Genomic DNA, 71,192 nt, shown 5'->3' on the forward strand with positions numbered 1-71,192 from the left:
TTGTATATGGATTAGATGTGAATAAAGGGGGAAGGGAGTGTATGGCGATTTGTTCCATAACACAGGCTTGCTCATTCTTCTTGTCTATGCTTGTAACAGTTGCTCCAGGATGGATGCCAGACTCAGGGCCTAATCCTATCCAACTTTCCAGTGCCGATGCAGCTGCTATGCAGTCCCCAGGTAAGGGAACAAATATTCCCTTATCTTGAGGAGGCCTCAGTGACTACCCCTCTACCACAGGATGCAGTGTAAGCCCCCCTTGGCATGGCTGCATCGATGCTGGAAAGTTGGATAGGATTGGGCCCTCGGGCCTCTGCAAAGAGGGGACAAAAAAAATCACTGTGATTTCTGTTTCAGCTTTGAATGGAATCTGCCATCTTGTAAAAATCACAGGCACTGTTGAGTTCCTTTCATCAGGGCATGTCCAAGAAGTCCCACAGGAGAGAAGAATGATTACCCTTTTTTAATTTGACTAAGGCCCAAATCCTAACCAACTTTCCAGCACTGGCATAGCAGTCCTAATGGGATGTGTGCTGCATCCTGCAGTTGGGTGGCACAGATGCCTCCTCCAAATAAGGAAATGTTTGTTCCCTTACTTCGGAGCTGCGTTGTGATGGAGAGAGCTAAAGGGGTTAAATTCTCTTCTCTAATTTGAGAAAAAATAAAATCTTTCCAACAAAATAAGGGCCCTGGGGATAGTGGAGAGTATTCCTGTTTAAAGACTGGAAAAAAAGATAGTCCCCAGAGCTGTTGGTTGTCAAGTTTCTGGGAGGGTTACAAGTTTCTGGGTTGCTTTCCAAGTTTCTGAGTTGTTTACAGGTTGAATATTCTATTGTCTGGAAAACCTAAACCCTTTGTTCCTTGTGCAGACAAGAATATTAACCTGTAGGGAGTATTAGAGAAGAGAATTTAACCCTTTTAGATCTCTCCATCAGTTGCGCTTTTGTCGGTGCTGGAAAGTGAGTTAGGATTGCGCCCTAAGAGTGCAATCCTATCTGTTCTCCCCCTGCAGATGCAGCAGAGCCCCAGTGCACTTGCTGGGGGGGGGGATAGTCTCATTTCAGTAAAGGAACATTCCGGCTATATCACTATCATTCACTGGCTATATCATTAGCTAATTCTTTCCACATTGCAACTTCACCATACTCAAATCTCTTTCCCTGAACCTCATCAGAATCACTGAGGGAGCTCTCCTACGATAGCTAAACAAAACCAAAACATTCCCAATTCCAAAAAACAGATTAAGGGTTTTACACGTTACAGGTGCTTCTTTTAAAATTGATTGCTTATTATGTACTTTGCCAGACCATCTCCAATCCTTTAAAGGTCCCTCAACAATTTGGCCTGTTAGAAACTGGTGCAGGCAAACCAGCAGTGACATTAAAAATAACATCCAGTGGGAACAGGACAAATCCTGCTTTCCTTATTTGCTGCCTTGGCACATGTGAACTACATTCAATCAGGGCTGCTGAGAGCAGGCATTGGAACTGGGGCAAGATGCATGATGGGGGGGGCCCTTCCTAACTTTATTCTACAAACTAGATTTTACTACTTTTTTAAAGCACATTTTTAATTGAGAGTTTTGACTTAGCATGAGCAAGATTGAAACTAAATGAAAACATTTATCAGAATGGGTACTGTGTTTCTTTTCTTCTACCTCAGCAAAGTCCTCGTGATCCTTGGCAGTTCTACTCAGAAGTAGTCTGACTACAGCCAGTCATTCAATGAGGCTCCCTCCTCCCAAGTAACAACAGAGCTTAAAAAGCCATGCCATGTGGTTGGCAAATGTGATTGCCACAGACTGCTTCTCTCCCCTTCCATGGGCTTCTCCAGCCAATTGTAAGGCAAGAACTCCCTTGGGCTACTCCTCCTGCCCTCTCTCAGCCAAAGAAAATATCAGAATGCTCATCTTTCATCCAATGATCATTGGTTCCGTTCTTCTTGTCAGAGCCCACTCCTGCCTCCCCTCCCCGCTCAATGCAAAAGCAAAACATTAACCCTTCCCTGCCTACTGACTGGAACTTCCCTGCTGCTTGCCCAGTCTGAATGATGGCCTACGAGGTTTTTCATGCCACAACAACAGTAAGCAAGCACAGCCAGACACAGACAGACTCAAGTCTGCACATGTGGGGATGAGTGCCAAGTCAGAGGGTCCCTGACTTGAGTGTTTTTCTGAGTTTTCCACACATGCGACTCACAAGTCCACGAATCAGCAAAAAACGCTCATTTTCATGACTCTGAGTCACCTAACTCGAGTTCCTGTCCCTGGTACATGAGGTGGTATCTGGTGGTACTCACAGGACCCTTGGACACCTACCTCCTGGCAGCTAGACCAGGAACATGGCGCAACGAACAGCAGTAAGTGTCTTCGCTCAGTGGGCTGAGATCTGAACCATGTTTTTCCGGGCTTGAAAAAGCCCTCCTGTCTACCCTAAGCCTCTTACTGGTGTTTGTTGTGTTGCATCTGGCCTCCCAACTCAGAAGTAACTGGCAATGATGTCATCACCAGTTACTTCCGGTGGTACTTTGAATAGGTGAACCATGTGAAATTGTACGGTGAACAAACCTTGAGGAACACTGCTCTAGGGACAGCATCTGGTTAAACGTGTTAGCTATAAGTAAAGACAAGCAAGTTAACAGTTCCCTGTGTGCCTCACCTGCTTAGTTGTACTGGGCTCTGGAGACCAAGTCTCCAGGAACACCAGACTTGATGACATCGTTGCCTGCCATTGTAGACAGAACATTGCAGGGTTGCAACATCGAAAGAATAGCTGGACTTCTCATTCAATCTTCATCAGTGGTTGGATACAGACCCAGATGTATGAACTGGTTGGAGAAGAATATGTGTATCAAAATTCACATATCCTTGAAGAAAAATAGTAAGTACTTTGTACATATTTAACTGTAGTGGTACCTGAACAGTTTTCCTAATAGTTATGTACCTACATAACTATATTTATTTATTATATTATTTGTATGTAAGTGACACTGTCACTTCAGGAGAAAATCCTTGATATAGATGCTGTATTATATTGGCTGGAAGCTGTTTCTGCTGCAATCTAACATACAAAAATCCTTTTTACTTACGTTCTCTTAGGCAGCTCAGCCAATGGGCTTCTTCGGACCTATGCCAACGATTTACCTGTTAATCTGGCATGTCCAAGGAGATTCAGGGCACAATTAGGGTCAGGGGAAGGGAGATAGAATCCCAGCAAGCATGACTGCCATATAGATCCTTCCACTCCGGCCCCTGAATTACCCCCTGCCCAGCTCACTCTCTGCTGTGATCTACCCACAGCCCTCCACCAATCTGCCCCTGCTGCCAAACAACCTGCTCAAGCAGGACATCTGTGAGCCTCTGTTGTGCATGCGCTTGGGGCCTCTGGACATTTGTGCTGGGAGCTCCTGTGTGTACAATAGCAGTGTGGCTTTTGTGTCATCAGATTATGGTGGTGACTGGTGAAAGAAGTAGGGTTATTCTTTTTTTTCTGCAAACATTTGAAACTGGGGTATGGGTGACATCAAGTTGAGCAGTGGCTGAAAGTCTTCTTCTCCAGGCTGATCTGTGGGCTAGTCACCATCAGAGAGCAAGAAGTGCTGTAGTAAGCATTCCAGATCAGGGTTTTGCCTTGAACTCTGAGGCACTGCGGCACCAACACTGATCTGGAACATTCAGATAATCTAGAAAATAAGTGAACAGAGGAGAGATAATCACTTGAATCATCATCACCATCATAATCATCAATGTGTTACTAAATCGGGATGTCGTTGTTGAAGGTTTCCATCTGTTTCCTTTTCCAGAGCATAGCACACCGAATGCAAAATGTCCAACAAGACTTCAATATCTGGGTTCCTGCTCTTGCAATTCTCAGACCTTCGGGAATTTCAGATCCTGCATTTTGTGGCATTCCTGCTGTTGTACTTGGGGATTGTCTCAGGGAACCTTCTCATCATCGCTGCAGTAGTTTTTGATCGACACCTACACAGACCCATGTACTTCTTTTTAATGAACTTGGCCATACAAGATGTTGGGTTTGTGTCAGTCTTTATCCCCAAATCCATGGCCAATTCCCTCATGAACACCAGGCACATCTCTTATTCTGGATGTGTTACTCAAGTCCTCCTGTTTGTATTCTTTTTATCATCTGATTTCTTCCTCCTCACTGTCATGGCGTATGACCGGTATGTTGCCATTTGCAGACCATTACAATATGAAATGATCATGAACAGGGATGCTTGTCTGCAAATAATTGCTATTGTATGGACTACTGGTTTTCTCTATTCAGTGCTGCACACCACTGGCACTTTTGCAAGCCCTTTCTGCTCCAACATCGTCAATCAGTTCTTCTGTGAAATCCCAGAGTTACTTAAGCTCACCTGTTCTGACTTATACTTAGTGGAAATGGTTGTTGTTGTGTTAAGTATTTTCGCTGGTTTTGGCTGCTTTATTTTCATTGTCATAACTTATGTGCACATCTTCAGTGCAGTGCGAAGAATCCATTCTGTGCAAGGCAGGAAAAAAGCCTTCTCAACTTGCCTTCCCCACCTCACTGTTGTCTCCACGTTTGTGTCTACAGTATGTTTTGCCTACCTGAGACCCTCCCCTGACCATCCATCACATCTGGATATAGCAATAACTATTATGTACTGTGTTTTTCCACCCCTGCTGAACCCCATGATCTACAGCATGAGAAACAAGGAGATCAAAAATGCTATGCAAAAACTAGCGGGTTTCTGAACATCTAGAAATGGAATCACTGATATTTCTGGTGATGGTGTGAATTATGAATATTTATAATTATTGTCAGAGTGGGGTAGCTTGCGGCTCCTTATCAGTTGGAATCCCGAAGTAGGTCAAAATCACTATCTGCAGCATTTCTGAGGTGTGGGGACGCCTGAAGGAGGGTCTGCAGGTTCACCCACCGGAGGAGCCACCTCCATTAAGTGCAATAAGATCCTTTTCCTCCCTGTGCCAGTGCAATGACAGCAATGTTGGCACCACCTCCCTCTCCTGCAAACACCAAATTCTCCCAGAGAACCTCTCTGGGAACCTCTGGCTTAGACACTGTCTTCCAGTGCAGAGCCTCTGTCCTTGGCATTCTGCTTTGGGAGGCATTGCAAGCAGATATGGGCAGGAGGTCTGGTCTAGAGGGTTGAGCCTCCATTTGCCTGAAGATAACATCTGAAGGTTGCCAGTTCGAGGCCACCGGCACCGTGCGACCTTGAAGCAGCTGACAAGCTGAGCCGAGCTATTCCATCTGCTCTGAGCGTGGGAGGATGGAGGCCAGAATGTGCGACCAGACCAAGAAAGAAACATCTGAATGTTGTGTTTTCTTGAAAGATAGAAACCTTCTTTCAAAATTGTAAAAATCCCTACAGGGATTTAAATTTGCCTGCCTATGTAAACCGCCTTGAATAAAGTCTGAGGAGAAATCTGAGGACCAAGAAAAGCGGTATAGAAATACCTGTATTATTATTTTTTTATTATTATATGTATTCAGCACTCTTGTTTATGGTGCTTCACCCGATTCATCATTGGAGTACTTTCCTTGTTTGCAAGTAATGAGGACTCAGTCACAGTTTCATCATAGACCCTATAGCAGTGGTGGCTAACCTATGGCACGCGTGCCAGACAGGGCACGCAGAGCCCTTGCTGTGGGCGCGCGCGCCATCGCCCCAGTTGCCAGGTGTGAGCCTCTAGGCTTGCAGCCCCAGGGAGTCACCAGCAGCTGCGTGTCTGTGCTGGAAGACTGAGGAGCCCACGCGCAGCCACAAAGCCAGCCTCCTCCTGCTTCAGCCAGGGCAAAGGAGGGAGGGGCGAGGCCAAGGGGGGAAAGGAACGGACAGCGGGGGAAGAGGGACATCAGGCGGGGGGGGGCTGATGCCAAAGACTCAGGCGTGCTCCCAAGGTGCCCCAGGCCACCCAGGGAGGAGGAAGGCTTTGTGAGGGGACTTTCTCACATCACCCGCCCCTCTGCCCAGCAGCCCAATGGGAGCGCTTCCTCCCTTCCTTGTATGGGGTAAGGCAGGCAGCACACAGGAAGCTGCTGCTGCAGGCTTTGGGGCACCAGCCCTGCACGTGGTGCTGGTCCTGAAGTAAGTCTCATTAAAGTCATTGAGGTTTGCTCCCAGGGGCTTACTCCCAGGAAAGTGAGGGTAGGATTGCAGCCCTAGTCAAAAGGGGGGTTTGCTCCTAGTTTAAGAGCCCAATCCTATGCATGTCTACTCATGAGTCAGTTCCATTATAGTCAATGGGGCTTGCTCCCAGGAAAGCGTGGCTAGGATTGCAGCCTGAGAGCCCACTCCTATGCATGTCTACTCAGAAGTAAGTCCATTGTAGTCAGTGGGGCTTACTCCCAGGAAAGTGAGGGTAGGATTGCAGCCCTAGTCAAAAGGGGGGGGGGGTTGCTCCTAGTTTAAGAGCCCAATCCTATGCATGTCTACTCATGAGTCAGTTCCATTATAGTCAATGGGGCTTGCTCCCAGGAGAGCGTGGCTAGGATTGCAGCCTGAGAGCCCACTCCTATGCATGTCTACTCAGAAGTAAGTCCATTGTAGTCAGTGGGGCTTACTCCCAGGAAAGTGAGGGTAGGATTGCAGCCTGAGGGCACGGCGCAGACATTCCTGTGGCAGGGTTGGAGAGGAGCTAGGTTGGAGGGGAGCATAGCTCACAGCGTGGCATAGCTGGAGGGGAGTGGAGCTGGAGGGGAGCAGAGCCACAGCATGGGCTTTGCGGCGCCAGCCTTGCACATGCTGCAGGACCTGCCTTGTTGCCCATTAGAGGCTTATCTGTAAGAACCTCACACAAAACTAATTTTTATATGATCTGAAAGGTAAACCACAGAATTGCTTCTCCAATCCTATTGGAAAAGAAGTGCATGCAGAATTTCACATAGCTGTGAGTGTTCATGAAATACAGCATGATGCAGCCATCCAACTAGGATACTGCTGGCTTAATTAAAAAATAAATGCAATCTTGCACAGTATTACTATTACTGACAGCATTTATATGCTCCCTGTCCCTAAGGGGCTCACAATGTAAAAAGAAACAAAAGAACACCAGCAGACAGCTACCAGAAAAGACACTGCTGGGGTGCGGAGGACCAGTTACTCTCCCCCTGATCAATAAAAGAGGAACACCCACTTACTCAGCATGTAATTGCCCAGCGTGTACACAGTGAGCACAATTGCCCAGCATGTAATTAACCTTTGGAACTCCTTGCCACAGGATGTGGTGATGACATCTAGCCTAGACGCCTTTAAGAGAGGATTGGACAAATTTTGTGGAGGAAAAGTCCATCATGGGTTACTAGCCCTGATGGGTATATGCTACCTCCTTATTATAGATGTGGGCCACTGTGAGATATAGGAGCTGGACTAGATGATCCAGTGGGCTCTTCTTATGTTCTTATGTTCATATGTTCCAGTCGCTCATACAGCCAACCAGCCACCCAGCTGGTTACCATTACTCTACACTGCACAGGACAGGCTGAGAGAAGCAGCACAAAGATGTTAATGACATCCCCAGTGACATCCCCCGGGGAGGGGGGCTTTCCAACCTGTCCTCCCTGCTCTACCATAATAAGGAGGGTCATGCCTGAATGTTGGTGTTAGTGAGGAACTTTCCCTCTCCCCCAATCATGGATCCTACTGGTCTGCCACTAGTGTGACTGGTGCACTACTGGACACAGTGACCGGCAGGCCAGGCCACACTTCAAACTCTAGTTACAGTCCCAGAAGGGGTAAATGGGATGGGGAACATGTGTGACTATGGGGGTGTCCTGTCCCATCATAACCCCTGGGGGCTGGGGGATAAGAATAGGCCCTCCGTTTGGCTGTACTTGTCGTAAGAGGCGACTAAACAGCCACCGGGTAGATGGGACTCGTCAGCCTGGGAAGGCAGCTCATCTGAGAGAAGGAAAACTCTGATCCCAAACCTCCACTGCCTTATGGCTACATCCAGTTATGGAAAAGGCTTCAGGAGTCAACCTCGAGGCAAAATCCGGAGCCGGAGTCCCTGAGGCAGTTCATGGCTGAACACAGTCATGTTCTGGCAACTCCTGCGACGCTGCTGGAACCAACCGTATTGGCTTCTGCCTTTCCATTGGACCATTTCAGCGACATGGAGAGGGGGGATTTGCTGCATGGGAAACAATCTATCCTCCATAACTACTCTACCCAGGCTTTGCGCACTGGAGAAGACACTCTGTTCCAGAACCACCATTCAGAGCGCAATACCATAGTCTTCCAAGACTGAAGGATGCCAACATAATGTCCCATCATGCCCAAAGTCAACCAGGACAACATAGCTTCATGTAAATAGGGGTAAATTTAAAATTTAGGTGTATGAAACACAGGGATCACATTGAGTGTTGGCAGGGGGGCTCCAGTATCAGACAGGGGCCATGAGGTTGGGGGAAGGGGATGTGGTATATGTCAGGGCTCTATGGGGGCATTTCTCAGCACAATCATGAGGGCCTGGAGGCCAACCTAGGCCACTATGATATGCTCCACAGTTGCCCCAGCAGGGCTGGGATGGTGTGAAGTGTGACTCAGTCAATGTGACTTATTGCTGTAGGGCCTGTATGGCTGCATGTTGGGCCTGGAAAATCTAGTTGGTGGTCCAGGTTTGCCCCTATAGGAAAATGAGGTGAACTGGTGTACCTTGGCAAAGACCCAGAGTCATTTGGACCACTCTACAGAGATCTCAGAAGCTAGTCATCACATGTGGGGGGGGGGGGGGGAGGTTGGTGCAGCACTTGCAAAAGGGGGTAGGGATTTAAAGCATAGTCCCCATCCCCACTATTCTGGTGTCCTACCATGACTGTGGATCTTGTTCATGGGTTACATGTGGACTGGCACTGAGATCCCAGGAAATTTCTGGCTCCCCTTCTTTAGCTCCCAGGCCCCCTTTTAACCCTGGAATGGGCATAATTTACCCCTTGTACCCCCTCTCATGGGCACTTCCTGACCCCCATTGAATGCATTTACACAATACAGAAGAAACAGTACGAATGCTCCTTTTATTTTCATATTCTCTTAGGAACGTTCAGTCTCTGTTGGTTAAATTATTATATGTGCAAGTCAGGAAATTAATTTTCTGCTGAGTTTTGTGGGTTTGTGTTCCTTCAAACACAATCTCCTCCCCAAGAGGACTTTGCAGGGTGGAGACTCCCTGTAGCAAGTAAACTGAAGACTAGAACAGAGAGAGAGAGAGAGAGAGAGAGAGAATAAAATACCGTCTAGTCTGGACACATTCAGAATGATCATCTGAGTCGTCTGCCTGGGTACTGGGAGGATGAATTTAGTAAACAATATGGAATTCAGTCAACCAACCATGAGGGGTCAACTCTTAGCCATATTAATTCCAACGCTCAGTCAGGTAAATGTTATGTTACCTTGAAACATTAATGGGTCAGGGTGTATGTCATGCTCAGTAGTGACAGACTGGCATGAACTAATTGGGCTCAGAAAGTTTAAGGGTACTATACTGCTTTCTCAGTCCAGCCATTTTCAACCTCTGTGCCACAGTACATTGGTGTGCCGCAGGTGGTCCACAGGTGTGCTGCAGGATTTTGGGAGATGGTCATTTATTAGTAGGGCCAATGGGGGATGTGAGCCCCTCACCAGCAGTGTAGTGTGCCTTGTCAACTGTCAAAAAACTGATGGTGTACCTTGACAATTTTAGTGCCTTGTCAGTGTGCCATGAAATGAAAAAGGTGGAACACTGCTGCCTTAACCCTCCTTATATCAATAATTTATTTTTAACAACAATAAGACTAAGGAGTTTATTGTGGACTATCGGAAAAGAAAATCTGACATTTGGCCCTTGTGTATTGAGGGCATTTGTGTTGATAAGGTGGACGAGGGTCAGTTTCTGGGGATCATCATGAAGAAGGATTTGACATGGAGTGCAAACACTGTGGCTCTGGTCAAGAAGACCCAACAACGATTGTACTTTTTGAGACTCCTCAGCAGACAAAAACTGTCTGAGAGATTGCTGGTAATTTTTTATCGCAGCTACACAGAGAGCATTTTATCTTACTGTCTCTGTGTTTGGTTTGCGAGTTGTGCAGTGGTGGAGAGAAAAGCACTCCAGAGGGTTATCAACGCTGCTCAGAGGATTATTGGCTGTTCTCTCCCTTCTTCTTTACAGTACAAGGTGTATATCGAAAACCTTAAAAATTCTGAGAGATCCCTCGCATCCTGGTTACCAGTTTTTTGAACTATTGCCATCAGGAAGAAGATATAGGGCGATAAGAACAAGAACGAGTAGATTAAAGAACAGTTTTTATCCCAGTGCAGTGTCTAGACTAAATGCAGGGGTACAGTGATATGTTGAACAGAGGTTTAGCAATGTGGTGATTGTATATGTAGTCTGCCTGACTTTGTTGTATTGTTGTTTTGTGTTGGTCTTGTCTTGTTTTACCTTGCGAAAGCACCTAATTTTGTTGTACTTGTGTATACGGGTACAATGACAAATAAATTTTCTACTCTAGTCTATTCTTAAAATTCACGATCCCGGAAGTTTCAATATTTTCAAGTTTCAATGTTTTAAATATTTTCAAAGTTTCAAGTTAAATTCAAGTTCCCAGAAGTGGGTCTCAGTCACCTTATTTTCATTATTTTGAGGTGCAGAGAGCCCTGCAAAGGGCTCCGCGGGGCACCCCACACCTGCCTGGAGGCCAGCATGGAAGGGATAAATTTTTTTTTAAAGCCACTTTGTCCCTGGCAGTCACGCAATCCTGGAGATCACATAGCTGCCTTCCCCCTTCCCTGCCCCTTAAAGGGCCATGGACGGTGCTTCTCAGGCTGGCAACCCACCAGTTTGAGAACCACTGCTATAGATATTCATTGTTTTAAACTTGTTAAGAGAAACTGATTATTTCATGCAACAGACATGTGTCCCAATTAAGCAGTATATTTTTTTCCCCTTTCTAATTGTTATTCTGCTTATTTTTGTTGGATAAGTGTGTGAGGATGTAATTGGGCAAATAATAGCATGGTATATGATTGCAAACAATAATGTGTGAGCTAGATACAGCGGTGAATATTGGTTATTTCCTTCTATGGGAAATAACCTAAAATGAGAAGTGGACAGGATGAAAATATCTGCAATTTAAAAAATGGTTTTGTACACCCCTGTTTACATCCATTCCATGGTGTAGTTAAGTGCAATACAAGAGTCTGTCTGCCTTTTATTCCAGTGGTATAGCTAACTTCTGGAGACTTAAGAGAATATATGGAATTTGTTCTTGGATAGCCTTCTTTAATGTGCAGCTGAAATTATATTAACAAGAGCTGTGACCCTTGATTGAGGGATGCCTTAAAAACTATCACGTACAAATCAGGAACAAATTGAGTGAATTGTTCTAAAATTAGGGTATAAGACTTACTAGACACAAATGTAAGGCCAAGCGAACAGAAGGTACACTGGACTATTGTACAGCAGAGTTTCTCAAGGTTTGTCCTCCACTGTGCACATCAACCACCTATTCAAATACCACTAGAAGTAACTGGCAATGACATAATCACCAGTTACTTCTGGGCTGGAAGGCCTGATGCAATGCAACCATCACCAGTAAGAAGCTCAGGGTTGACAAGAGGGCTTTTTCAAGCAGGCTTTGGAGCCTCCTACCGCTGAATATTGTGTCGCATTCCTGGTCTTGCTGCCGGGTGGCAGGTGTCAAGAGGTTCCAGGAGTACCCCCAGACAACACTTCAAGTACCACTGGTGGTATCTGTAGCACTGGTTGAGAAACACTGTTGTATAGCAATTTACCCACAGGATACTTTTCTTTCCAACCGACTCTCCACTAAATTTGACGTGGGGCTGGGAAAGAGTTCATGGGGAGAGGAAGACTGATGCCATGTCTGTTTTAAAAATCTATCTATCTATCTATCTATCTATCTATCTATCTATCTATCTATCTATCTATCTATCTATCTATCTATCTATCTATCTATTTTATTCTGGTAATTGCAAGTTCACATTATTATGTCGTAATTTCTGGTCTCAACCAGGTTGTAACCTTAATTATCAAGACCCATTGCTCATTACATTGATCATTACATACAATTATTCCTGAAGGATTACTCCTGAGGTAGTTGATAGGCAGTTAGGTTTCTGTCTGGGGAATACAAAAAAGTAAGTTCTATCTCAACCTGCTCTGTTTGTTACTTGCTCAATACAACTCTCCAGAATGAAGTGAATAGGTTATTCTGTCTCTGTGTTTCATCCCAGTGATGTCCTGCTACTTATCCATGAGAAAAAATGGACAATCAAACGTCAGTGGCTGAGTTTGTGCTCCTGGAATTCTCCAAGATCCGGGAACTGCAGATTCTTCACTTCTACATATTCCTGGTGTTGTACCTGGCAGCCATCACAGGGAATCTTCTTGTCATCTCTGCCATAGCTTTTGATCACCGTCTGCACGTTCCAATGTATTTCTTTCTGATGAACTTGGCTCTACAGGATCTTGGCCAACTTTCTGTCATTATGCCAAAATCCATGCTCAATTCTCTCACAAACACAAGACGCATCTCTTATGCTGGATGCGTTGCTCAGGTCTTCTTGTTCCTCTTCTTTGCAGGATCTGATTTCTCCCTCCTCACTGTGATGGCCTATGATCGGTATATTGCCATTTGCAAACCACTGCAATATGAAGTCATAATGAACAGGAGAACCTGCATGCAAATGATTGGAACTGTGTGGATTAGTGGTCTTCTCTATGGAATCTTGCATGCCAGTTCCACCTTTGCCACCTCTTTCTGCTCCAATACTGTCAATCAGTTCTTCTGTGAGATCCCACAGATGCTTAAGCTCTACTGCTCTAAAGAATATCAAACTGAAATGGTGGTTGTTCCAATAAGTGCCCTCATTGTATTTGGCTGCTTTGTCTTTGTCATCATAACTTATATTCAGATCTCTGTGGAAGTGCTGAGAATCCCATCAGTGCAAGCAAGGAAAAAAGCCTTCTCCACCTGCCTTCCACACCTCATTGTCTTTTCTACATTTGTATTTACAGTTATCACTGCTCACCTTAGGCCATCTTCTAATACCTCTTCATACATGGATTTGGTATTGACAATCATGTATTCCACACTTCCTCCCATGCTAAATCCATTGATCTACAGCATGAGAAACAAGGAGATTAAGGTGGCCCTCTCCAGACTATTCCTTCTCAATTAGCCACGTAAAAATGCTTTCTATACTTTTATTATTTATTTTTCATATTTTTATACTATCCTTCCTCTGAGGAGCTCCAGATGATGTACATGGTTCCTTCTCACCTTCTATCTCTCCACACAACAACCCTGTGAGGTAGGTGAGGCCAGGGTGACTAGATAACATGGAGGACACAGTGCCTATACCTTTAAACGTTATAAAGAAGAGGTAAAATTGGTAGGTGCAGCTTTTTAAACCTTTCCATGTTGTACCTGCTAAAATGCTCTCTTCTATACAATATTTAAAGGTATAAGCACTCTGTCCTCCATTGTATCTGGTCACCCTGGGTGAGGCTAAGAGATAGTGACTGGCCCAAGGTCACCCATGAAACTTTGTGGTCAAGTGGGGATTTGAACCTGGATCTTCCAGGTCTAAGTCCAACACACAAATCAACACCATCGTGGCCCATATGCAGGCTTGGATAATGGTGAAAAGAGTTTAACCCTTTTCCCTCACATCTTCCCAATGAAAATTGAGTATGCATGAAAATTGAGTAGGAGTCAGCTGGCAAGAAATGAGTAACATCTTGAGAACCAGCTTGAGACATGATTTGCAGCTGCCTATGGAATCTTGGAAAGCACAAGAGCTGAGAAGGCAGGATGATGATCACACTATGAAGGGAACCATCTGGAGAAATGGTGGGTTCCTTGAGTTTGTGTTTTAGAAGATCACTTGTAAAAACCCTATTTGAAAAAACGGGGTGGAAGCTTAAGGTCAGCCTGTAAATGCCTTGAATCTATGAGAAATATATAAATATTGTAATAACTAAATAAAATAAATATATGTCCTATCCCTAAGTAGTTATTTACCCTTTACTATACCATACTAGTACTTTGCCACAGATGGCACCTTTTGACCAAATAACCATTAGGCATGGGGTGTGATTTTGGGTGAAAAGTGATGACAAAATGTTGAAAGCACTTCCACCCATGCCTAGGTTCTTATTGAGCTCACACACACACACACACACACACACACACACACACACACACACACTCCAGCTACTAATTTTTTTATACAGCTTCCATAACAACAAAAATTAGACCATGATGTGCTTAAATAGCACATCTTATTTGGTTCTTGGATTACTTACCGGTGTTACCTCCATCTTTTGCTAGTTACGGGGCAAAAGCACTGCAAGGATACACGATCTTGAACTTACCCCATGTTTTGGAAAGCATTTGTTCTGCTCTCAGCAGAAATGCTAAGAGGAACATTTCTAAACGTTCGTTTATGGGCAGCCCAGTTCTAACTTGTGCTGGAACGGCCAGGTCAAGTGGCTTGCACCATATCCAGTTTAACGTAGGTGCCAGTTGGAGGGCAACTTGGGGTAAGGGGATATTTTTCCCCTTACCTGAGTATTGTCCTAGCCAGCCCCATTTGGCTACTTGGATTGGAGTCCCACTCCCCTCCCGGACCTGGTCTGCCACTCGGACCAGCCTCCCCCACCCCAAAACATTGCCTCCATTCTTCTCTCCTACCACCCTCTGTGGCCCCTGTCTAGGCCAGCACAAACATACCCCTCAGAGATTGGATGTGACCTCTGAGAGCTGGCACACATCCTTGCTCTGGACCAGCCTGCTCTAGAGTAGGTGCAAACATGTTTTTTGTCACATTCGTGATACTCCTAGGCTGGAGTATGAGGACTGCATTGGCACAAGTAGTGTGGATTGTGTTACTAATCAACTGTCTGTTTGCAAGAAGAAATATCAACACTCGTAGAATTGATTGCCCAGTCATGTCGGATGTCTATGACCTGGAGCAGGGTTTCTCAAACTTTAAGGCAGCGTTACTCCCTCAGTAAGTTCTTGCAGGGGAGGGGCTAGGACATCATGCCACTAGGACCCTGCAAAATGGAAGTGCTTTGCACCCGCTTCTATTGAAGCTTCCAAGCCTCAGGGAGCACTGCACAGGGCTCCCCGCACCTCCTGCAGCCTGATGAAGCCCTACATCATTCTAAGTCAGTCACAAGCACCACCCCTCACCCTTCTTAGCGACGCGAACCTGGGGACGTGCACCCTCCCTCCCCTTCCCCCACCCCTTAAAGGGACGGGTGAAGCGTTACATGAACTGGTGGCTTGCAACCCACCAGTTTCAGAACCACTGGTCTGGAGGAGAGCTAATCCCCTATCTTGGATGGCTTTCCAAGTCACAAAGATTTTGGGCACCACCAAGCTCCAAATACGACTAGAGTCATTTTGAGGCCCGTGGAGTTTGCACGTGGCCTCCTTGGGCCTCAGAAAAGCCCCAGAAAGCATTGGAAGGCCACTTCCAGTTTTCGGCAAGGGTGGGAATGGGCAGGTCGGGCCTGGGGAATTGGATTGGTGCACCAGCACCACATATCTCTGATGCAGGTCTGAGTTGATACATTGCAGCTGCCGGGGCTTACCCCAGGTCAAGGGGGCATATGTCCCCTTACTCCAGGAAAACCTCCAGCAGCCCAAATTACCCTGTGTGATGCAGTGTAGCTCACACCGACACTGCTATGTTGCTGCACAGGGATTGAGGTAAAATTGGGCTGTGTGTTGCTGTGTTACGTGAAAATCCCCTTTTTTCTTCTTCCTTTTGTAATTTTTATATCTGGTTATGTATTTTGGACTAAAATATTATGTAGGCAAGACCTCAACATACAGGCCACAGCCAAGTCAAGTCACAAGCACATGGCTACAGATCACCTAGTTCTATAGGGACAAGCAAATGTCTCCTATTCTCCTAAATGTCCCCTAAAAATGTGTATTGTTTTAACCTAATCACTGTGCCTCCTGATCCAACCACTGCATATGCAAACACTTTACCTAGCCTCCACCTAAATCCTTGTTTAAATATCTCCTATTGTTAACTAAATCACAGCCATTAAGCTAAATCCAGACTCCAAAGTCCAGTGGCAACAGGAAGCAAGCTACGGCCCCTCCCCCAGGGTCAGCCTTGGCTGATAAGCTGACTTCCTGTTCATCATGTCTTTCTTGCATGCTCTACATGTTCCAGTGTGTGTAATGAGCATGCGCATCTAGGACAGCTCTAGGTCACATCCGGGTCATTCACATTCAGCTTCCAGGTCAGCAAAGCCCCTTTTAAGATAGAGGCTCTGAGCACATGCTCTCTCTCTCTCTCTGGCTGCCCTCCAAAGGCACAGATCCTCCATAGGACTCTTCCCCCCTCCCCCCCAACTGCTTCCCAGGACAGGTAACTATATCTTGCGTCTGGAATCTTTTCCCTTCTATCCTACCTATTTCTCCCATTCTCCCCTATCTTAGTTAGCAACTGGGTTATGCAGACCAGGGACCCCTAAAATCCTTCCCTACAGCCTATCCTTTCTGATTCCTTCTCGGATGCACCAAATACACGGCACATGTAACCGCCATAAAGCTAGGTACACTAGACACAAGTACTAGAAACCTATACTTATCAATTCTTCATGTGCATTATGTTTGCCTATGTGTTTTTGTAATAAAAATATAATCATTGATTGAAAGTTATCTTTCTCCCAGTCTCCTCTTTAAGCTACAAGGGATTATCTCTGCATTATGCTGTTTTGTTATCCAGCCTACGATCCTGAGGTTTCCAAAAAGGGTAATATACTAATTCCCCTTAAAACATAACAGCCCTTTTTGGTAACAGCTGGAGCATTAAAGCTTACACAAAAGCTGACCAATAGAGAGCCTGACAGAAGTGCCTATAATTTTATTTGCAATTGTGTCTTAGAACTTAGCTTACTTAGTGGTTCTTTCATACATTTACCCAGGGACAGTATCTTGCTAATTGCCTTAGCAGAAATATAGACCAGAAAGTTCACAATTCTCTGTGGGCCCCTCTGGCTTAGTTGTGTTAGCCTTCTGAGACCAATTCTCCAGGAACACCAAATACACAACTTCTGACTTCCACTAAAACCAACATCTCTCAAATTTGAAAATGAACAAGATAGGTGGATAAACCTATCGATAAACCTCTCGATGAACCTTCGTGAATGGTTTGATACAGACTCACTGCTTTAATATTGTTGGAAAAGCAAGCATTTCTGGAAATTTAGGTATCCCTGAAGAAAAATAGTAAGTAATTTGTTCATGTTTAATTTTAGTGATTCTTGAGTAGATTTCCAATGAATGGATAAATGCTTACATAACTATATCACTGATATCTAACTATCCACTGTCAGCTGACAGATTTTGCATGGTAATGTCTGGAACCAATTAAGGGCCGAATCCTATGCCAAATGGTGCAAAAATGGCTACTGCTACATGCAACGGGGCTGGGAAGCAGCGTGCAGTCCACCTGGGGTAGACCCTGGGCATGGGTGGGGAAGGGCAGAGAGAGCTTGAATAGGGCTGGGAGAGGGCAGAACAGGGAGGATTGGAGGCGAGGTAGGCAGATGGGGCCTGGGAGGGAGTACAGTTGGCGGCACCAGGTCTGAGTTGGTACATTGCAGCTGCTAGGGCTTACGCCAGGGCAAGGGGACAAACGTCCTCTTAAACCAAGGAGACCTCCTGGAGACAAAATTCTCTTGCTGGATACAGTGTAGGTGTATTGGAATTGCAGAAGATCTGGCGAGGAGGTAGATGTGGTGTCAGCAGTGGCCCCTTTAAGGGTAAGGACTGGGCATCCAGCAGAGTGTGCTGCACAGCTGCAGCCACTTGAAGGCAATAGGGCCTTCAGGGATATAAGGAGCACCTGAGGCAGGAAGGGTTTGTGGGTTGTAGAAGGAGTGCAGCTTGGAGGTAGGAGAGGAGACTGACTAATGGACTACTTGAACAGGCTGTGGAGAGCTGAGGTGTGCTGCTATACTGGGAAGGACTGCTGCCTTAGGAACTGGGTCCCTGCAGTTTAAACAGGCAAGCTACCCTGGTGGTGGAGTCTAGCAGTGCTGCTGTAGAGAACTGGGGTCATTGTTGGGGAGCTAATTAGCTTAGAGTGGGCATAAATTCCCTAAGTGAGGCTTGGAGTGGGAATGTGGCAGAACAGTAGGCCAGCACTGCTGTGTTGCCACATGGGGATTTAGGTAGGATTGGGCTGTGTGATGCCAAAGACATAAATCTTACACAGAAGCTGACCGGTAGGGAACCTGAGGGAAGTACCTGTAATTTTATTTGCAATTGTATTAGCTCTCATGATTGTTCTTTCATATAATTACCCAAGGACAGAACCTGGCTAATGATGTTAGCAGAAATATAGACCAGAAAGCTAACAATTCCCTCTGTACCTCTACTGCTTAGCTGTGCTGGGCTCCTGAAACTGTCTCCAGGAGCACCAAATATTAATGTATATCTACCTCTTGATGACAACTTCTGACTACCATTGTAGATAAAGCTTTTTCGAGTTGCAACATGAAAAGAATCAGTAGGCTTCTCAATCAATCTTCTTTGTTGGTTGCAGATGGACCCACAACTTTATATTGGTTAGAAAATAATGTGCATCAGAATTTTCAGATAGCAGCAAAAATAAAAAATAGTAAGTAATTTGTACATGCTTATTTTTAGTGATTCTTGAGTAGTTTTCAATAAAAAAAACTTCTATATAACAGTATCATTAATATCTACTGTCAGTAGACAGCTATTACATTATGTTTTTGAAGCTTATTCTTTGACAGGCATGCACAACTTCTAAGCTGCTGTGCACAATGCTGCCCCCCCCTATGTACTATGTAAGCTCTGGACAATAAGCTGTCCTTGTAGTTCCAACTGGTCAGTACTAGGACTCAGATTTGCTGGATCGAGTCACTTTTCTCTACATTGAGATCTACCCTTGTTGAGCTTTTCTTAGATCAATACAGATAAGTCCTTTTATAGAATCCAATAAAATATGGAGGTACAAACTATTGGGAATTATTTGCATGAGCTGTTTTGCATGAGCTTTTTGCAACTACTCAGAAATCTCCCATTTCACATCCAGACTCCTGCTTTATAAAGTCTTAGGGAAAATGTGGGATAAGACTTCTTATGTCCCTCTGAAACACTGCCCCCGAATCAGACCATCCCTCTTGCTGCAATGTTGAAGAAACCTCTCTGCTCCAACTGCCAAAAAAAAAAAAAAAGTAAGAAATTTGAATGTGAACATTGTGACTTAGAAGAGATCCTTGATTTTTGATACAGGGTGTTTGCAAGGAAGTGCTGTGTGTGCAATGATGGGGGAAAGGTGGAAACTGTAGGAATTGGATAGTCCAGTGATGGTATGTAAACTGCAATGTAGACTGTAATGCTTGTGGGGCAATGTTGAGGACTATGTGTCATTGCAGAAAAATGGAATGTAATGATTGATAGTTGTTTTGCCAAATCCCAAGCCACTGGGCCTTGTAAACCAGTCCAATCAATCAGAGTTGCCAATAAGCCAAGTTACTATCCAAAGTCAGGTTCCAGGTAGGTCAGTCCAATCCCTCAGGGTAGCCAAATCCAAATCAAAGTCCAAAGCCAAAGTCCAATCACAACCCAGTCTGATTCCCAATTCCATAAACCAAGTCAGTCAGTCTCCTCTCCTACCTCCAACCTGCACTCCTATCACCCACCAAAACCTTTCTGCCTCAGGTGATCCCTATATACCTGAGGGATCTCCTTATGCTCTAGTGGCTGCAGCTGTGCAGCACACCTCCAGCTACCACCTGGGTTTTAATCCTGCATTTACTCAGAGCAAGGGGCACTGTGGACACCACACCCTATCTCCTTGGTAATATCTTCTGCAATTCCAATATAATAGTGGGATGGATCCCCCCTAACAGCTGGGCAAATCAAATGCTCATAAGTAAGACACCCTAGCAATTCTGTCATTCATACTTGCTTCCCACCCCCCACCCCTATATTTGAAGACTCAGAGAACAGAGGAGAGATCTTCACTTTTTCTGCAATTACTTGAAACTGTAGTAGGGATAACATCAAGCTGGGTAGTTGCTGAGGGCTGATACACCTATCAGAGGACCCACCTGGTCAAGCTGCTCCTGGAAATGGCCAGGCATAGGAATCCCATGGGGATCCATTGCAGGGTTTTGCCTTCAGGTCCCTATCCTGCACCAACAGTGAGCATGACATTTCAGGTCATTTTGGGACTAAGTGAACAGATTCGAAATCATCAACATCATTGTTGTAAATTTGGTCCTGAATCAAAATTCCCAGTCCTCCCACAACTTGTACAGGATCGCCTTTGCCCCCAAACTCCATCTCATGACAGCCAGGTAGCCCCTCACCTGGATAGTAAGGATTGCCTCAAATGCTTCCTGGCTTGGGGCAGTCCTGTGAAGTCTGGCTGCCTTCTGATAGCAGTGGTTCCCAAGCTGTGAGCAGTGGCTTCCTGGCAAGCTGCTGAAACCAGCCAGGGGAGCCATGGAATCCTCTCGAAAAAACTGTATAGGATTGTAGCCCTAATGGGGAACCATGGCCCATGGCCCAGTGCATCAATAGAGCTGTGAGTTGAAAATGTTTGGGAACCACTGCCTTATGGGATTAACTATGATAGACTCACTCAACCCTGGCATGAGGGCAAAGCAAGGAATCAGGGTGGGAATGCCCGCCATGAGGTCAGGTAATCAGCTCTTGCCCTTTCATCGATTCAGCCTCCACACTGTGGACTATCTTTCTTCTATGACTGCAGTCTCATGTTTCTCTCTCTGTGACTAACCTTAACAAAAGTGGCCCATTTACCCACAACTTTGTCTCATGTGTTTATTGGGGAGTGCACAGGAAAATCATTTCTGACCACTTTTATCTGTTTCCTTCTACAGAACGTGTCACACTTAATGTAAAATGTCCAACAAGACTTCAATATCTGGTTTCCTGCTCCTGCAGTGTGCAGACCTTCGGGAATTCCAGATTCTACATTTTGTGGCGTTCCTGCTGTTGTACTTGGGGATTGTCTCAGGGAACCTTCTCGTCATCTCTGCAATAGTTCTTGACCATCATTTGCACAGTCCCATGTACTTCTTTTTAATGAACCTGGCCATACAAGATGTTGGAAATGTTACAGTCTTTATCCCGAAATCCATGGCCAATTCCCTCATGAGTACCAGGCACATCTCTTATTCTGGATGTGTGGCACAAGTCCTTTTGTTTCTTTTCTTTGTAGCGAGTAATTTTGCCCTTCTCACAGCCATGGCTTATGACAGGTATGTTGCCATTTGCAATCCATTACAATATGAAATGATCATGAACAGAGGAACCTGTATTCAAATCATTGCTATGGTATGGTTTACTGGCTTTTTGTATTCAGTGTTGCACACCACAGGCACATTTGCAAGCCCTTTCTGTTCCAACATAGTCAACCAGTTCTTCTGTGAAGTTCCGCAATTACTTAAAGCTTCCTGTTCTGACTTATACCTAATTGAAATGGGAGTTATTGTGTTCAGTATCTTCATTGGTATTGGCTGCTTTACCTTCATTGTTGTAACTTACATGCACATCTTCAATGCAGTGCGAAAAATCCGTTCTGTGCAAGCCAGGAACAAAGCCCTCTCGACCTGCCTTCCCCACCTCATTGTTTTCTCCACAGTGTCATTGACAGCATGTTTTGCTTACCTGAGACCCTCCCCTGACAACCCATCAAATCTGGATATAGCAATAACTATTATGTATTCTGTGGCTCCACCCATGCTGAATCCAGTGATCTACAGCATGAGAAACAAGGAGATGAAAAATGCTATGCGAAGACTGTTGGGTGTCTGAACATCTAAAAACATAGCCTCTGATGTTGAGCATGTGCTTCATTATGATTGTTGTCAGGAGAGGTGTATCCTAGGGCATCCCTGTGGTTCCTTGGTGTGATCGAGATCCTGGGAGGAAACACTGCAGTTCTGAAAGAGCCTCAATGCCACAGTTCTTATGTGCATGGCTCTAAAGGAACAGGAGCCATGCAGGGAACAATGACAGCCACTCTTTATAACCTTCATAGATCTCACAAAGGCTTTCGACCTGGTCAGCAGAGACGGCCTCTTCAAGATTCTCCCCAAGATTGGATGTCCACCCAGGCTCCTCAGCATCATCAGATCTTTCCACAAGGACATGAAGGGCACTGTTGTCTTCGATGGCTCCACATCAGACTCCTTTGACATCCAAAGCAGAGTGAAGCAGGGCTGTGTTCTTGTACCAACCTTGTTTGGGATTTTCTTCACTGTCCTGCTGAAGCAGGTCTTTGGAACTGCAACAGAAGGCATCTATCTCCAGTCCAGATGAGACGGAAAGCTCTTCAACCTCTCCAGACTGAGAGCAAAGTCCAAAGTCCAACTGAAATGTCTGCATGACTTCCTCTTTGCCGACGATGCAGCTGTCACTACCCACTCTGCCAAAGATCTCCAGCAGCTCATGGATCGTTTTAGCAAGGCCTGCCAAGATTTTGGACTGACAATCAGCCTGAAGAAAACACAGGTCATGGTTCAGGATGTGGACTCACCTCCCTGCATTACAATCTCTGCGCATGAACTGGAGGTTGTCCATGACTTTGTGTACCTTGGCTCAACGATCTCCGAAAGTAGATCTTTCTCTCGATATCGAGCTAAACAAGCGCGTCGGTAAAGCAGCTACCACGTTTTCCAGACTCACAAAGAGAGTCTGGTCCAACAAGAAGCTGACGGAACATACTAAGATCCAGGTCTATAGAACTTGCGTCCTGAGTACACTTCTGTACTGCAGCGAGTCATGGACTCTTCACTCACAACAGGAGAGGAAACTGAACATTTTCCACATGCGCTGCCTCCGATGCATCCTCGGCATCACCTGGCAGGACAAAGTTCCAAACATCACAGTCCTGGAACAAGCTGGAATCCCTAGCATGTATGCACTGCTGAAACAGAGACGCCTGCGTTGGCTGGGTCATGTTTTGAGAATGGATGATGGCCGGATCCCAAAGGATCTCCTCTATGGAGAACTCGTGCAAGGAAAGCACCCTACAGGTAGACCACAGCTGCGATACAAGGACATCTGCAAGAGGGATCTGAAGGCCTTAGGAGTGGACCTCAACAGGTGGGAAACCCTGGCCTCTGAGCGGCCCGGTTGGAGGCAGGCTGTGCAGCATGGCTTTTCCCAGTTTGAAGAGACTGTTGGCCAACAGTCTGAGGCACAGAGGCAAAGAAGGAAGGCCCATAGCCAGGGAGACAGACCAGGGACAGACTGCACTTGCTCCCAGTGTGCAAGGGATTGTCATTCCCGAATTGGCCTTTTCAGCCACACTAGATGCTATTCCAGAACCACCATTCAGAGCGCGATGCCATAGTCTTTCGAGACTAAAGGTTGCCAACATGGAGGGATTTATGTTGCCATTTGTTGGTGAAAATTAGAATTACAATCCTTTTTTTTCTAAATTGGGACTTTGTTACCATCTCTTGCCTACGATTGAAATTGTAGTTCTTTTTTGTTGCCCAGTGGGGGGAGAGGTGGGTGTGTGATAGGATTTTGTACCACAAGTTACTAAAGCAGGTAACCCACAATTGGCCACTCTGCTAGGCTTCTAAAAGATGTTGGCAAGATTCTGGAGAATTTGCATCCTATTTGCATCTTCGTCGAGATAACCAGTCTTTCTTCACATTCCTTCATAAGGCTCACCACTCATCCATGACCGTGAACATAGCCAAGGTTTTAAGCCAGTGATTCCCAAACTGTGAGTTGAGATCCACTGTGGGTCACAACCTGATTTCTGGTAGGTCCCCAAAGAGTGATTGAAAGATCAGACAACAAATTGCCTCAAGCCCTACTGGAAAATTAGATACTGTAGCTGCTAATCACCCTGCAAGAAGCTGAGCTTCTGCAGTTTGCAAGCAGGTGTAAATATAAAAAGATAAAATTTTGAGGATCTTTTTCCGGTCATGATTACCTAGAAATAAATAAATAAATATTTCTTTCTAGATCTCTTTTTTTAAAAAAAATTCTCATAAACCTAGGTGGGTCCCAATATAGTGTTGTTTAAAAAAGTGGGCTCTGGTGCTAAAAAGTTTGGGAATTGGTGTTCCAAGCACTATGTCACATAAGGCATCTACCATCTAACACAGGGGTGCTCAAACTTTCAACTTTAGGGATGCTGGACCTTTAACAAGTGTATAGAAGAGAGAATTGCAGCAGGTGCAACTTGTCATCCCACAGATGACAAGCTACACCTGCTGAAATTCTCTCTTCTATACACTTGTTAAAGGTCCAGCATCCCTAAAGTTGAAAGTTTGAGCACCCCTGAGCTAACATTTTGGTCCTGCTCTATCCATAGGCTCAGGTGCTCTGCAGCAATGTCCAGAAACTGAAAAAGTGCACCATAAATACAAGGGGTTTCAGACAACCACCCCAACACACAAATGCCTATGTCACCATAGCTATTCTATGTTACTGTACTGGCTTCAGCTATATGGAAACCATGCAGGCCACCCACAGAGCTTGTGTCACTTTACATAACCAAATCAGATTTTCTTGCATCATGGGAGCCAACTACCCAGACAGTTGCTTATTCAAGTGCTGGTCAAACCCAGATCTGCTTTGATGTGCAAGGTGGCTTCAGCAAAGCTCTTTCAGACCATAGCCTGAGTCTATATGGGTAGCCCCTAGTGCAGCTGTTACTTCTCTCCTTTGGAACAGAGAATCATTGGGTTCTGTTTGATAATAACAATGATTCATTAATTGCTCAATTAAATAATTGTAAATATCCCACAATAGCAGTGAAAGTGCCTATGGGGTCTAACAGGCTACCCCAAGAAGATTGCTCCCCCCCCCCAACCAAACAATGCAAAGAAAGCATTCATATGTTTTTCTATAAACATTGAAAAATTATAACATGAGACAACAGGCTCTGCCATTGCATAACTATCCATGTTATAGTGGATTCAAGTCTGAGCCATTGGCAAACGTGTGTCAAGTGCCCCCTATCTCAAAAGAGAATTGCAGAAGAACTTGCAGTCAACTGGTCAGCACATGGCTGCACCCCTAGCTCAGAAGTGCCCACACTGGTCAGTAGTGGCTCTCCAGAGTATCAGAGAGAATATTTTTTTCTCTGCCTTCCCTGGAAATGCCAGGGATTGAACCAGAAACCTTCTGCAGGCAGTGTATAGTATGTGCTGAACCATTGAGCTCCAGCCCCTTTCCTAATCACATCAGAGACCATCCAGGCAGGTCTCCATTCTGAAGTGGCAAAGATGTGTGGAACGTATCAGCACTTTTCAGGGGGCATGAAATTTCTACAACTGTTTCAGGATAAGCGTCCTGGTGCTGGTTGGCAGTGACTTCCCTTTTGTTTTGCATTTTCCCCCCAACCATTTTTTTTGTTTTTTACTACCATCCAGAGGTCGGAGACCTTTTCCCAGAGGCTGGCACTACTGGTCACCAAGCATTTTGATCCTGCAAAACAAGCTGGGAATGTCATTACATCATGATGTCATGTCACGTTCAGATATTACATTTTTTAGGAATAGACTTTAAAAATGTAGAATCAGCAACAACACTAGCTGAAAGTCGAGCAGTGAACATTGCATGCAGTGGCATCAATGGAGGGAGATGAGGATGTGAACCACACCGGGTAACACACTTGCAGGGGTGACACCACTACTGGCAAAAATTATGAAAATCTTCATGTTTTCGAGTAATGCCATAATGGCATATATCATTTGATGTTAATTTAATGCAGAATGCAATGAAACGAACCATGTTGAAAGTCTGTAGTCTATCAAACATTATGGCCAAATCACCAGAAAAGAATAACAGCCTCATATAACAAAGAGTGGATTTCCTTAACTCAAACCTGACCAATGAAACTCTTTTTCCAATGAGAGCCAGTGAGGTGTTATTGTGACACAGCAGGGAATCAACCTGGTTCTCTGTCAGCTCTCATTTCCATGTATCAGAAGGAATGCTGTTCAGTTGTGTGAGTGTCATCAAGTTGGCCACTGGTTTTTTGTTGGTTACTGATTAGTTGGGTGACCTGTACTGTTATATATTCAAGTAAGTAAGTAAGTAACCAACCAACCAACCAAACAAACAAACAAATAGTTAATTGGGGTTACACCAGTCCTAGTGATGCCACTGCATTTAGAGCACAATCCTAACCCACTTTCCAGCACTGACATAAGAGCAATGCAGCTCCTAGGTAAGGAAGTAAACATTCCCTTACTTTGAGGAGGCCTCCATGAGTGACACCCAACTGCAGGATGCAGCACACGTCCCATTGGCACTGCTATGCTAGTGCTGGAAAGTTGGTTAGGATTTGGACCTTAGGCCATGAGTATGATATTGTAATTGATTCTGTATGGACTGGTCTGGGAAAAGGTCCATCATGGTGATGACATAAGGAGCTCTTGTACGGGTGATGCAAAACCTAGTGACTCCACTGATTCTGTGAATGGGATGCTGGAACCTATAATGTTCCTTTAGATAGTGGCAAAAGCTTATACTCAGAGCTGTATCTCAAACATTTAAAGCTTAAGTTATAAATCTTACAGAAAAGACTGACCAGTGGAGATCCTCAGAGGGGTATCTGTAAGTATCCTTTGAAACAGTGTCAGATAACTTTGTTCTCATCATTGTTCTTTCAGAGACCTACCCAGGGACATATCTGCCTAATCAAATTAGCAGTAGTCCTGAAAACTTTTTTCCTATGTGCCTCTCCTGTTTAATTGCATTGGGCTCCTGAGATCACTTCTTCAGGAGCACAAAACGTATCTGATGCACCTCTGCCATGCAGTGACAGCTTCTGCTTGCCAAAGTAGACAGACGACTTTGCAGTTTCATCATCAAAAGAACAGCTGATTTTTCAATAATTCTTTACTGGTGGATTGATACAGACCCCACACTCTTATATGGTTGAAAAAATATCTGTGAAGGAAAATAGTAAGTAATTTTCACATGTTTCATTTTAAGGACAACTGAGTAGTTTTCCAATGGCGAAGTGCAGACATAACTATGTTATTAATATGGAAGTATACCTGTAAGGTACAATAGAAAATCCTGCTGGCAGATGTTGCATGGTGTTACCAGAAACATTAGCAGCAGGCATGGCTCTGCAAGGGTAAATCAAGCCTGTGCAAACCATGACATCAGCTATGTGTCCTGGAATCTTTGATGCTGGACGACAAGCTTGTTTTTGCCATTCCAGTTGACTAGCAAACCCAGGTTTATTGAGCCCTATGGAAAGTCACAATACTTGGCTGACATCCTGACGTGTTTGGGGTGTTGGGCACTTTAGAAAGCTGCATGGCTGGTGTGTATTGCATTCTTTTTCAGGTGTCACAAATTGTGCAGTCTCGGTCTCCATTTTTCCCTTGGCCATCTTGTTTTTCTGTGTTTCCTCTTTGCTTTCTTCCTCTTGCTCTTCTTGAAAGAAGATGGTGCCATTGCGGGGGGTAGCCAATCATTCTTGAAAGATTCACCTTCAGCTTAAGCCTCTGTGAGTTTGAACAGGATAGATTGATTGTCTGAGCACAGTCCAATGAACACTCGAGACAACACACGTGGGAGAAAGGGCCACTTTATTAGCATTTTAATACAGAAAAAGGAGGCTGAGACCTGCAGTTGTAGGGGCCGCGAAAACCCCTGTGTGGTGAGGAGGCAGTACCACTGGGCAGCCCCAGAACCAACTCTGTTCCCCAGGCTGGATGTGTACCCAACTTCAAGCTGCGCCCCGTTCTTGGGCGACGCAGCTTATCCAGGTCTGTCCCATAAGGAGAAGGCAGCCGGACTGCGGGCTGAGCCGCCTAGAGCTGCTGAACCTCTGAGGACGACCCCCGCGGTCCCGGCCAGGGCCCCAGTCAATGACCTCATGCCGCTGAGCCACTGAGGACTGCTATTGGGTTCTGCCCTGCCTATGCGGTCTGAAGGTGCACTCCAAAGTCCCAAGCACGCCTCTACTGCACCACCTGCCACAAGGAGGGGTCAGCCTAGCGCTTGACCCTCCCCCGCTCCCAAACAGGGGGAGAAGTGCCTTAAGGCCATCGTGCAGGTCTCTCAGAAACACGTCCACCCCCTGCTCCGACAAGTGCACCCCATCTCCTCTAAAGAAAAGGCATTGAGAAGGCAATTGCTAGATGCAAAATGACCCGGCCACTGGTCCGTGCCACATATGACCAATCTCATAGGTCACTTTCCTCCTCATTCTCTCAACCTTAGCAACCTGGCACCACTGCATCCCCCTGCAAATACTGCAAAGGTTCTCCTGCAAATACTCTGACATTGTGGGCAGCAGCTGGCCCCACTGCATCCCCCACTTGGCCAGCCAGCCAACTTGCATAACAGGGCCTAGCCCGAGCGGCATTCCAAACTGACTCATGGCCGCCCTCTTGCGGGCCCAAAATACAATGGAATGGCCACAGATCAATACACGAACCGGCTTCTTGCTGCATCCTGCAGGACGAGAGAAGAGAAGTTATTGCCACAAACCCTGCCCCTGGCTGTGCCCCCTGATGAGTGTGGGGGTGCCAATGGGGAGCCTGCCTTCATAAAATCTGAACATAGTGCTTATAGGTTGAGGAATGCCAGTGTCCAATCCGCTGAAGTCACCGTTGGGCAGGCCCAGAGCGGCGGCTGCAGAAACTGCTCCGATGCACAGGGAATGAAGACTATACTCATTTGGTTGCAACCCCAGGCCTAGAGGGCCCACGAAAAAACCACCCTAAGCTGGAATAAACAGAGAGCCATCCGTGTGTTGGAACAGGGCTCTAGCTCGTGCCCCAGAATTCGCCATGTACTTCTGCAGCGCCTTGACCGGGCATAGCAGCATTCCGGCTGCTTTCCTAAGAAACACCTGCCATCCCATACCCCTCTGGTCCGTCGTAGACTGCCTGATAGTAAGGGCTACCCTGCCTGACACCCATGTGAGGTCATGCATTTGTAGGGCTCGAGCAGACGCATTGGCCTTTCCCCTAGCCAAAAACCCGCTGGGCCTAAATGCACCAAAGAAGGCTGTGAGTAAGGCTGCCTTGAAAAGCAGAACCTTGCCTGGGGCTGAGCAGAGCCCTGTCAAGGTCCCTGTGATGCCACTGAGCAGCTCGGGCAAAATTGGGTGCCTCTGGTCATGGACTGGAGGTGTCATCCTAGCCCAGCCTTCTAACATCCTCCACACTCTGAAATCCTGCGCGAAGTCCAGATATCCCGACGCCTTGGACACAAAGGCTATTACGGACATGAAACCTGGCAAGGAACTAACCGCTCTGCATGACCTCTTCAGATGTAGCAAGAAGAGCAGCAGGTGCTCTGCCAGGGCAGGCCATTGGCTGGGCAACCCCGTAGCCTGCCTGAAATCCTTGAACTCTTTTACCTTACGTGAGTAGCCCATCTGCTTGCTGGGTACCAAAGAAGGGCAAATTACCTCATTTATCTCAGCAAGCCAAAGTCCCAGAGCCAGGGAGACATGGGGTCAGGGTACGGTGCCCCCCCTTGGGGTGAGCTCCCGAAAGCGCTCCTCCTGAAATCGAGACAAGGCATCTGCGATGGCGTTCTCAATCCCCAGGACGTGTTGGGCTACAAACAAGGCACTGATGTGCAGGCACTGCAGGACAAACTGTCTGACAAGGGTCATGACCCTGGGCGATGTAGAAGACATTGAGTTCACCACAGCTACCACTGTCTGGTTGTCACACCAGAAGCACACGATGGCATCCTGGAACTCCCCTTCCCATATGTGAACTGCCACCACTATTGGGAAAAGTTCCAGGAAAGTGAGGTCGGAGGTGATACCGCCCTGCACCCAACTTTGGGGCCACGGCGCAGCGCACCAGCGATCCTGGAAGAAAACTCCAAAGCCATGGCTTCCTGCTGCATCTGAGTGCACCTGCATGTCAGCCTGCAAGAGCTTCTCTGAATGACAAAAAGAGACCCCATTAAATTCCTCAAGGAATCTCAGTCAGATGGCCATATCGGCCCTCATAGCCACAGTCATTCCTATCCTGTGGTGTGGTGATTGGGCGCCAGTCATGGCTGCGCACAGTCTGCATAGAAAAGCCCTCCCCGGAACAACCACCTTGCAAGCAAAGTTCAAATGTCCCACTAGAGCTTGCAAGTCGCACAGCATGACCTAACGGGCCTGTATGCAAGCCTGTAGGTGAGTCTTTAATGCCTGCAGCTTGTCAGTCGGGAGCCTGCTCGCGGCCGCCACCGAGTCAAGCTCTATGCCCAAAAAGGTCAAGCATGCGGCTGGGCCCTCAGTCTTGTCCTTTGCTAGCAGGACTCCTAGCTCCTTTGTCAGAGCCTGAAACCCGTCCAACAGGGCCTGACACTGCCCAGTGCCGGCCGGTCCCATAAACAAAAAATCATTGAGATAGTGTGCGGTAGTGCGCGCCCCACACCTCAGCCACACGGCCCACTCCAGCAGTGTACTAAAACATTCAAAAGTGGCACAGCACCGTGAACCCCCCATCGGTAGTGCCCGGTTCAAGTAAAATTGCCCCCAAAGGTAAATCCTAGCAGGCAAAAATCCTCGGGATGTACCAGAAGCAGCCGAAATGCCTATTCAATATCACACTTAGCCATGAGGGCCCCTGGCCCACAGCGTCTTGAGATGAGCACTGCCTGGTCACCGTGCATAGCTGGCTAGGAATGCCGTCATTCACCAATGTTCCTGCAGGGTAAGAGAGGTGGTGAATGAGGCGGTATTCCCCTGGGGCCTTTTTTGGAACCACCCCCAATGGGGAAACTCGAAAGTTGGGCAGGGGCGGAGTCGGAAAGGGGCCCACGACCCTTCCCAATGCCACTTCCTTGGCGATCTTTCTTTGAACTACTTCCTCCATACCCTGGACAGACTTCAAATTCTTGGCTCAGATCACGCCTTGAGGGTGCGGGGAATTAATACGAAAGCCCTGAGCAAAACCCTCCAAAAGGAAAGCTGCCGCTGAGTGATCAGGGTACTCACCCAGCATCCTGGCCAACTCATTAAGGAAGGGGGGCTGTTGCTGTGTCCTTAGATTGCCTCTGCTCCCCCCAGCCACAGCCCTCCGCCAATCCCCTCAGGGGAAGGGGCTAATGTGTTCCGGCCAGGCCATACAAACTCTGATCTCCCTGCTGTAATTGGGAGATCGGGATTCATATTAGCTTTTGACTATTCAGAAGTCACACATTTCCCATGCAGACACTTGCACTATATTAGGCATAAAATGTGGGATAAGCCTCCTTTCCATTAAAGTATTGTTCTTAAATTGGACTATCCGTCTTCCTGCCATGTTGAAAAAAACCTCTCTGCCTCAACTACACAAAATGTAGTAAGGGGGTTGAGCTATGAAATAGTCATTAGGATTCCTGATTTTCCATATGTACTGTTTGCAAAGAAGTCCTGTGTGCAATGAGTGGAAAAGTCTGGGTCTATCTTTGTTGTACTACACAGGCTACATATTCTCTCCCAAGGATTAGTTTTCATAAGATGCTCTTTTATCCTTAAAACCTTATTACTGGTTTCATTTCATTTCCTTTTCTGAAAGTAAAATATGCATTTTATTCACCTATGAATCCTAAATAAGGTTTCTAGTGGCTTCCCATTCAGAGAACTGATGAGATTCACAGCAGCATAACAGCATCAGCCCCATGACAGTTCCCTGTGATCATATCATTTACTTTTCTTCATTTTGAATGATTCTTTTTCCCCCAAGTAGCTATTTTAATATCACTCTAGCCATTGCTCTTATTTTCTGTTTTTTGATTTTTTTTTTAAATCAGAACTTTTTAGGGATGTCATGCAAACTGCCCATGAAAATGAAAGAAAATCAATGGATGAACATGCCTTATTTTCTATAAGGATTGTGTGCTATTGAAGTTAAATGGAACACTGCTCTAGGGACAGCATCTGGTTAAATGTATTAGCTATAGTAAAGACAAGCAAGTTAACTGTTCCCTGTGTGCCTCTGCTGCTTAGTTGTACTGGGCTCTGGAGACCAAGTCTCCAGGAACACCAGACATGATGACATCTTTGCCTGCCATTGTAGGGTTGCAATATTAAACCAATAGCTGGACTTCTCATTCAATCTTCATCGGTGGTTGGATACAGACCCAGATGTATGAACTGGTTGGAAAAGAATATGTGTATGGAAATGCAAGTATACCTGAAGAAAAGCAGTACGTACCTTGTACATATTGAACAGTCGTGGTACCTGAGTAGTTTTCCTAGTGGCTATATATTTACATAACTATATTATTTGTATGTAAGTGACCCTGTCACTTCAGGAGAAAATCCTTAATATAGATGCTGTATTACATTGGCTGGAACTTGTTTCTGCTGCAATCTGATATACACCTACCTGGAATTAAGCTTTATTGAACTGAGTGGAAATTACATTTGAGTACACAATGGGACACTGTACCTGCATAGGGTGCATGTATGTACATACACAGAACTGTGCTGTTTAGACTACAGCAGTTGTGCTCAATTTGCAATGCATCAAGCACAGTGGCAGCCCACCAGCCACGTGATATCATAACATTGGACCACACACCTCTTTTTGCAGTTCTGGCTAACTAGCAAACTTAGGATTTATTGATCCCCTTGGGAAACCACCAATATTTGGCTGTTATCTGACTTGTCTTTTGGATTTGCAGGTATCCAGGATTGGTTTAAATTTTGCTCTGTCTTCTTGTTTTATGTTTCCTGTTTTTCTTCTTCCTCAGTTTGAGTCAGACAAGAATTTTCCATGAATGCTGTGTATTGGAATCGTGGAAGATCTGGCAAGGAGGTAGATGTGGTGTCAGCAGTGGCCCTTTAAGGGAAAGGCCTGGGCATCCAAAAGAGTGTGCTGCACAGCTGCAGCCACTTGAAGGCAATAGGGCCCTCAGGCATAAAAGCACCTGCTGAAGGCAGCCTTTGGTGTGGGTAGCAGAAGGAGGAAAGCTTGAGGAAGGAGAGACATGGACTGAGGAATTGATGGCTAATGGACTGATGTATGAATGAACTTTGGAATCTGCTGGAGCAGAAACTACTGGAGACACTAAGACTGCTGTGTGGCTGCTGTGCCCAAGACCTGCTGAGGATCAAGGGGCTGCTGTAGTGGTGGGAGGCTGCTGGCAGGAAGGAGGACCTCTGTAGGTTAAACAGGTGAGCTACCCTGGTGGTGGGGTCCAGCAGTTCTACAAGGCAGAACCAGGGTCACTTTTGAGGAAAGAAGGGGAGCTAATTAGCTAAAAGTGGGCATAATTCTCCAGGTGGAGCTTGGACTGGGAATCTGGTAGAACATGCTGATGTCAGAATGACAGTCTCTTGAACAATTTTAGTGTGATAGTTTCTTTCCAGTCCATCATCAGTCTTCTTCTTGTAAAATGGGTGTAATTGCAATGGCTGCTGGCAGTGCGTAACTTTCCTGCTGCCACAGTGTCATCAATGGACCACAGACTGACAGCAAACTGCATGATATGGTGGTGGACCCTGGGATCTGCCAACATACTTCACAGATCTAATTTGACTACAAGTAGTCCTAGTGAATTAGCAACATTGCCAGACATCAATTTAAAAAAAATTACGAACATTTTATATAAATTTACTAGCTATCTGTCAGATTTCCTTTGACTTCAGCTCAAAATAAGTTATTCTGAAAATGTGACATTTGTGATGAAATCCAAAAAGCCTCTGTTGTGTGTGTGCATGGGGCCTCTCTACATTTTCACAATAATGGTTGGCAACCTTCAGTCTCGAAAGACTATGGTATAAGCCTACAGCACCCCATATTCCTAGGCGGTCTCCCATCTAAATACTAACCAGGCCTGACCCTGCTTAACTTCTGAGATCAGATAAGCTTGGGCATGTACAAGGTACAATAGCCATGTGGGTTTTGTGTCATCAGAATATGCCACGTGGCCATATGGCTATAGCACAGAGAGGAGGAGGCTTATTCTCTTTTTCTGCAAACATTTGAAACTGGGGTATGGGTGACATCAGGTTGAGCAGTGCCTGAGAGGCTTCTTCCCCAGGCTGATTAATAAAATCACTATTCTGTGGGCTAATTCCAGTGTAGAACTTTGCCTGGGAGTCTCAGGCACTCAGGCCCCAACACTGAACTGGAACTTTCAGATAATCAAGAAAATAAGTGAACAGAGAAGACATCATCACTTGAATAATTGTCACAATCATAATCACAAATGTACATATTACTAAATCAGGATGTAGTTGTTGAAGGTTTCTATCTGTTTCTTTATACAGAGCATAGCGCATTGAAAGCAAGATGTCCAACAAGACTACAATAACTGTTTTCCTGCTCCTGCAAATCTCAGACCTTTGGGAATTTCAGATTCTCCATTTTGTGGCGTTCCTGCTACTGTACTTGGGGATTGTCTCAGGGAACCTTCTCATCATTGCTGCAGTAGCTTTTGATCGTCACCTGCACAGACCCATGTACTTTTTTTTAATGAACTTGGCCATACAAGATGTTGGGTTTGTGTCAGTCTTTATCCCCAAATCCATGGCCAATTCCCTCATGAACACCAGGCACATCTCTTATTCTGGATGTGTTACTCAAGTCCTCCTATTTGTATTCTTTTTAGTATCTGATTTCCTCCTCCTCACAGTCATGGCATATGACCGGTATGTTGCCATTTGCAGTCCATTACAATATGAAATGATCATGAGCAGGGAAGTCTGTATGCAAATAATTGCTATCCTATGGTTGGCAGTTTTTCTGTACTCAGTGCTGCACACCGGTGGCACTTTTGCAAGTCCTTTCTGCTCCAACATTGTCAACCAGTTCTTCTGTGAAATCCCACAATTACTAAAGCTTGCCTGTTCTGACTTGTACCTAATTGAAATGGGAATTGTTATGTTCAGTATTTTCTTTTGTTTAGCATGTTTTATTTTCATTGTTGTAACCTACGTGCACATCTTCAGGGCAGTGCGGAGAATCCGTTCTGTGCAAGGCAGGAAAAAAGTCTTCTCAACTTGCCTTCCCCACCTCACTGTTGTCTCCACATTTGTGTCTACTGTATGTTTTGCCTATCTGAGACCCTCTCCTGACAATCCATCACATCTGGATGTAGCAATAACTATTGTGTATTGTGTTGTTCCACCCCTGCTGAACCCTGTGATCTATAGCATGAGAAACAAGGAGATCAAAAATGCTATGCGAAAACTATTGGGTTTTTGAACATCTAGAAATGGAATCATCTGGTGAAAGTGTGAATTATGAATGCTCTTATTTATGCTTATTGTCAGGGAGGGGTAGCTTGGGGCTTTTTTGCAGCTGAAAACCCAAAGGGGTCAAAATCACAATCTGCAGCATTTCTGAGGTGTTCTGAGGTGTGGGACACAGGAGGGTCTGCGGGTTCATCTGCCGCCTTTGGTAAGTGCAATTTCCCCCTGCGCCAGTGTGATAGCAGGAGAATCCCGCTGCAAACACCAAACTCTCCTAGAAAATTTGGGATCCTCTGGTTTAGACACTGCCTTCCAGTGCAGAGCCTCTGTCCTTGGCATTCTGCTTTGGGAGGTTTTGCAACCAAATATGTGTTCAGCACTCTTGTTTAGGGTAGAGGAGAATGCAAAGGGGGGTCATGGTTGCATGCCCCCCTAACTGTCGCCAGAGGGGAAGATTGCCCGCCAGAATGGGAAGCAGCCGAAGGATGACAGAGAACCCTTGTGTCCCCACCTGAAAGAGGTGGAATAGGAGTCCTGGTCTACCTGCCAGATAAATCTGGGCTCCAAGTCCAGGTGGGAGCCCAGGTCTTTCTGTCCAGCAAACCAGTCATGGAGGCCAGGTCTACCTGCCTGGAAAAGGTGGCTCCAGGGGTCAGTCGGAATGGGAGCACAAGCCTACCTGGCAGGTAGATCTGAGCTCCAAGTCCAGGCAGGAGCCCAGGTCTACCGTGCTGGTTGACCTGGGCTCTGGAAATAAGGTAGTGTTCATCACACAACACAACACAAACACTGGATTTTCCCCTGGTTTAGGGTGCTTCACCTGCTTCATTGTTGGAGTGTTTTCCTTGTTTGCAAGTAATGAGGGAGCAGTCACAGTTTCATCATAGACCCTGTAGCCTTCACAAACTAAAACAATAATATCGCTCTGAAGGAATCAACAGGACAGGGTTGGGGGCAAATGGGGGAATTTAGCCCGACAGGTTCCTTCTGCATGTTAAGCACAGACACCTTTGCAGAATTGGGACTAGTAGCCCAGTCAGATAAAACGAAGGAGATTTTATTCTGTCTTGTATGGAGTTTTGGATATTTATTGGCCCAATCCTATTCCTCTTCTGTGCCGGCAGAATGCGGGTGCTGCTGGAGCAGGCTTTTGCAAAAGCCATAGAGCCCTTTGCAGCAGTGTTACTGACAAGCACGACAGCAGGAAGACTGAAGCTTCCCCCTCACGCACACTGGCAGAGCAAATGAAGCCTGTGCTGAAATGGCCAGATCCCCTGAGTGAAATAGATATGTATTTTCCTGAATTTACAGACTATGCTCCCTGGAAGCCTTCCAGGACCGTAGGGCTATCATCATCTCCAACCCAATCTCTCATTTATATTTTACTTTTTAAGCTCTCAGCTGGTAAGGGTTGGAGCAGGAGCAATTCCCGTTTCCTTTGGGGGACATTGGAGGGCAAGCTAGGATGTGTCTACCGCCATCTAAGAGGCACTACACCCATTCCCCCAACCCTAATAAAGGTGTTGGCACCAGCCAGTGTCTTTGTGTCTTTGTGTGGCATTCCAGTGTTATCCCCCAAGGGGATAACAACCTGTCCTCCCTGATCTACCAAAATAAGGTGGGTCATGCCTGGATGTTGGTGTTAGTGAGGAACTTTCCCTCTACCCCAATCATGGGCCCTTCTGGTCTGCCATAAGTGTGACTGGTGCACTACTGGGAAGGATGATGAGGCTGCGTTTCAAGCTCTACCTGGGCCAGTTATAGTTCCAGCAGGGGTGAAGAGGATAGGGAACAAGTGTGACTATGGGAGTGTCCTGTCCCATTGTGCCCAAAGTCAACCAGGACAACATAACTTTATGTAAACGGGATAAATTTAGGGAGTATGAAACATGGGGATCACATGGAGTGCTGGCAGGGGGGCTCCAATATCAGACAGGTGCCATGAGGATGGAGGAAGGGAGTGTGGCGTATGTCAGGGCTCTATGGGGGCATTTTGCAACACAACCATGAGGGCCTGGAGGCCGACCTGGGCCATTGTGATATGCTCCACAGTTGCCCCAGCAGTGCTGGGATGGTGTAAACCTCAGTCGATGTGATTTTCTGCTCCGGGGCCTATATGGCTGCAAGTTGGGCCTGGAGAATCTAGTGGGTGGTTTAGGTACCCTGTAGGAAAATGAGGTGGCCTGTATGTCCTAGTGAGGACCCAGGGCCATTTGGACCACTCCACATATATCCCAGATGCTGGTCATCACATGAGGGGGGGGGGTCGGTGCAGCATTCGCAAAAGTGGGGGTAGGGGTTTAAAGCATAATCCCCTTCTCTACCATCCTCCTGTCCTACCCATGATAATGTCCATGACTGTTTATCCTGGTCATGGGTTACATGTGGACTGGCACTAACATGACACTGAGATCCCAGGAAAGTTCCGGCTCACCTCCTTTGGCTCCTGGGGTCCCCTTTGACCCTGGGACCCGGTACAATTTAACCCTTGCACCCCCTTTCATGGGTCCTTCCTGACGCCCACTGAATGCATTTATATAACAACACAAAAGTAACTCATTATGAGTGCTCCTTTTATTTTCATATTCTCTTAGGAACATCCAGTCTCTGGTGGTTATATTAGGAAATGTGCAAGCAAGGAAATTAAGCTGATCCTGTCTGCTGAGTTTTGTTGGTTTGTGTTCCTTCAAACACAAGCTCCTCCCCAAGAGGACTGCACAGGGTGGGGACTCCTTGTAACAAGTAAACTGCAGACTAGAACATCTTCAGAGAGAGAGAGAGAGAGAGAGAGAGAGAGAGAGAGAGAGAGAGAGAGAGAGACTAAAATACCATGTATCCTGGGCACATCCAGAATGATCATCTTAACATCTGAGTCATCTGCCTGGGTACTGGACTGATGAATTTAGTAAACAATGTGGACTTAAATCAACCACCTGTGAAGGATCAGCTCTGAATCATATTAATTCCAACATTCAGTCAGGTAAATGTTATATTACTTGAAAAATAGATGGGCCTTGGTGCACATCATACACTGAAGTGACAGATTGGCATGAACTCACTGGGCTGAAGACATTTTAGAGTGCTACGTGACTTCCTTAACCCTCCTTAAAATTCAGTCTCTTTTTTTTTTACTTTTCATTTATCTGAACTTTTGCATCATCATTTTATTTCCATTCTGTTTATCTCAGAAAAAAATAATTGTATTATGAAAATGCATGTTTTTTTAATGAGTAATGCAATGCTAGAAACCCGCCATAAAGTTTTATCAAGTTTAGTAGTGGGTATACATCATTTTACCATTCGGCATTAACTGAGCAAGGGCCTAATCCTATCCAACTTTCCAGCTCCGATACAGCCGCAATGCAGACCCAAGGTAACAAATATTCCCTTACCTTGAGGGTGCCTCATTAACTGCCACACTACCACAGGATTCAGTGAACAGCCCCTTGGCACAGCTGCAGCAGTGCTGGAAAGTTGTATATGATTAGAGGCCTAAGTGGGTATTTGAATTAACAAATTGCACTGAAGATCTGACCACATCTCTGCACATTTGAATGGAAAATCTGATGCATGATGGGAAGCAATCATATGTATAGGATGTACAACTACCATTCAGATTTTCTTCATGTATCATGAATTTGTTTTCAGATGACAAAAGTGGGAACAAAGGAGAAAGATCAAAATGACATAAACTTGCTATGTCATAGAAAATAATGCATTTAATTACTTTAAAGATGCTATAGATATTCATTGTTTTCAACCTGCAAATAAAGCTGAAGATTTCATGCAACGGACATGTGCCCCAATCAAGCAATATATGTTTGCTTGTTTTTTCCTTTCCTGTTATTTTGCTTACTATTATTGAGTAAATAGTTATGAGTTTGCAGAGCAGGCAGTTAGGTCTCTGTTTGGGGAATATGAAAAAGTGAGTTATAGTTCTATCTGCCCTGGACGTTTGTTACTTGCTCACTACAACTCTCCAGAATGAAGTGAGTAGATCTCATTCTCAGATATGTTTCTGTGTTTCATCCCAGAGATGCCCTGCTTCTTATCCATGAGAAAAAATGGACAATCAAACATCTGTGGCTGAGTTTGTGCTCCTGGAATTCTCCAAGATTCAGGAACTGCAGATTCTCCACTTCTTCATATTCCTGTTGTTGTACCTGGCAGCCGTCACAGGGAATCTTCTTGTCATCTCCGCCGTAGCATTTGATCATCACCTGCACATTCCAATGTATTTCTTTCTGATGAACTTGGCTCTGCAGGACCTTGGCCAACTTTCTGTCATTATGCCAAAATCCATGCTCAATTCTCTCACGAACACAAGACACATCTCTTATGCCGGATGTGTTGCTCAGGTTTTCTTGTTCCTCTTCTTTGCAGGATCTGATTTCTCCCTCCTCACCGTGATGGCCTATGATCGGTATGTTGCCATTTGCAAACCACTGCAATATGAAGTAATAATGAACAGGAGAACCTGCATGCGAATGATTGGAACTGTGTGGATTAGTGGTCTTCTCTATGGAATCTTGCATGCCAGTTCCACCTTTGCCACCTCTTTCTGCTCCAATACTGTCAATCAGTTCTTCTGTGAACTCCCACAGTTGTTTAAGCTCTACTGCTCTAAAGAATATCAAACTGAAATGGTGGTTGTTCTAATAAGTGCCTTCATTGTATTTGGCTGCTTTGTCTTTGTCATCATAACTTATATTCAGATCTCTATGGAAGTGCTGAGAATCCCATCAGTGCAAGCAAGGAAAAAGGCCTTCTCCACCTGCCTTCCTCACCTCATTGTCTTTTCTACATTTGTATTTACAACTAGCATTGCTCACCTCAGGCCATCCTCTGATACCTCTTCATACCTGGATTTGATATTGACAATCATGTATTCCACACTTCCTCCCATGCTGAATCCATTTATCTACAGCATGAGAAACAAGGACATCAAGGTGGCCCTCTCCAAATTATTCCTTCTCAATTAGCCATCCAACAATGCTTTCTATACTTTTATTATTTATTTGTTTTTCACATTTTTATACTGCCGTTCCTCCAAGGAGCTCCAGGTGACGTACATGGTTCCTTTCCCTCCTCTTGTAATCACAACAACCCTGTGAGGTAGGTGATGCTAACTGGCCCAAGGTGACTCAGGGAGCTTCATGGCTGAATGGGAATTTGAACCTGAGTTTTCCAGGTCTAAGGGTCCAATCCTATCCAATTTTTCAGCACCAGTGCAGCCGCAATGCAGCCCCAAGGTAAGGGAACAAAAGTTCCCATACTTTAAGGGGGCCTCTGTGACCACTGCCTCAACACAAGATGTGGTGCATGTCTCATTGGCACAGCTGCACCGGCACTGGAAAATTGGATAGGATTGGGCCCTAAGTCAACTCCCAAATGAACAACATCCTGGCTTTATATGAGTGTATCCAGTGTAGTTGATGACCCAGATACAGGTTTGGATCATGGTGAAAGGAGTTTAACCTTTTCCCTCACATTTTCCCAATGAAAACTGAGTATGTATGGAAATTGAGTTGGAGTCAGCTGGCAAGAAACTGTGGCTTAGAGCAGCTAGTCACGGAGCCCACCAGAGGACAGGTGACTCTGGATTTAATATTGTGCGGTACGCAGGACCTGGTTAGAGATGTAAACGTTACCGGGCCATTGGGGAACAGTGATCATGCTGCAAACCGTTTTGACGTGCACGTTGGGGGAAGAATACCAGGCAAATCTCTAACAAAAACCCTTGACTTCCGACGGGCAGACTTCCCCCAAATGAGGAGGCTGGTTAGGAGGTTGAAAGGGAGGGTAAAAAGAGTCCAATCTCTCCAGAGTGCATGGAGGCTGCTTAAAACAACAGTAATAGAGGCCCAGCAGAGGTGTATACCGCAAAGAAAGAAGGGTTCCACTAAATCCAGGAGGGTGCCCGCATGGCTAACCATCCAGGTTAGAGAGGCTGTGAAGGGCAAGGAAGCTTCCTTCCGTAAATGGAAGTCTTGCCCTAATGAGGAGAATAAAAGGGAACATAAACTGTGGCAAAAGAAATGTAAGAAGGTGATACGGGAGGCCAAGCGAGACTATGAGGAACGCTTGGCCAGCAACATTAAGGGGAATAATAAAAGCTTCTTCAAATATGTTAGAAGCAGGAAACCCGCCAGAGAAGCAGTTGGCCCTCTGGATGGTGAGGGAGGGAAAGGGGAGATAAAGGGAGACTTAGAGATGGCAGAGAAATTAAATGAGTTCTTTGCATCTGTCTTCACGGCAGAAGACCTCGGGCAGATACCGCTGCCCGAACGGCCCCTCCTGACCGAGGAGTTAAGTCAGATAGAGGTTAAAAGAGAAGATGTTTCAGACCTCATTGATAAATTAAAGATCAATAAGTCACCGGGCCCTGATGGCATCCACCCAAGAGTTATTAAGGAATTGAAGAATGAAGTTGCAGATCTCTTGACTAAGGTATGCAACTTGTCCCTCAAAATGGCCATGGTGCCAGAAGATAGGAGGATAGCAAATGTCATGCCTATTTTTAAAAAGGGAAAGAGGGGGGACCCGGGAAACTATAGGCCGGTCAGCCTAACATCCTTACTGGGTAAGATGGTGGAATATCTCATCAAAGATAGGATCTCAAAACACATAGACGAACAGGCCTTGCTGAGGGAGAGTCAGCATGGCTTCTGTAAGGGTAAGTCTTGCCTCACGAACCTTTTAGAATTCTTTGAAAGGGTCAACAGGCATGTGGATGCGGGAGAACCCTTGGGCATTATATATCTAGACTTTCAGAAGGCGTTTGACACGGTCCCTCACCAAAGGCTACTGAAAAAACTCCACAGTCAGGGAATTAGAGGACAGGTCCTCTTGTGGATTGAGAACTGGTTGGAGGCCAGGAAGCAAAGAGTGGGTGTCAATGGGCAATTTTCACAATGGAGAGAGGTGAGAAGCGGTGTGCCCCAAGGATCTGTCCTGGGACCGGTGCTTTTCAACCTCTTCATAAATGACCTGGAGACAGGGTTGAGCAGTGAAGTGGCTAAGTTTGCAGACGACACCAAACTTTTCCAAGTGCTAAAGACCAGAAGTGATTGTGAGGAGCTCCAGAAGGATCTCTCCAGACTGGTAGAATGGGCAGCAAAATGGCAGATGCGCTTCAATGTCAGTAAGTGTAAAGTCATGCACATTGGGGCAAAAAATCAAAACTTTAGATATAGGCTGATGGGTTCTGAGCTGTCTGTGACAGATCAGGAGAGAGATCTTGGGGTGGTGGTGGACAGGTCGATGAAAGTGTCGACTCAATGTGTGGCGGCATTGAAGAAGGCCAATTCTATGCTTGGGATCATTAGGAAGAGTATTGAGAACAAAACGGCTAGTATTATAATGCCGTTGTACAAATCAATGGTAAGGCCACACCTGGAGTATTGTGTCCAGTTCTGGTCGCCGCATCTCAAAAAAGACATAGTGGAATTGGAAAAGGTGCAAAAGAGAGCGACTAAGATGATTACGGGGCTGGGGCACCTTCCTTATGAGGAAAGGCTACAGCATTTGGGCCTCTTCAGCCTAGAAAAGAGACGCCTGAGGGGGGACATGATTGAGACATACAAAATTATGCAGGGGATGGACAGAGTGGATAGGGAGATGCTCTTTACACTCTCACATAATACCAGAACCAGGGGACATCCACTAAAATTGAGTGTTGGGCGGGTTAGGACAGACAAAAGAAAATATTTCTTTACTCAGCGTGTGGTCGGTCTGTGGAACTCCTTGCCACAGGATGTGGTGCTGGCGTCTAGCCTAGACACCTTTAAAAGGGGATTGGACAAGTTTCAGGAGGAAAAATCCATTATGGGGTACAAGCCATGATGTGTATGCGCAACCTCCTGAAATGGGTTATGTCAGAATGCCAGATGCAAGGGAGGGCACCAGGATGAGGTCTCTTGTTATCTGGTGTACTCCCTGGGGCATTTGGTGGGCCGCTGTGAGATACAGGAAGCTGGACTAGATGGGCCTATGGCCTGATCCAGTGGGGCTGTTCTTATGTTCTTATGAATAGCATCTTGAAAGCCAGCTTGTGACGTGATTTGCAGCTGCCTATGGAAGCTTGGAAAGCACAAGAGCTGTGAAGGCAGGACGGTCATCATACTATGAAGGGAACCATCTGGAGAAATGGTGAGTTCCATGAGTTTCTGCCCTAGAAAAACACTTCTCCAAACCTATTTGAAAAAAGGAGGTTTAAGGTCAGCCTTTCTTGAATCTATGAGAAAGATGGTCCATAAATACAGTAATAACTACATAAAATAAATATATGTCCTACCCCTAAGTAGTTATTTACTGTTTACTGTGCCATACCAGCACCATGCCACAGATGGCACCTTTTGACCAAATAACCATTGGGTGTGTGGTGTGATTTTTGAATGAAAAGTGATGAGAAAAGGTTTAAAGCACTCCCACGCATGCCTTGCTCCTTGTTCAGCTCACATAGCCAATCCTGCCCCCCTCTCAGGCTTGATCTGCCACCCTGACCACTCTCCCCCACCCAAAACAACCCCTTCTCTCCTCCAATCTGCCCTCTTGCCACCCTCTCCCAGCCCCCACCAGCCTGCTTGGGCCGACACAAACATACTTTCTCAGAGAGTGGATGTGGCCTGTGGGAGCTGGTACACATCCTTGCACTTGCTCAGCCTGCTCTAGAGTAGGTGCAAACATGCTTTATGGCACATTTGTGATATTCCTCGGCTGGCGCAGGAGGCCTGTGCCAGCACTAGTGCTGTGAATTGTGCTCCTATTCTACTGCCTGATCGCAAGAAGAAATATCAGCAGACCTAATATTGAATGCCTCGTCATCTCTGAGCTGTCTCAGTCCCTTTGTCCTGGAGGACAGCTAACCATCCACCTTGGAAATTACAGCAGGTCCAGAGAGAAAGCAACTCATAGCACCTGCGTTACTGCAAACAAGTGCAGAGTCATCAGGGAATTGAAGCCAGCAAAGCCAGCAGCTCCAGAGGCGGCAGCGCACCCACTGCCCAATGGGGAGTGGGCGCCAAGGGGGGCCACAGCAGTGCAGCCCACAGTAGCAGACCCATTGATATTTCTTAATGCAGACAAGGCACTTGGTTAGTCATTGTCTGAAGCAATGTAATTCAATTCAATTCAGCGCAGTCAGTCCCCTGCTAACTGGGCAAGAGGCACTTGTTCAAGTGAGGTGCCTCTTTTATTTAGTAGGGAGAGAGTAACAGTCCTTCTTCACCAAGCCTTACAGGTTCGCTGAAACCTGTAAGGGAAGGGCTAGTTCGTAAATAACCTGGGAGTATCTGTGATATCACTATCAAGAAGCATTGCCCTTGTGCCACCAACCCCTTAATCTGAGTGAGAGGTGGCACTTGCCTGAGAGCCTCCAGAAATGATCTAACAGGGCAGGCTAGAATGTATGGGAGAAGGTGGTCCCTTAGACAACCTAATTCCAAAACGTGAAGTCGTTTAAAGGTCAATACTCGCACTTTGAATTGGAAATGAACAGGCAGTGATGCCCAGGATTCTGAAGATCACAATTGTGAGACCTCTTCAAAAGAAATCTTAGAGATAAAGATTTATTACCAGCGCAACCCTCAAATAAATGCACCAGACTGGGGCTTGGATTTAAAACTCGGCCACTTTATTGATCGTTAAGTTACAGCAGGGTGACTGGGGTAGTTGACTAAACTCCCAGTCCTAAGTTGTGCGGGGTCGTTAATAGGGGGAAAAGAGCCTAGTCGTCTACCTCCCCCAAGGTCAAAGGGAGAAACCATCCAACTCGAGGTTGTCACCAGACATGCAGCATACGACAACCTGTCAATGTCGCCCAAATGGTTAAAACAGCAGGACTGGTGGCCCGCAGGTCAATTCTTGCCAGGCGTGCCAGTCCAGTCAAAGGGGTTTGCCAGCCAGCCTCTTTGAGCCAGGAAGGCATCATGTGAGTAGTACTGGCTCACCCCTTGACCTTGCTGTCTTAGACGGACACCGGGGTGTGTCTACCTACCCTGACCCCGCATGCTTCATGCCACCAGGGAGGACAGCCTACTGCTTGTCCTTCCCTTCCCCACTAAATATAAATCACTTCAAACCCTGCTGCAAGTCAGTCAGAAAAATGTCATAGCCCAGCAGGGAAAGATGAACCCCATTGCTGCAGAAAAGAGTGGGACTGGTCCAAACTATTTTGGGATGGTAGATAATAGACCCACCCATGGCCGCCACAACCCTCCCCAGGTAATCATTCACTCGGCGCTTACCCACATTGACACAGCATATGCTGCGGGTGCCCCTCCAAACCCTTCTAGGAAGAAGGTTAGACCACAGGATCGAAATCCCGGGAAACCAGCTACGGATGGTGAGAAAATCCTTATGGCCCTGCAGCCTCAAGGACAAAGTTGTCCTCTGACAGAGGTAGTTTTCTCCCAGATGTACAATAATTACCTGGGGTGGCGGATGGTTAGAGACATATTTGTATATCATGGGCAGGAATTGCCCCCAGCACATGCCTCTTTGGGTCAGCCAGACTATGCTGTCGTGACCAACTAACCCCAGCTGCGACCTGAAGCTGGTGGACATTGCATGCTTCCTGGCCCAAAAAACGATAGAGTGCCTGATGATCAGAGTCTGAATGAGCAGTGGCCACTGTGGAATTGCCAAGGCAAAAGGAACAGTAAGAAACAGAAAACGGTGCCTTAATTAGGTAAACTTACGACTCTGCAAACATGACCACGTGGTCAACTTGGCAAAAGCCCAGAGAGCACCCGAAACTGGAGGGTCCCCATCCACTAGCACTGTCTGGCTAAGAAACTGTATGGCCCAACATCCCCCTAAGGCCACACAGGGAAACCAACTAGCCAATCTCAATCTACCCTTTCTGATGGACTAAGGCAGGGGTACTCACACATTTTTGGCTCGAAGGCTACTTTGAAACCCAGCAAGGCCCGGAGATCTACCAGAGTTTTTTACAATGTTCGCGCCATCATAACATATAATATTTATGTGTACAATGTATGTTGGTGTACCTTGCATAACCGCATGAGCCAATATTGCACAACACAACATAATTAACTATAAACATTTTTTGTAATTACTTGAGTTTACTTTGATGACTTGCACTGAAGTGAATCAGCCAAGGATGCATAGTCCGGACAGTAGCTGCTGACAGCCAGCCTCAAGCACACTTCCAAATGTTCATCAGTCATAGTGGACCAATATTTGGACTTAATGATCTTCATGTAGGAAAAGGCTAACTCACATAAATAAGTGGAGCCCTTCCTGCCTCAGGTGCTCTTATATCCCTGAGGGCCCTATTGCCTTCAAGTGGCTGCAGCTGTGCAGCACACTCTGCTGGATGCCCAGGCCTTACCCTTAAAGGGGCCACTGCTGACACCACATCTACCTCCTCACCAGATCTTCCTTGATTCCATTACAAGTGGGGGGGGGGGGAGAGCAGATCTCTATACAGACCAGCGCAAAAACAAGGGAAAGGTGTGGGGGAGGGAAGATCTCTATATAGACATCACAGCAAGACCAGTGCAAAACCCCTTGCACACAGAACCAACAGATGGAAGTGGTGGGGGGGGCAGATCTCCATACATACCAGTGCAAAAACAGGGGAAAGGTAAGTCATCCCCAGGAGAGTCAACAGGGCTCACTCCCAGGGATGCGTGGATGGGAGAGAAGCCTGCCAGCGGCTCCTCTCCAGGACTACTCACGAGTCAGCCCCAGTAGAGTCAACAGGGCTCACTCCCAGGGATGCGTGGACAGGAGCTCACTCCCAGGGATGCGTCACTCCCAGGGCAGGGCTCACTCCCAGGTCAGGGCTCACTCCCAGGGATGCGTGGATGGGAGAGAAGCCTGCGATCGACTCATTTTGCCTCACGATCGACTGGTAGATCGCGATCAATTTATTGAGCACCCCTGGACTAAGGTATGTTCGCCTACTTGCGAGTAAACACACGATATGGCTCGGTTTCACTTTCCACAGGGCTCCATGCATTTTTTGGTTTCCAGTTTTTTGGCCATAACCTTTGATGGAAAGGGGATAGTTTACTCCTTGTGTTTCCATTGCATTCTACTGGAAATTCCACATTCAATGGTATGTAGCGTGATGGGGTTATTCATAACCTCCACAATGTTAGCGATGTTGAGTCAGTTGTGGTATCAGCCCACCAAGGCTGATATCTGGGGCGGACCACCCCCCACAACTCACTAGCTATGCCACTGTGTCTTCCTGCCACATTGAACAAACCTCTCTGCCTCGACTGCAGAAAACTTAATGGGATTGAGCTACAACATGGTCATTTAAAAGGGAACCCTGATTTTCCATACATACTGTTTGCAAAGAAGTCCTATGTGTGCAGTGTGGCTGAAGCTCAAGGAGGAGTGCAAGGCAGTAAGTATCCCACCAAGCAGCAGGAAGGTGTTTGGGGCAGGGGGAAGGTGGAGATGGGGCCAAACTGGGTGTGTTGGAGGGGCATAGGCCTAGGAGCATAGACAGTGGCAGAGGCTGATGCTGAATCCTATCCCCCCTCCTGAGCCTCAGAGCCTGACTCAGGTCCCCTTGGTTCTGTGCCAGCTAAATAGAACTTTAGAGGAATTGGGGGAGAGGGAATTGAGGTGAGGAGGCTGTGGGATCCTATTCCCCTTTCCTTTTGTTTCTCTGCCCCTTTTCTCTTCTCGGACTTGTGCTAAAAAAATTGCTAGCACAGGTAGGTGGAATCCCATGGTGCAACGGGAGGCTTATACAGAGGTAACGGGATTTAAATCCTCTTTCCCTGCTGAAGCATCCTGATCTGCCTTCCCCCCCCCACTGCATACACTTTTTGGTGTGGCTGCATCAGTGGGGGGACTAGAATTGGACTGTTAAACATTTGAATGCATAAAGTGTGAAACTTAAACACACACACACACACACACACACACAACTGACCAGTAGAGGTTCTCAGAAGAGCTTCTGCAATTGTATTTGCCATAGTGATTGAGAATTAAGCTCTCTTGGTTGTTCTTACATATACTATCTAGGGAAGTGTTTCTCAAACTAGGGTACTACCAGTGGTACTTGGGGTGGTGTCTGGTGGCACTCGCAGGACCCCTGAACACCTATGCCCTGGCAACAGACCAAGAACATGCAACCAACAGTGGCAATAGGTCTGGCTCAGGGGGCAGAGCTCCAAAGCATGCTTTTCCACACCTGAGGAAGCCCTCTTGTCTACCCTAAGTCTTTTAGTGGTGTTTGTTGCATCGCATCTAGCAGCCCGACATGGAAGTAACTGGCAATTATATCATCGCCAGTTAGTTCTGGTGGTACTTTGAATAGGTGGACCATGTGAAGTTGTATGGTGGACAGACCTTGAGGAACACTGCTCTAGGGACAGCATCTGGTTAAACGTATTAGCTATAGTAAAGACAAGCAAGTTAACTGTTCCCTGTGTGCCTCTGCTGCTTAGTTGTACTGGGCTCTGGAGACCAAGTCTCCAGGAACACCAGACATGATGACATCTTTGCCTGCCATTGTAGACAGAAAATTGCAGGGTTGCAATATTAATCCAATAGCTGGACTTCTCATTCAATCTTCATCGGTGGTTGGATACAGACCCAGATGTATGAGCTGGTTGGAGAAGAATATGTGTATGGAAATGCAAATATCCCTGAAGAAAAGCAGTACATACCTTGTACATACTGAACAGTCGTGGTACCTGAGTAGTTTTCCTAGTGGCTATATATTTACATAACTATATTATTTGTAAGTGACCCTGTCACTTCAGGAGAAAATCCTTAATATAGATGCTGTATACATTGGTTGGAACCTGTTTCTGCTGCAATCTGATATACACCTACCTGGAATTAAGCTTTATTGAACTGAGTGGAAATTACATTTGAGTACACAATGGGACACTGTACCTGCATAGGGTGTATGTACATACACAGAACTGTGCTGTTTAGACTACAGCATTGATTTGCAATGCATCAAGCACAGTGGCAGCCCACCAGCCATGAGATATCCTAACATTGGACCACACACCTCTTTTTGCAGTTCTGGCTAACTAGCAAACTTAGGATTCATTGATCCCCTCGGGAAACCACCAATATTTGGCTGTTATCCTGACTTGTCTTTTGGATTTGCAGGTATCCAGGATTGGAAAACTTGAGGAAGGACAGACTGGATTAATGGACTGAGGAATTGATGTCTAATGGACAGGTGGAACTGCTGATGGACTGATGTGTGAATGAACTTTGGAAGCTGCTGGAGCTGAAACTACTGGAGACACTAAGACTGATGTTTGGCTGCTGTGCCCAAGACCTGCTGAGGTCCAAGGGGCTGCTGTAGTGGTGGGAGGCTGCTGGCAGGAAGGAGGACCTTTGTAGGTTAAACAGGTGAGCTACTCTGGTGGGGGGGGGGGGTCCAGCAGTACTGCAGGGCAGAACCAGGACCATTTTTGAGGAAAGAAGGAGAGCTAATTAGCTAAAAGTGGGCATAATTCTCCAGGCAGAGCTTGGACTGGGAAACTGGCAGAATATGCTGATGTCAGAATGACAGTCTCTTGAACAATTTTAGTGTGATAGTTTCTTTCCAGTCCATCATCAGTCTTCTTCTTGTAAAATGGGTGTAATTGCAATGGCTGCTGGCAGTGCGTAACTTTCCTGCTGCCACAGTGTCATCAATGGACCACAGATTGACAGCAAACCGCATGATATGGTGGTGGACCCTGGGATCTGCCACCATACTTCACAGATCTAATTTGACTATAAGTAGTCCTAGTGAATTAGCAACATCTCCAGACATCAATTAAAAAAAAATTATGAACATTTTATATAAATTTACTAGCTATCTGTCAGATTTGCTTTGACTGCAGCTCAAAATATGTTATTCTGAAAATGTGACATTTGTGATGAAATCCAAAAAGCCTCTGTTGTGTGCGTGCATGGGGCCTCTCAACATTTGCACAAGTGGGCATTCCAGTGTAGGACTTTGCCTTGGAGTCTCAGGCACTCAGGCACCAATACTGAAGTGCAACGTTCAGATAATCAAGAAAATAAGTGAACAGAGAAGACATTATCACTTGAAACATTGTCACTATCGTAATCACAAATGTGTTACTAAATCAGGATGTAGTTGTTGAAGGTTTCTATCTGTTTCTTTATACAGATCATAGCACATTGAATGCAAAATGTCCAACAAGACTGAAAAAACAGTTTTCCTGCCCCTGCAATTCTCAGACCTTCGGGAATTTCAGATCCTGCATTTTGTGACATTCCTGCTGTTGTACTTGGGGATTGTCTCAGGGAACCTTCTCATCATCGCTGCAGTAGTTTTTGATCATCACCTACACAGACCCATGTACTTCTTTTTAATGAACTTGGCCATACAAGATGTTGGGTTTGTGTCAGTCTTAATCCCCAAATCCATGGCCAATTCCCTCATGAACACCAGGCACATCTCTTATGCTGGATGTGTTACTCAAGTCTTCCTATTCGTGTACTTTTTAGGATCTGATTTCCTCCTCCTCACAGTCATGGCGTATGACCGGTATGTTGCCATTTGCAGTCCATTACAATATGAAATGATCATGAGCAGGGAAGTCTGTATGCAAATAATTGCTATCCTATGGTTGGCAGTTTTTCTGTACTCAGTGCTGCACACCGGTGGCACTTTTGCAAGTCCTTTCTGCTCCAACATTGTCAACCAGTTCTTCTGTGAAATCCCACAATTACTAAAGCTTGCCTGTTCTGACTTGTACCTAATTGAAATTGGAATTGTTATGTTCAGTATTTTTGTTTGCTTAGCATGTTTTATTTTCATTGTTGTAACCTATGTGCACATCTTCAAGGCAGTGCGGAGAATCCGTTCTGTGCAAGGCAGGAAAAAAGCCTTCTCAACTTGCCTTCCCCACCTCACTGTTGTCTCCATATTTGTGTCTACTGTATGTTTTGCCTACCTGAGACCCTCCTCTGACAATCCATCACATCTGGATGTAGCAATAACTATTGTGTATTGTGTTGTTCCACCCCTGCTGAACCCTGTGATCTATAGCATGAGAAACAAGGAGATCAAAAGTGCTATGCGAAAACTATTGGGTTTTTGAACATCTAGAAATGGTATCATCTGGTGAAAGTGTGAATTATGAATGCTCTTATTTAGGCTTAGTGTTAGAGAGGGGTAGCTTGGGGCTCCTTTGCAGCTGGAAACCCAAAGGGGTCAAAATCACAATCTGCAGCATTTCTGAGGTGTGGGTCGTCCCACGGGAGGGTCTGCGGGTCCATCTGCTGGAGGGCAAGAGCCACCTCTGGTAAGTGCAATTTCCCCCTGTGCCAGTGTGATAGCAGGAGTGCTGGTGCCACCCCCCTCTCTCGCAAACACCAAACTCTCCTAGAAAATTTGGGATTCTCTGGCTTAGACACTGCCTTCCAATGCAGAGCCTCTGTCCTTGGCATTCTGCTTTGGGAGGCTTTGCAAGCGAATATGTTTTCAGCACTCTTGTTTAGGGCAGAGGCGGATTCAAGGGGGGGTCATGGCTGCATGTTCCCCTAAGTGTTGCCAGCGGAGAAGAGTGCCCGCCAGAATGGGAACAGCCGAAGCATGGCAGAAAACCCTTGTGTCCCCACTTGGAAGAGGTGGAATGGGAGTCCTGGTCTACCTGCCAGATAAATCTGGGCTCCAAGTCCAGGTAGGAGCCCAGATCTATCTGCCCAGGAAACCGGTCATGGAGGCCAGGTCTACCTGCCTGGAAAAGGTGGCTCCAGGGGTCTGTTGGAATGGGAGCGCAAGCCTACCTGGCAGGTAGATCTGAGCTCCATGTCCAGGCAGGAGCCCAGGTCTACCCAGCTGGTTGACCTGGGCTCTGGAAATAAGGTAGTGTTCATCACACAACACAACACAAACACTGGATTTTCCCCTGGTTTAGGGTGCTTCACCTGCTTCATTGTTGGAGTGTTTTCCTTGTTTGCAAGTAATGAGGGAGCAGTCACAGTTTCATCATAGACCCTGTAGCCTTCACAAACTAAAACAATAATATCGCTCTGAAGGAATCAACAGGACAGGGTTGGGGGCAAATGGGGGAATTTAGCCCGACAGGTTCCTTCTGCATGTTAAGCACAGACACCTTTGCAGAATTGGGACTAGTAGCCCAGTTAGATAAAACGAAGGAGATTTTATTCTGTCTTGTATGGAGTTTTGGATATTTATTGGCCCAATCCTATTCCTCTTCTGTGCCGGCAGAATGTGGGTCCTGCTGGAGCATAAGAACATAAGAACAGCCCCACTGGATCTGGCCATAGGCCCATCTAGTCCTGCTTCCTGTATCTCACAGTGGCCCACCAAATGCCCCAGGGAGCACACCAGATAACAAGAGACCTCATCCTGGTGCCCCCCCTTGCATCTGGCATTCTGACATAGCCCATTTCTAAAATCAGGAGGTTGCATATATACATCATGGCTTGTAACCCGTAATGGATTTTTCCTCCAGAAACTTGTCCAATCCCCTTTTAAAGGCATCCAGGCTAGACGCCATCACCACAACCTGTGGCAAGGAGTTCCACAAACTAACCACACACTGAGTAAAGAAATATTTTCTTTTGTCTGTCCTAACTCTCCCAACACTCAATTTTAGTGGATGTCCCCTGGTACTGGTGTTATGTGAGAGTGTAAAGAGCATCTCTCTATCCACTCTGTCCATCCCCTGCATAATTTATATGTCTCAATCATGTCCCCCCTCAGGCGTCTCTTTTCTAGGCTGAAGAGGCCCAAACGCCATAGCCTTTCCTCATAAGGAAGGTGCCCCAGCCCAGTAATCATCTTAGTCACTCTCTTTTGCACCTTTTCCATTTCCACTATGCCTTTTTTGTGATGCGGCAACCAGAACTGGACACAGTACTCCAGGTGTGGCCTAACCATTGAATTGTACATCGGCATTATAATACTAGCCGTTTTGTTCTCAATACCTTTTCTAAAGATCCCAAGCATAGAATTGACCTTCTTCATTGCCACCGCACATTGGGTCGACACTTTCATCGACCTGTCCACCACCACCCCAGGATCTCTCTCCCAATCTGTCACAGACAGCTCAGAACCCATCAGCCTATAAGTGAAATTTTGATTTTTTTGCCCCAATGTGCATGATCTTACACTTACTGACATTGAAGCGCATCTGCCATTTTGCTGCCCATTCTGCCAGTCTGGAGAGATCCTTCTGGATCTCCTCACAATCACTTCTGGTCTTCACCACTTGGAAAAGTTTGGTGTCGTCTGCAAACTTAGCCACCTCACTGCTCAACCCTGTCTTCAGGTCATTTATGAAGAGGTTGAAAAGCACCGGTCCCAGGACAGATCCTTGGGGCACACCGCTTTTCACCTCTCTCCATTGTGAAAATTGCCCATTGACACCCACTCTCTGCTTCCTGGTCTTCAACCAGTTCTCAGTCCATGAGAGGACCTGTCCTCTAATTCCCTGACTGTGGAGTTTTTTTAGTAGCCTTTGGTGAGGGACCGTGTCGAACGCCTTCTGAAAGTCCAGATATATAATGTCAACGGGTTCTCCGCATCCACATGCCTGTTGACCTTTTCAAGGAATTCTATAATGTTCGTGAGGCAAGACTTACCCTTACAGAAGCCATGCTGATTTTCCCTCAGCAAGGCCTGTTCATCTATGTGTTTTGAGATCCTATCTTTGATGAGGCATTCCACCATCTTACCCGGTATACATGTTAGGCTGACCGGCCTATAGATTCCCGGGTCCCCCCTCTTTCTTTTTTTAAAGATCGGCGTGACATTTGCTATCCTCCAATCTTCTGGCACCGTGGCCATTTTGAGGGACAAGCTGCATATTTTAGTCAAGAGATGAGCAACCTCATTCTTCAATTCCTTAATAACTCTTGGGTGGATGCCATCAGGGCCCGATGACTTACTGATCTTTAATTTATCAATGAGGTCTGAAACATCTTAACCTCTATCTGACTTAATTCTTTGCAAAAGAATTGCGAAAAGTCATAGAGCCATTTGCAGCAATGTTACTGACAAGCACGGCAGCAGGAAGACTGAAGCCTCCCTCCCCCCAGACACACACACACTGGCAGAGCAAACGAAGCATGTGCTGAAATGGCCAGATCCCCTGAATGAAATATATATTATCCTGAATTTACAGACTATGCTCCCTGGAAGCCTTCCAGGACCGTAGGGCTATCATCATTTCCAACCCAATCTCTCATTTATATTTTACTTTTTAAGCTCTCAGCTGGTAAGGGTTGGAGCAGGAGCAATTCCCATCTGCTTTGGGGGACTTTAGAGGCCAGGTTCAATAGCCCCCTCATGGCCAAGCTAGGATGTGTCTACCGCCATCTAAGAGGTGCTACACCCATTCCCCTGACCCTAATAAAGGTGTTGGCATCAGCCAGTGTCTTTGTGTCTTTGTGTGGCATTCCATTGTTATCCCCCAAGGGGATAACAACCTGTCCTCCCTGATCTACCAAAATAAGGTGGGTCATGCCTGGATGTTGGTGTTAGTGAGGAACTTTCCCTCTACCCCAATCATGGGCCCTTCTGGTCTGCCATAAGTGTGACTGGTGCACTACTGGGAAGGATGATGAGGCTGCGTTTCAAACTCTACCTGGGCCAGTTATAGTTCCAGCAGGGGTGAAGAGGATAGGGAACAAGTGTGACTATGGGATTGTCCTGTCCCATTGTGCCCAAAGTCAACCAGGACAACATAACTTTATGTAAACGGGATAAATTTAGGGAGTATGAAACATGGGGATTACATGGAGTGCTGGCAGGGGGGCTCCAATATCAGACAGGTGCCATGAGGATGGAGGAAGGGAGTGTGGCGTATGTCAGGGCTCTATGGGGGCATTTTGCAACACAACCATGAGGGCCTGGAGGCCGACCTGGGCCATTGTGATATGCTCCACAGTTGCCCCAGCAGTGCTGGGATGGTGTAAACCTCAGTCGATGTGATTTTCTGCTCCGGGGCCTATATGGCTGCAAGTTGGGCCTAGAGAGTCTAGTGGGTGGTTTAGGTACCCTGTAGGAAAATGAGGTGGCCTGTATGTCCTGGTGAGGACCCAGGGCCATTTGGACCACTCCACATATATCCCAGATGCTGGTCATCACATGAGGGGGGGGGGGTCGGTGCAGCATTCGCAAAAGTGGGGGTAGGGGTTTAAAGCATAATCCCCTTCTCTACCATCCTCCTGTCCTACCCATGATAATGTCCATGACTGTTTATCCTGGTCATGGGTTACATGTGGACTGGCACTAACATGACACTGAGATCCCAGGAAAGTTCCGGCTCACCTCCTTTGGCTCCTGGGGTCCCCTTTGACCCTGGGACCCTGTACAATTTAACCCTTGCACCCCCTTTCACGGGTCCTTCCTGACGCCCACTGAATGCATTTATATAACAACACAAAAGTAACTCATTATGAGTGCTCCTTTTATTTTCACAGTCTCTTAGGAACATCCAGTCTCTGGTGGTTATATTAGCAGATGTGTAAGCCAAGAAATTAAGCTGATCCTGTCTGCTGAGTTTTGTTGGTTTGTGTTCCTTCAAAGACAAGCTCCTCCCCAAGAGGACTGCACAGGGTGGGGACTCCCTGTAACAAGTAAACTGCAGACTAGAACATCTTCAGAGAGAGAGAGAGAGAGAGAGAGATACTAAAATACCATGTATCCTGGGCACATCCAGAATGATCATCTTAACATCTGAGTCATCTGCCTGGGTACTAGACAGATGAATTTAGTAAACAATATGGAATTCAATCAACCAACCGTGAAGGATCAGCTCTGAATCATATTAATTCCAACACTCAGTCAGGTAAATGTTGTATTACCTTTGAACATAGATGGGCCTTGGTGTACGTCAGATACTGAAGTGACAGATTGGCATGAACTCACTGGGCTGAGGACATTTTAGAGTGCCACGTGACTTCCTTAACCCTCCTTAAAATTCAGTCTCTTTTTTTTTACTTTTCATTTATCTGAACTTTTGCATCATCATTTTATTTCCATTCTGTTTATCTCAGAAAAAAATAATTGTATTATTAAAATGCATGTTTTTTTAATGAGTAATGCAATGCTAGAAACCCGCCATAAAGTTTTATCAAGTTTAGTAGTGGGTATACATCATTTTACCATTCGGCGTTAACTGAGCAAGGGCCTAATCCTATCCAACTTTCCAGCTTCGATACAGCCGCAATGCAGACCCAAGGTAACAAATATTCCCTTACCTTGAGGGTGCCTCATTAACTGCCACACTACCACAGGATTCAGTGAACAGCCCCTTGGCACAGCTGCAGCAGTGCTGGAAAGTTGTATATGATTAGAGGCCTAAGTGGGTATTTGAATTAACAAATTGCACTGAAGATCTGACCACATCTCTGCACATTTGAATGGAAAATCTGATGTATGATGGGAAGCAATCATATGTATAGGATGTACAACTACCATTCAGATTTTCTTCATGTCTCATGAATTTGTTTTCAGATGACAAAAGTGGGAACAAAGGAGAAAGATTGAAATGGCATAAACTTGCTATGTTACAGAAAATAATGCATTTAATTACTTTAAGGATGCTATTGATATTTGTTTTCGACTTGCAAAGTAAAGCTGAAGATTTCATGCAACAGACATGTGTCCCAATCAAGCAATATATGTTTTTTTTTTTTTTCCCTCCCCCCTTGTTCTTATTATGCTTACTATTATTGGGTAAATGGTCCTGAGATTGTTGAGATTATTGAGCAGGCAGTTAGGTCTCTGTTTTGAGAATATGAAAAAGTGAGTTATAGTTCTAGCTGCCCTGGATGTTTGTTAATTGCTCACTACAACTCTCCAGAATGAAGTGAGTAGGTTTCATTCTAAGACATGTTTCTGTGTTTCATTCCAGAGATGTCCTGCGTCTTATCCATAAGAAAAAATGGACAATCAAACATCAGTGGCTGAGTTTGTGCTCCTCAAATTCTCCAAGATCCGGGAACTGCAGATTCTTCACTTCTACATATTCCTGGTGTTGTACCTGGCAGCCGTCACAGGGAATCTTCTTGTCATCTCTGCCGTATCTTTTGATCACCGCCTGCACATTCCAATGTATTTCTTTCTGATGAACTTGGCTCTGCAGGACCTTGGCCAACTTTCTGTCATTATGCCAAAATCCATGCTCAATTCTCTCACAAACACAAGACGCATCTCTTATGATGGATGTGTTGCTCAGGTCTTCTTGTTCCTCTTCTTTGCAGGATCTGATTTCTCCCTCCTCACCGTGATGGCCTATGATCGGTATGTTGCCATTTGCAAACCACTGCAATATGAAGTCATAATGAACAGGAGGGCCTGCATGCGAATGATTGGAACTGTGTGGATTAGTGGTCTTCTCTATGGAATCTTGCATGCCAGTGCCACCTTTGCCACTTCTTTCTGCTCCAATACTGTCAATCAGTTCTTCTGTGAACTCCCACAGTTGCTTAAGCTCTACTGCTCTAAAGAATATCAAACTGAAATGGTGGTTGTTCTAATAAGTGTCCTCATTGTACTTGGCTGCTTTGTCTTTGTCATCATAACTTATATTCAGATCTCTGTGGAAGTGCTGAGAATCCCATCAGTGCAAGCAAGGAAAAAGGCCTTCTCCACCTGCCTTCCTCACCTCATTGTCTTTTCTACATTTGTATTTACAACTAGCATTGCTCACCTCAGGCCTTCTTCTGATACTTCTTCATACCTGGATTTGATATTGACAATCATGTATTCTACTCTTCCTCCCATGCTGAATCCATTTATCTACAGCATGAGAAACAAGGATATCAAGCTGGCCCTCTCCAAATTATTCCTTCTCAATTAGCCATCCAACAATGCTTTCCATACTTTTATTATTTATTTTTCACATTTTTATACTGCCCTTCCTCCAAGGTGCTCCAGGTGACGTACATGGTTCCTTTCCCTCCTCTTGTAATCACAACAACCCTGTGAGGTAGGTGATGCTAACTGGCCCAAGGTGACTCAGGGAGCTTCATGGCTGAATGGGAATTTGAACCTGAGTTTTCCAGGTCTAAGTGTTCAATCCTATCCAATTTTTCAGCACCGGTGCAGCTGCAATGCAGCCCCAAGTTAAGGGAACAAAAGTTCCCATACTTTAAGGGGGCCTCTGTGACCACTGTTTCAACACAAGATGCCGTGCATGTCTCATTGGCACAGCTGCACTGGCACTGGATAATTGGATAGGATTGGACTTTATATGAGTGTATCCAGTGTAGTTGATGACCCAGATACAGGTTTGGATCATGGTGAAAGGAGTTTAACCCTTTCCCTCACATTTTCCCAATGAAAATTGAGTATGTATGGAAATTGAGTTGGAGTCAGCTGACAAGAAAGGAATAACATCTTGAAAGCCAGCTTGTGACATGATTTGCAGCTGCCTATGAAAGCTTGGAAAGCACAAGAGCTGTGAAGGCAGGACGATCATCATACTATGCAGGGAACCATCTGAAGAAATGATGAGTTCCATGAGTTTCTGTCTTAGAAAAACACTTCTCCAAACCCTATTTGAAAAAAGGAGGTTTAAGGTCAGCCTGCCTTGAATCTATGAGAAAGATGGTATATAAATACTGTAATAACTACATAAAGTAAATATATGTCCAACCCCTAAGTAGTTATTTACTGTTTACTGTGCCATACCAGCACCATGCCACAGATGGCACCTTTTGGCCAAATAACCATTGGGTATGTGGTGTGATTTTTGAATGAAAAGTGATGAGAAAAGGTTTAAAACACTCCCACGCATGCCTTGCTCCTTGTTCAGCTCACATAGCCAATCCTGCCCCCTTCTCAGGCTTGATCTGCCACCCTGACCACTCTCCCCCACCCAAAACAACCCCTTCTCTCCTCCAATCTGCCCTCTTGCCACCCTTTCCCAGCCCCCACCAGCCTGCTTGGGCTGACACAAACATACTTTCTCAGAGAGTGGATGTGGCCTCTGGGAGCTGCTGCACATCCTTGCACTTGCTCAGCCTGCTCTAGAGTAGGTGCAAACCATGCTTTATGGCACATTTGTGATACTCCAAGTTGTGAGAAATTTTTGAGGTTTACCTGCTTTATAATCTTTCTATGTAATCATATATCCAGTGAGTTATCCTAAGGAGCCAGAAATGAATATTGCTCTGCAAATTGACAGCTGAGGGCCTAGTGTCATAGCTGAAGGCAGAGGCTTGCAGCTTTAGCTTAAAATATGCCTACGCAGCAGATAAAGTGAAAAACATGTTTATGACCAAAAAGCTCAGTTGGCTGGGGGCCAGGGACTTTTGTTGGAAGAACAAATATGGGAAATATGTCAAGATGTTTCAGGGCAAGGTGACCTCCAGATTTGAGAAATGTGAAAAGTCCCAAAACGAGAGCCAAGTTACGTCAGCGGTCTTATTTAACTTGTTTACACATTGTTATAAATTTGTGTGCAAAGGGAAGGTTACTTGGGGGCTGGTCCTATGTCCTGACGGTCTTGTTTCTGTCCTATATGGCATTTCTGCTGGAGCAATAAAGATGGATTAAGAACAGTACAAGTCTCTGTCATTCTATTCAGCTGCTCAGCTAAAAGAACCAAAGAACAATTTATTTCTATCAAAGTGCTGTGAATTGTGCTCCTATTCTACTGCCTGATCGCAAGAAGAAATATCAGCACACCTAATATTGATTGCCTCATCATCTCTGAGCTATTTCAATCCCTGTGTCCTGGAGGACAGCTAACCATCCACCTTGGAAATTACAGCAAGTACAGAGAGAAAGCATCTCATAGCACCTGTGTTACTGCAGACAAGTGCAGAGTCATCAGGGAATTGAAGCCAGCAAAGCCAGCAGCTCCAGCGGTGGCAGCACACCCACTGCCCACTGGGGAGCGGGCGCCAAGGGAGGCCACAGCAGTGCAGCCCACAGTAGCAGACCCATATTTCTTAATGTAGACAAGGCACTTGGTTAGTCATTTTCTGAAGCAAAATTACAGTTGGCATCCTTTAGTCTCAGAAGACTATGGTATTGTGCTCTGAATAGTGGTTCCGGAACAGTGTCCTCTCCAGTGTGCGAAGCCTGGGTAAAGTAGATATGGAGGATAGACTGTTACCCATGCCTCAAATCCCCCCTCTCCACGTTGCTGAAATGGTCCAATGGAAAGGCAGAAGCCAGTACAGTTGGTTCCAGTGGTGTCATAGGAGTTGCAAGAACGTGACTGTGTTCAGCCATGAACTGCCTCAGGGACTCCGGCTCCGGATTTTGCCTCAAGGTTGACTCCTGAAGCCTCTTCCATAACTGGATGTAGCCGCAAGGCAGTGGAGGTTTGGGATCAGAGTTTTCCTTCTCTCAGATGAGCTGCCTTCCCAGGCGAATGAGTCCCATCTACCCAGTGGCTGTTTAGTCGCCTCTTACAACAAGTATAGCCATACTGAGGGCCTATTCTTATCCCCAGCCCCCAGGGGAAAACAAAGTAACAATTCAGTATAGTCAGTCCCCTGCTAATTGGGCAAGAGGCACTTTTTCAAGTGAGGTGCCTCTTTTATTTAGTAGGGAGAGAGTAACAGTCCTTCTTCACCATGCCTTACAGGTTCACTGAAACCTGTAAGGGAAGGGCTAGTTCGTAAATAATCTGGGAATATCTGTGATATCACTAACAAGAAGCATTGCCCTTGCATGACCATCCCTTTAATCTGAGTCAGAGGTGGCACTTGCCTGAGAGCCCCCAGAAATGATCTAAGAGGGCAGGCCGAAATGTATGGGAGAAGGTAGTCCCTCAGACAACCTAGTCCCAAAGCGTGAAGGCCTTTGAAGGTTAATACTAGCACCTCGAACTTGGCATGGAATTGAACAGGCAATGATGCCCAGGATCCCGAAGATCACAATTGTGCAACCCCTCCAAAAGAAATTTTAGAGATAAATGTTTGTTCTTGAGGCGCACACTGTCACAAAAGCAATGCAAAGTGCATTTCAACAGCACAAGGCCCAGGTGTGCCAACAGGAAGGCCAGAGCCTTCCCACACATGCTGGCATATTGATGGGGTCCCGCTAGAGCAAGCACGTCCTGCACTTGGGTCAAAAGGCAGGGGAGGGCAGGGAGGGAATTGAAATGGACAGGGCAGGATAAAAGAGGGAGGAGATAGGGTGAGGGTGAGTGGATTGGGTCTGGGAGGGGAGTGGGATTGGTGCACCAAAGTCATAGATATCTCTGGCATGGGTCTAAGTTGCTCCATCGCAGCTGCTGGGGCTTACCCAGATCAAGGGGACATTTCTTCCCTTAACCCAAGGTGACCTCCAGTAGCCCAAATTCCCCTGTGGGATGCAGTGTAGCCCACACCGACACTGCTGCACAGGGACTGAGGTAAGATTGGGCTGTGTGATGTTGAAGCACTAAATCTTACACAAAAGCTGACCAGTAGAGAGCCTGAGGGAAGTACCTGTAATTTGATTTGCAATTGTATTAGGGAACTTCGCTCTCTTGATTGTTCTTTCAAATAATTACCCAAGGACAGAACCTGGCTAATGATATTGGCAGAAATATAGATCAGAAAGCTAACAATTCCCTGCGTGCCTCTACTGCTTAGTTGTGCTGGGCTCCTGAGACTGTCTCCAGGAGTACCAAATATTAATGCACACCTACCCCTTGATGACAACTTCTGACTGCCATTGTCGATAAAAATTTTTAGGGTTGCAACATGAAAAGGATATGTCAGCTTCTCAGTCTTCACTGATGAACTCACAACTTTATATTGGATGAAGAAGAATGTGCTTCTGAATTTTGAGATATCCACCAAATAAAAAGAAAAGTAAGTAATTTGTACTTGCTTAATTTTGATGATTCTTGTTTAGTTCTCCAATGAATAAATGCCTACATAACAACATCGGTAATATCCACTGTGAGCAGACAGATTTTACATGACACTTTTTGAACCTTACTAAGTCTCTGACAGCACGCACAATCTCTAAGCCTCTATGTAGAATGCAGCCCACCAGCTATGTATTGCACAATACTAAGCACTGGACTTTAAGCTGTCCTTGTAGTTCCAGCTGGTCAGTACTGGGGCTCAGTTTTGTTGTATCATGCTCCTTGTCTTTACATTGTGATCAAATTTCATTAAGCTTCTCTTAGACTGGCTGCAACCCTAACCACACTTTCCTGAGAGTAAGCCCCATTGAACAAAATAGGTCTTACTTCTGAATAGACCTGGTTAGGATTGTGCTCTTTGATCAATACAAATAAGTCCTTTACTGCATCCAAGAAAATATGAGGCGCCAACAGCTGGTAGTTTGTTTTTTTTGCAAGAGCTGTGCAATACTCAGAAATCTCCCATATCCGATCCAGACCCCTACTTTATAAAGTCTTAGGAAGAAAATGTGGGATAAGACTTCTTATGTACCTCAGAAGCACTGTCCACAAATCAGATCATCCCTCTTCCTGCAGTGTTGAAGAAACCTCTCTGCTCCAACTAAAAAGAAGAAAAAAAGAGTAAGGAATTTCAGCTTCAACGTTATTTAGAAGAGATCCTTGATTTTCAATACAGGGTGTTTGCAAGGAAGCACTACATGTGCAATGATGGGGGAAAAGTGGGTGGATTTTATTGAGATGGCAGCAGAAGCTGTAGGAACTGGATAGTCCAATGATGGTATGTAAATTTGTATATGTAGACTGCAATGCTTATGGGACAATGGTGAGAATTGTTTGTCACTGCAGAAAAATGGAATGTAAAGATTGATGGGGGATGGATCCTCCCTGACAGCTGTGCAAATCAAATGTCCATAAGTAAGACACCCTAGAAATTCTGTCATTCACACAAGTCCGTCCCCCCCCCATATATTTGAAGACTCAGAGAATAGAATGGGGGATATTCACTTTTGCTGCATTTACTTAAAAGTAGTAGGAATGACATCAAGCTGGGAAGTCAAGCTGGGCCCACCAAGCTGGTCTCAGAACCGTGGCTATTCACAATCAGACATAATTTAGGGATGCTATGGGGATCCAGTGCAGGAATTTGCCTTGTGGTCCCAAGCAATCGTGCACCAACAGGGAACTTGAGATTCCAGGTATACTTGGGACTCAGTAAACGGATTAGAAATTGTTGTTTTCATCGTCATCATCATCATTATCATTGTAAATTTGGTTCTACGAGAATCAAGATTTCCAATCCCACCCCCACAACTCACACAGGATCACCTTTGTCCCAACTCTCCATCCCATGACGGCCAGGCAGCCCATCACCTGTGTAGCAATGATTGCCTCAAATGCTTCCCAGCTTGGGGTGCTCTTGGGCAGTCTGGCTGCCTCCACCCCTGATGGCAGTGGTTCCCAAACCAGCCAGGGGAGCCTCAGAATCCTCTTGATAAAACTGTATAGGATGTAGCCCTAATGGGGAACCATGGCCAATGGCCCAGTAGGTCAGAGTAGCTGCGTATTGAAAAAGTTTGGGAAAAATGCATTATGGGATCAACTGTGACAGACTCACATGACCCTGGCATGAGGGCAATGCAAGGAATCAGGGTGGGAATGCCCACCATGAGGTCAGGTAATCAGCTGATGCTCTTTCATCAAATCAGCCTCCACACTGTGGACTATCTTTCTTCTATGACTGAAGTCTCATGTTTCTCTCTGTGACTAACCTTAACAAAAGTGGCCTATTAACCCACAACTTTGTCCCGTGTGTTTATTGGGGAATTCACAGGAAAATCATTGCTGACCACTTATGTCTGTTTCCTTCTACAGAACATGTCACACTTAATGTAAAATGTCCAACAAGACTTCAATATCTGGTTTCCTGCTCCTGCAGTTTGCAGACCTTAGGGAATTCCAGATTCTACATTTTGTGGCGTTCCTGCTGTTGTACTTGGGGATTGTCTCAGGGAACCTTCTCATCATCACTGCAATAGCTCTTGACCATCACTTGCACAGCCCCATGTACTTCTTTTTAATGAACCTGGCCATACAAGATATTGGAAATGTTACAGTCTTTATCCCGAAATCCATGGCCAATTCCCTCATGAGTACCAGGCACATCTCTTATTCTGGATGTGTGGCACAAGTCCTTTTGCTTCTTTTCTTTATAGCAAGTAATTTTGCCCTTCTCACAGTCATGGCTTATGACAGGTATGTTGCCATTTGCAATCCATTACAATATGAAATGATCATGAACAGAGGAACCTGTATTCAAATCATTGCTATGGTATGAATTACTGGCTTTTTGTATTCAGTGTTGCACACCACAGGCACATTTGCAAGCCCTTTCTGTTCCAACATAGTCAACCAGTTCTTCTGTGAAGTTCCGCAATTACTTAAAGCTTCCTTTTCTGACTTATACCTAATTGAAATTGTTATTCTTGTGTTAAGTAGTTTCATTGGTTTAGGTTGCTTTTGTTTCATTGTCATAACTTATGTGCACATCTTCCATGCAGTGCGGAGAATCAGTTCTGTGCAAGGCAGGAAAAAGGCCCTATCAACTTGCCTTCCCCACCTCACTGTTGTCTCCATGTTGGTGTCTACTGCAGCCTTTGCTTACCTGAGACCCTCCCCTGACAACCCATCAAATTTGGATATAGCAATTACTATTATGTATTCAGTGGTTCCACCCATGCTGAATCCAATAATTTACAGCATGAGAAACAAAGAGATCAAAAATGTTGTGCTCAGACTGTTGGATTTCTGAACATCTAAAAACATAGCCTCTGGTGTTGACCATATGCTTCATTATGGTTGTTGTCAGGAGAGATGCATCCTGGGGCATCCCTGTGGCTCCTTGGTATGATCCTGGGAGGAAACACAGCAGTTCTGAAAGAGCCTTAGTACCACAAGTACTTGCGTGCATGGCTCCCAACTCGGTTTCTCCTGGTGTCAAAAAAAAAAAAAAGTGTCTTAGAAAATTAGTAGGGAGACCTATAGGTCTGGCAGCTAGCAGGGGAAACTGTTACTGAGGGAAACATGGTGATAGACTAAGACTGCAAAACTATACACACTTTACTGGGAGTAGGCCCCACTGAACACAATGGGGCTTACTTCTGAATAGACATGTTGACAAGAGAGACTCCATTTTGATTCAGATCTTCCCATGATGACCGAAGAGTGAACTTTGTATGGGATATTCTCAATTCTGACCAGAAGCTGTACTGCTTAAGATAGCTAACCGCAGTAGTAGTAGATCCTAATTCAATGAATGCAGCCCCCAAAAACACTGAGAAGGAGCCCCCCCCACCCAGCGGCCAGTCAATGGAGCCCTATGGAAAGTGAAGCAGCCTCATGGTCACATTTACTTGCGAGTAGGCAGGTGTGCCTTGGCTGGTGATTCCCCTTGGCCAGGCAAAGGGAAATGTGAGGACACCAGAATGGTCCTCACCCGATGGAACTGGAGCTCAACAAATGCTCCAGAAGGCAGCCTCCCCCCCCCCCCACTAATAAGAACAAAAAAAGAGGCTTGAACTGGTAAGGGGTGTGACAAAAAAGGGGACATCAACGACCAGGTAACATGTGAATTAGGAAAGTCTCTGCCTGTAGCCATGTTGAGAGGCCTAGACATAGGGCTCCAGCTGTAACCGATTTTAATTAGTGCATCTCAGGCCTGGGAGAACTGTGGAGGAGGCTGTTTCACAGGACCTCAGATATTGTACCAAGCTACCAAGTGAGCTTCAAGGCCAACATGATTAACAACAGGGTTTAGCTGTGAACCTCTCAGGTTGGGAGGGGGGATTCCACCATGAGTGAGAAGGCTTGTGGCATGTCCACCCCTAGAATGTTCGGGTAAAACCGAGTTCTGATTGGTGGATGGGTCAGGGGACCTATAAAGGTGAGGAAGAAGAGTACCTTTTGTTCTCACTTTGTCTGTGGCTGAGGGGGCCTGAGATCCTGGACCATCCTGGCGAGAGTGACCCAACTTGACTGCAGCAAGATGGGGTAGATTGGACTTTGAAAGCTAGGACTTTGGTGAGTGCTAGTTAGAGCTAGGAGTTAGTTGTTATTATTTTATTTGTGCTGGGTGTTGTATTGTATTGGGGTGCTTTTTTTCTAAATTTCTTAATCTTAGACTGATGCAGTGCTGTCTGTATAACCTTGCTTTAATCTTTTATTCAATAAATCCTATTCTTCACCACTGACTGGATTATTGGGAAGGAGGAAGTACAGGGGACTGGTTGTGGGAGACAATCCAGTGTGTCTGGGGAGGACCCTGGAGACCCTGTAATGGGAGTCGACTCCTTTTCCAAGCCAAGCCCAAGGGGGGTGTAAGCTGGAGTAAGACTCAAGGGGGAGGGTTCCCCAAATTTGTCCTGGCTACCAGGAGTGGAAGCTCTGGGGTTTAAGAGCTAATTGGCAAATGGTCTTGGAGAGACCTGCGGGTGCCAATGGGCCATAAGGGCTTGTGGCCACTTGATCACCCTGAGGGCAATAAAGAGATCACACTGTCAGGAGAAGTGTGGTCTGTTTTTTTGTCACAAGGGGCATTTTTTCTATTTTGCACTTGTAAAGCCAGGTGGGTCTTTATTCTGATATGCTTGAAGTAGAAGAACTTTAAACTGGGCACTGGGGAGGGCTGGAATTCTCACTGATTCTTTTTAGGGGGTGTTATTGCAGGCAGACTACAGCGTAAGCTCCATTGACCACTATAGGACTTACTTCAGAGTAGACATGCATAGGCTTGAGCTCACAGGCTGCAATTCTACCCACACTTTCATGAGAGTAAGCCCCATTGACCACAATAGGACTTACTTCAGAGTAGATTCACTTGGTGGAACAGGACTGGCTCCCCTTATTTAATTATTTCTTTTATTTTAATTTAATTTTCTATAATTATGTATTTTAATTTGCTTGATGATGTCACTTTGGGCCATGACATCACTTCCAATGGGTCCTGGAGAGATTGTCATTCTAAAAAGTGGATCCCAGTGCTAAAAGTTTGAGAACTGCTGCAATAAGGTGTTCGTAAGTTGACACGGGGGGTGTGTGTGAGACTCTACAAGTTTTCAAAATCACTAAAATCAGAATTTGGAGGAATAAGACCATCATGTTATATATCGATCAATGCGTAATTTCATGCAGAATGCAATGAAACAAACCACATTGAAGTATCTGTGTTCTAACAAAAGGTACAGCCAAAAAACCACTGCATGGGGCGACGTGCAGGCCTCCCACATGGGGTGACGCAAATCCTAGTGACGCCACTGGAGGATTTTGCCCCATCGGACCTTATGGTAGGTCTGCAACAGCAGCACGTGGCTGCACCTAGCTCAGAACTGCCCATAGTGGCCAGTAGTGGCTCTCCAGGATTTCAGCTAGGATTTTTTCTCTGCCTTCTTGGAGATTCCAGGAGCCATTTGTATGCAGCATATGTGCTCAACCACTGAGCTCCAGCCCTTTTCCTAATCATATCAGAGACCTTCCAGGCAGGTCTCGGTTCTGAAGTGGCAAAGATGTGTGAGACGTATCAGCTCTTTTCAGGGGGCATGAGAATTTCTGTAACTGTTTTGAGGGTCAACTTACTGGTGCTGGTTGGCAGTGACTTTCCCTTGTTTTGTACTTTTTGCCCAGTCATCTTTTTGCTTTTTACTGCCATCAAGAGGTAGAGGCTGGCACTACTGGCCACCAATCATTTTGATCCTGCAAAATGAGCTGGGAATATTCATCATGATGCCATGTCACCTTCAGATTTTACATTTTTAGGAGTAGACTTTATGGAATTGGGAATCAGCAACAACACTCGCTGGGAATAGAGCACTAGCCAATGCAGTTCAAGTTATCCATTCCATGAATGGGAGGTTGGAACCTATAGTGTTCCATTAGATCAGAGCTCGCAACCTGGCCCACAGGCCACATCCAGCATTTACTGAAATCCCTCCCCTTGGTGCAGCTCTTGCTATTCGGCTGCTCTGCTGCTCCGTTCTTCACCCATGTGGGCAAAGGAATGCTCTGAGCTGTCATATCAATGGTCCATGTTCCAGCACGCATTGCACCAGGATGTCCAGGTTGTAGACATGACTGCCCAGAGTATCCCTACGCCCACATGAGTGAAGAACGAAGCAGCACAATAGTAAGTGCTGTTCGGGACAGGGAAGGAGTTTTTGGTGTGTAGCTGTCTTCAGTTTGGAGGCCACTGCATTAGATCAAGGATCCCCAAACTCCTTACCTTTATGACCCACTGCATCATTCACAGCTCACAAAGCTAAGGAGGCTGCAACCTAAAATTGGGGGGGGGGGGTGACTGGAAGCAGCACCTGCATTGTGTGTGCCCTGCGTGTCACTGTCTGCAAAGTGCCATGGTTCCCAAATTATCTGTAACAACACCCCAAGGCTCTAAAACTGTGTCACACTGGTGTGGCGCGACACACTGTTTGGGAAACCAGAGCAATGCGGAAAATGATGCAGGGGTGTGCATGTGTGACTCAGACACAACTTCTATGTTGCCACTTTGGCTGGCCTTCAACCCTCCCAAAACTGAGTTGTAACCCACAGTTTGGAAAATGCTGTATTCCATAATGGCAATAGCTTATGAGAGCTGCTTCTCAAACATTTAAAGGCTTAGGCAATAAACTGCACACAAAAGACTGAGCTGTGGAGATCTTCAGGGGTGTGTTAGTAAATAGCATTTGCAGCTAACATACAGCATTTAGAGAACATAGAGCGCAATCCAGATTGCAATTTGAGCCGATGCAGCCCCCTCACTGGCTTCTGAGTATCACAAATGTGCCATAACTTGGTACATTTGTACTGACTTGGAAGTCAGCTGGGCCAGTATGCAGACCCACTGCAGCTTGCAAAGGCAGGATCCAGCTCCCGCACTACCTGGACAGGGTATGCTTGCACCAACCAGAGCAGGCTAGCTCAGGTTGTGGGACAGGATGGCGGGAGGATGGAACAGAGGTGGGAAGAGCATTTTTGGGCAGGGAAGGCAGAACAAGAGGTGGTTCCGGCCTGGAAGAAGAGTGGGATTGACGGTGGCAGTGCACGCTAAATACCAACTCCCACTCCTGGCCTAGGCAGCATTACATGGGCTTCTCAGATTTGCTCCAGCAAAATAGCTGGCACAGATCCAAATAGCTCCATAGGAACACCTGGGGCTCTACACTGGGTAAGGGAGAAAATATCCCCTTACCCTGAGGTGACCTTCAGTCGCTTTCTAACCTTGCTCAATACAGCACAGGCTACTGTTGCCTTTCTATTCCAGTGCAGGTTAGGATTGGGCTTCCCATCTTAATTATTAGTCCTACTCAGGTCTAAGTTCTAGGATTTAGTCCTCAAAGACCTACCCAGGGACAGTCTCTGGCTAATCAATGTGCATCTCCTGCTTAATTGCATTGAGCTCCTAGGAGCAAGTCCCCAGGAACACAAGAAGTTACACCATCAGGTAGAAGGTACACCTCTACCTGATGGTAACAGCTTCTGCTTCTCAAAGTAGACAGATGTCTTTGCAGTCTCACAATCAAAAGAACTGGATTTTTCCATAATTCTTCACTGGTGGGTGGATGCCGACCCCATGCTCTTTTATGTGGTTGATAAAAGGAAGAGCTTCTAGAAACGGAAATATCTGTGAAGAAAAATAGTAAGTAATTTGCACATGTTTCATTGTAGTGACGCCTGAGCATCACTATTTACCTATCTACAGCAGGCATGGCTCTGCATGTCCGGAAGAGAGGGTAGACCAAGCCTGGGCAAACCATGATGCAGCAAACAGAATGCAACCCATCAGTTATGGGTTCTGGAATTTTTCGTGCTGGAAAAACAAGTTTGTTTTTGCCATTTCAGCTGGTTAGCAAACCCAGGTTTATTGAACCCTATGGAAAGTCACAGTACTTGGGTGACATCCTGACAAGTTCAGGGTGTCAGGCCTTTCAGAAAGCTGCATGGCTGATGTGTACTGCATTCTTTTTGAGGTGTCATGAATTGTTCAGGCTTGGTCTACACTTTTCCCTTTGCTGTCTTATTTTTTTGTGCTTCCTCTTTGCTTTCCTCCTCTTCTTGAAGGAAGAAGGTGCCATTGTGGGGTAGCCCATCTTTCTCGAAAGATTCGACTTCATCTTAAGCCTCGGTGAGTTTCAATAGGACAGATTAACAGTTCAATCTCAACTTGTGCTGGAACAAGCAGACCGGGAGGCCTGCGCTATATCCAGTGCAAGCTTCGGGCTGGCTGAGATTTGACTCAAGGCAAGGGGAAACTTTTCCCCTTACCCTGGGGAGAGTTGCAGTGGCCCCAATGGGTCTACTCTGGTCTACTTGCACTATATTAGGCAGAAAATGTGGGATAAGCTTCCTTTACCTTCAAGTATTGTTCATAAATCAGACTATCTGTCTTCCTGCAATGCTGAAGAAACCTCTCTGCCTCAACTGCAGAAAAAGTAGTAAGGGGGTAGAGCTACTAAAAGGTCATCCCTGATTAAAAGGCATCCCTGATTTTCCATACAAGACATTTGCAAAGAAGTCCTATGTGTGCAATGAGTGGAAAAGTGTGGGTCAAATTTATTGATATGCCAACAGAAACTGGGGTTAGACACTGACTAGCCCCAATTACAGTATGGAATATGTAGCCTATGTGGGACAACAATGATAGATCTCTTTCCCAAGGATTAATTTTCATAAGATGCTCTTTTATCCTTTAACCCATTTTTGCCCAGCCCAGAGGTATACACATTTGATCTCAGTTGTGTCTATGCAATGTTGGACAAAAATGATTTAAGCCTGATTTCTGGTATTACTTACTTTCCTTTTCTTAACATAAAATATATTATTTTATTTATTTATTTATTTATTTATTTATTTATTTATTTATTTATTTATATACCGCCTTTCTTTGGTCATCAGATTTCTCCTCAGACTTTTATCCAAGGCGGTTTACATAGGCAGGCTGTTCTAAACCTTACAATTGAATAGTTCTAGTCTTTCATAGAACTCCTTGTTCCAGCTGGATTCCTTCCCGGTCTGGCCTCTTTTTGGCCCTTCGCCTCCCACGCTCCACTTGACGGCAACTCCTCTCTGCCACCAAGGGTCAGCTCATCAGTATATCAGCGTGTCCTCAGTTCTTGGGTACTTCCA

The 71,192-nt window shown here is 45.8% G+C and overlaps 7 protein-coding genes across 7 annotated transcripts; all 7 read left to right on the forward strand.

The window, feature by feature from the left end:
• The first annotated feature begins 3,823 nt into the window (after positions 1-3,823).
• On the forward strand, positions 3,824-4,738 carry LOC136652909 (olfactory receptor 14A16-like). Its single transcript, XM_066629831.1, has one exon. The coding sequence runs from the start codon at positions 3,824-3,826 to the stop codon at positions 4,736-4,738; it is 915 nt and encodes a 304-aa protein (XP_066485928.1).
• A 7,535-nt stretch (positions 4,739-12,273) lies between these two features.
• LOC136652910 (olfactory receptor 14I1-like) lies at positions 12,274-13,191 on the forward strand. Its single transcript, XM_066629832.1, has one exon. The coding sequence runs from the start codon at positions 12,274-12,276 to the stop codon at positions 13,189-13,191; it is 918 nt and encodes a 305-aa protein (XP_066485929.1).
• Positions 13,192-20,948: 7,757 nt separating this feature from the next.
• LOC136652911 (olfactory receptor 14A16-like) lies at positions 20,949-21,863 on the forward strand. Its single transcript, XM_066629833.1, has one exon. It carries the CDS (start codon positions 20,949-20,951, stop codon positions 21,861-21,863), a length of 915 nt encoding a protein of 304 aa, XP_066485930.1.
• A 12,425-nt stretch (positions 21,864-34,288) lies between these two features.
• LOC136652913 (olfactory receptor 14A16-like) lies at positions 34,289-35,203 on the forward strand. The gene has a single exon (XM_066629835.1). The coding sequence runs from the start codon at positions 34,289-34,291 to the stop codon at positions 35,201-35,203; it is 915 nt and encodes a 304-aa protein (XP_066485932.1).
• A 4,051-nt stretch (positions 35,204-39,254) lies between these two features.
• Positions 39,255-40,172, forward strand: LOC136652914 (olfactory receptor 14A16-like). The gene has a single exon (XM_066629836.1). It carries the CDS (start codon positions 39,255-39,257, stop codon positions 40,170-40,172), a length of 918 nt encoding a protein of 305 aa, XP_066485933.1.
• Positions 40,173-50,351: 10,179 nt separating this feature from the next.
• LOC136652915 (olfactory receptor 14A16-like) lies at positions 50,352-51,266 on the forward strand. The gene has a single exon (XM_066629837.1). The coding sequence runs from the start codon at positions 50,352-50,354 to the stop codon at positions 51,264-51,266; it is 915 nt and encodes a 304-aa protein (XP_066485934.1).
• A 5,820-nt stretch (positions 51,267-57,086) lies between these two features.
• On the forward strand, positions 57,087-58,004 carry LOC136652916 (olfactory receptor 14I1-like). Its single transcript, XM_066629838.1, has one exon. It carries the CDS (start codon positions 57,087-57,089, stop codon positions 58,002-58,004), a length of 918 nt encoding a protein of 305 aa, XP_066485935.1.
• Positions 58,005-71,192: the final 13,188 nt, after the last annotated feature.

The sequence above is a fragment of the Tiliqua scincoides genome, chromosome 5 (assembly GCF_035046505.1).
Source record: "Tiliqua scincoides isolate rTilSci1 chromosome 5, rTilSci1.hap2, whole genome shotgun sequence".
Classification (NCBI taxonomy): Eukaryota; Metazoa; Chordata; class Lepidosauria; order Squamata; family Scincidae; genus Tiliqua; species Tiliqua scincoides.

Bases quoted from the DNA above. Each gene is read 5' to 3' on its own strand.
- LOC136652909 (XM_066629831.1), top strand. From the start codon at position 3,824: ATGTCCAACAAGACTTCAATATCTGGGTTCCTGCTCTTGCAATTCTCA.
- LOC136652910 (XM_066629832.1), top strand. From the start codon at position 12,274: ATGGACAATCAAACGTCAGTGGCTGAGTTTGTGCTCCTGGAATTCTCC.
- LOC136652911 (XM_066629833.1), top strand. From the start codon at position 20,949: ATGTCCAACAAGACTTCAATATCTGGTTTCCTGCTCCTGCAGTGTGCA.
- LOC136652913 (XM_066629835.1), top strand. From the start codon at position 34,289: ATGTCCAACAAGACTACAATAACTGTTTTCCTGCTCCTGCAAATCTCA.
- LOC136652914 (XM_066629836.1), top strand. From the start codon at position 39,255: ATGGACAATCAAACATCTGTGGCTGAGTTTGTGCTCCTGGAATTCTCC.
- LOC136652915 (XM_066629837.1), top strand. From the start codon at position 50,352: ATGTCCAACAAGACTGAAAAAACAGTTTTCCTGCCCCTGCAATTCTCA.
- LOC136652916 (XM_066629838.1), top strand. From the start codon at position 57,087: ATGGACAATCAAACATCAGTGGCTGAGTTTGTGCTCCTCAAATTCTCC.